The following is a 72,089-nucleotide window of genomic DNA, read 5'->3' on the forward strand; positions in this document are numbered from 1 at the left end:
TAGATTCCTAATTGATGGAGAAAGGTCTTGTGGCAAGAAAAGTTGCTTCTAGCAGGTTGTCAAGTGTTTTCGCTTGGCGATTCCATTCTTGGGTGGTTGGTTGGCCCTTGTTCCTGTAACTCGAATCCTAGCCCGATATATCCCATTTTTGTTTTACACCATTGTGAAACTTACACCTTTTTTACTCTCTGATCGAGGTTCTCGGTATTGAAAAATATCTGTAAACTAAATCACACGTGTATATAATAACATTTAAGAGATATACAATCAAGAAAATTTAGAGCAATGGTGATATATATGTGGATTAGACACCAAAAAATAAATACTTAAAAAATGGCTACAATTTAAAGATTGTATTTAGTGATGGCATCAGATTCCTAATTGATGGGGAAAGGTCAGGTGGCAAGAAAAGCTGCTTCCAGGAGGTTGTCAAGCATTTTCGCTCGACGATTCCATTCTTGGGTGGTTGGTTTGGTCCTTGTTCATGAAACTCGAATCCTAGCTCGGTATATCCCATTTTAGGTTTACACCATTGTGAACCTTACGCCTTTTTTACTCTCTAATCGAGGTTCTCGGCATTGAAAAATCTTCGTAAACTAAATCACACGTGTATATGTTGACATTTAAGAGATATAAAGTCCAGAAAATCAAGAGAAATGGTGATATATATGCGGATTAGACACCGAAAAATAAACACACAAAAAATGGCTACAATTTAAGGAATGTGTTTAGTGACGGCATCAGATTCCTAATTGATGGAGAAAGGTCTGGTGGCAAGAAAAGCTTCTTCCAGGATGTTGTCAAGTGTTTTCGCTCGACGATTCCATACTTGGGTGGTTTGTTTGGCCCTTGTTCATGTAACTCCAATCCTAGCACGGTATATCCCATTTTAGATTTACACCATTGTGAACCTTACGCCTTTTCTACTCTCTGATCGAGGTTCTCGGCATTGAAAAATCTTCGTAAACTAAATCACACATGTATATGTTGACATTTAAGAGATATACAGTCAAGAATATCAAGAGCAATGGTGATATATATGCGGATTAGACACCAAAAAATAAACACTAAAAATGGATACAATTTAGGGAATGTGTTTAGTTACGGCATCAGATTCCTAATTGATAGAGAATGGTCTGGTGGCAAAAAAAGCTGCTTCCAGGAGGTTGTTAAGTGTTTTCGCTCGATGCTTCCATTCTTGGGTGGTTGGTTTGGCCCTTGTTCTTGTAACTCGAGTCCTAGCCCGGTATATCCCATTTTAGTTTTACACCACTGTGAACCTTACGCCTTTTTTACTCTCTGATCGAGTTTCTCGGCATTGAAAAATCTTCGTAAACTAAATCACACGTGTATATGTTGACATTTAAGAGATATACAGTCAACAAAATCAAGAGAAATGGTGATATATATGCGGATTAGACACGAAAAAATAAACACTCAAAAAATGGATAAAATTCAAGGAATGTGTTTACTGATGGCATTAGATTCCTAATTGATGGAGAAAGGTCTACTGGCAAGAAAAGCTGCTTCCAGGAGGTTGTCAAGTGTTTCCGCTCGACGATTCCATTCTGGGGTGGTTGGTTTGTCCCTTATTCCTGTAACTCAAATCCTTGCCTGTTATATCTCATTTTAGTTTTACACCATTGTGAACCTTACGCCTTTTTTACTCTCTGATCGAGGTTCTTGGCATTGAAAAATCTTCGTAAACTAATCACACGTGCGTATGTTGACATTTAAGAGATAAACAGTTAAGAAAATCAAGAGCAATGGTGATATATATGCAGATAAGACACCAAAAAATAAACACTCAAAAAATGGCTACAATTTAAGGAATGTGTTTTGTGACGGCATCAGATTCCTAATTGATGGAGAAAGGTTTGGTGGCATGAAAAGCTGCTTCCAGGAGGTTGTCAAGTGTTTTCACTCGACGATTCCATTCTTGGGTGGTTGGTTTGGCCCTTTTTCCTTTAACTCGAATCCTAGCCTGGTATATCCCATTTTAGTTTTACACCATTGTGAACCTTACGCCTTTTTTAATCTCTGATCGAGGTTCTCGGCATTGAAAAATCTTCATAAACAAAAATCACACATGTATATGTTGACATTTAAGAGATATACAGTCAAGAAAATCAAGAGCAATGGTGATATATATGCGGATTAGACACCAAAAAATAAACACTTAAAAAATGGCTACAATTTAAGGAATGTGTTTAGTGACGGCATCAGATTTCTAATTGATGGTGAAATGTCTTGTGGCAAGAAAAGCTGCTTCCAGGAGGTTGTTAAGTGTTTTCGCTCGACGATTCCATTCTTGGGTGGTTGGTTTGGCCCTTGTTCAAGTAACTCGAACCCTAGCCCGGTATATCCCATTTTAGTTTTACACCATTGTGAACCTTACGCCTCTTTTACTCTCTGATCGAGGTTCTTGGCATTAAAAAATCTTCGTAAACTAAATGACACGTGTATATGTTGACATTTAAGATATATACAGTCAAGAAAATCAAGAGTAATTATGATATATATGCGGATTAGACACCAAAAAAATAAACACTCAAAAAATGGCTACAATTTAAGGAATGTGTTTAGTGACGGCATCAGATTCCTAATTGATGGAGAAAGGTCTGGTGGGAAGAAAAGCTGCTTCCAGGAGTTTTTCAAGTGTTTTCGCTTGACGATTCCATTCTTGTGTGGTTGGTTCGGCCCTTGTTCCTGTAACTCGAATCCTTGCTCGGTATATCTCATTTTAGTTTTACACCATTGTGAAATTTACTCCTTTTTTACTCTCTGATCGAGGTTTTCGGCATTGAAAAATGTTCATAAACTAAATCACACGTGTATATATTTACATATAAGAGATATACAATTAAGAAAATCTTGAGCAATGGTGATATATATGCGGATTAGACACCAAAAAATAAACACTCAAAAAATGGCTACAATTTAAATAATGTGTTTAATGACGGCATCAGATTCCTAATAGATGGAGAAATGTCTAGTGACAAGAAAAGCTGCTTTCACGAGGTTGTCAAGTGTTTTCGCTCGACGATTTCATTCTTGGGTGGTTGGGTTGGCCCTTGTTCCACGCAGGCACCACGTAACCACGGGGGCTTTGCCCGCCACATCACAAAAATCATGTGGTGGTCAAGGGCAAAAGCAAAGTCCCATATTATTTTAATTAAATCATTTATTTATTCATATGCTTAAAAAATAAAGAAAGAAAAAAATTTCTATCAAGTAAAACAATAACGTTAATTTCAGAAATAATGCATTACATAAATTAAAAGAAATTCGATAAATAAAAAAAGATTAAAAAACCCCGACTTAAAAGACATTAATAAAACATTACTAACGAAGACTATGAGTTTCCCTAATTTGTTTTTTCATATCCTCGTTGATTTGTCTTTCGGGTACGGCAATGTGATCGATTTCATAGCGTGGAACTTCAAATCTTCTTGCGTTTCTTTCACTGTTTCTTTCACTTTTTTTCTAATTTAGTTTTTCTTGAGATAGCACACGTATACTTCTTTCTTCCTCGAGCTTTTCTTATTGAAAGTTGTTGAAACTACCAATACGTTTCGTAAGCTCGTCTAAATTTCTTGTAGTCCACATTGGCACTTGAAGATTTTGATGGCTTCTTTTTGAATTTATCTTTACCGAGTGGACAAACCTTTTCAACTTCCACATTGTCGTCGTTTAAGTTGAGATCAATTTCGTTACGAGCATCGAAACAAATACACAAGCTTCTTTTGGTCTTTCTTTTAAAGATTGGGTCGCGAGTAGTACTTTCACCCATTTGCTGTGATGACGTGCCACCTGCCATGAATCAATAAATCGGAACGGATGGTGTTCTTTTTTTGGATTCACTAAAGGCTCTTGCCAAGAAGTCGGCTTAATTTTCACTGCTTTTGTCCTTATTTTGGCGTTGTTGGTGTAACCGTTGAAGGTCGTGATCCATTTATTCATTCCGCACCACTTTGACAAAAGACTATCATTGAACTGGTCGGTATACATCTCGCTTCAAGGTTTGGTGAAATATTTAACAAATTCATTCCCAAAATTTTTCCTCCTTTTGATCATTCCCTTAAAAAAGCGACACATTAATAATATTTATTTTAAAACAAAAACCATCAACAAAAAAAATTATTTTATTAAATAAAAAAGAATGTATCAATCACCCAGTCCTCCAAGACGAAAATCCAAGATATGCTTAAAGCTACTTCTTCATCCGTTGTCCATTTTATAGCAACTCGGCTTCCGCTTGGGAGCTTCTCCGATTGGGCCTTCTTCTTGTAGCTTCTCTTTTTGACCCTCGAAGCCAATGATTCTCCCAAATTTTGCGGTTGGGTTTCCTGAACGATAATGGGTGTGGGGTCCGTTGGTGATATAGGAAGTTGTCGTTGGTGAGGGATGTTTGGTAGCGGAACTTGCGACGGGGAAGTGTGGTCGTAAGGAAATCCTGAATACGACATGCCTGTTAAAAAAATGCGTACACCGCAAAGTTGGGTAGAGCAACTGGAACTTGTATATTTGGGGTTTTTCTTCTGGGCTAGGATTTTGTGTGGTAATTGGGGTTTGGGTCGACAAAACGGGTTGTTTGGATCGAAAGAATGGTTGTTTAGGTTCATTTTTTTTATAAAAGTTTAATAATTTATATAAAAGATTGAGAGAGAAGTAGAATAACGTGAAGATGAGTGTGATTGTGTGGGTAGTTTTATAGAGTAAATGGATTAATATTTTAAATTGAAAAAAAAAATTTCTAAATAGTCGTAGGGCAATGACATTATTATTAATTTTAGAAACACACCCGTGGAATTTCCTACATTGGGAGGGGGCAACACCTCAAAACAGAGTGGAAAGGGTGGTGTGGGTGGCATGGAGGGGCTTGCCCTCCCTTCTCCATGCCCCCATTCAGAGTAGTCTAAGGATTTTACTTATGTTGATAAAAATGGAACGCCTAGGACTACGAGGCCTGGATTCCTCTCTCTAACTGAATTACATATAAGTGTTGGAACTACCAAGGAGGACTGTTAGTAACACCGCTTATTGACAATGGTTATTCCAGATACAAGTTATATCGAGGCGGAAAACGCAAAGATTCGGTTATGATATCTAACCAAGTCGCACAATCGACATCGCAATGACACACCCATCTGTTTTGCTAATATATTTCACATATTTTCGTGTGCCTAATTTGGAAGGCTTTCTTTTAGAAATATATGTTTTATAGTTTTACATGTTTTAGTGTAAGTAAATGGTTGTACAAAAATAAATTTTAGGGGGAGTATTAACGCACTTTCTTGACCATGGGATGTGCTTATTTCAAAATAATCGTGATCTTATATGAGAAATGATAGTAGCTAGCTTGATTACGTCTACACATGAATATGATTTTATGGAAGATCGGGCTCCAATTTACCGATATGTCGGTAGATTTAGCATTTTCGACAAGTAAACTGCATCATGGTGACAAAGATAATATGATAATATGGTAACCCGCCTTGTTGCCAGATTGCACGAACCGATTATGTCCAAAAGAGGGTGTGAGACTAGATTTAGGTGTTCAAAAGGACACACAATGTTTTATTCTTTTTATTTTTACAAAAAAAATCACATTTAAACCCTCCCGTACACACACACACACACATATATATATATATATACGCATATTCTTACCAAAAGAGCAAAAAGAAACACAGTTTTAATGTCGTGCAATAGGAATAAAAGTTATGCCTAAATGCATACATATAAGTAAATAAATATTATATTAGTTAAGTTCAGTAATCTGATCAGATGATCATCTTCTCTGCATATAGAAGATAGATTTAAAGCTCTCGTCTTCTGATTTAAGATGATCTAACTCCTATGGGAACATAGATCTGTAGTTCCCATCACCTAGTATTTAATATTACAAGTTCGTTAAGTTAGCCATCTCAAAAGACCATGAGAACAAAAAGTTTTAACCGAACAAGTGTGGGCTCCACTAGTTGCATCCTAAGTTTACCCAAAACATGATAATCAATCACCAAATGTATATCGAAAGAACGGTGCATGGATTTAAACGTACAGACATACTAGCAATTGTTCTTGAGCCGTACCTATCATGAAGAAAGTTGAAGTGTGCCTAGGTTTTTCAAGTTACTATGATATCGTATCTGATTCGTTCTATATCTAAAAGGTTGGATGTTTTTAGAATTAAAATAAATATTTATTATAAAAAAATTAAAAATATTTTGATTTGTGTACAATTGTTTTTTTCTAAGTCTTCCATGTCATATTAATTGTGTCTCAAACCGCTTGACATACTCATTTGATTTCACACTACTTGATTGCTCACTACAGATGAATACGGTTTTGTCTGTACGTTGAAATTGTCTAAATAAAATTTGGAGTTGTGTTTGTGATTGGGAACAAGTTACTTCAACTAATTGTTGCAATGATGGATGATTATCTATTGAGAAAGTTACCAGAACAAAGCACACGTTTCCTCAAGATTACAGAAGATACCAAGCTAGGATTCCTCCTCCTACATCTTCTGAATTTCATAAGAAAATAGAGGTGGAAAAGTTCATTCCCGATTGACAAATGTGATGCATACAACAAGGGAAAGATTGTCAGATTAAAGCATCCAAGGAGAAAAATGACATAAAAGGCCTTCAAAGCGAATTTGGAAAGCATAAGTCTTGGGGGAGATTGTTGGGCCTTGAAATTGAGTTTGAAGCTTGGTAAATTGAAGTTCACAGTATTGTAGATGATACAAGAATTTGATAACATTAGCCTAAGAGGGTGATTGTTGGGTCAGAACATGTAGTCCAATACAAATCGACACAAGAAGACCGGGAGAAGATTTGGGGTGCAAAAGTCCGATATATGCCCGATATTAGAGTTGTGGGTAAATAAATAAATTTTGTTTAGACAAAATATATTTACAAGAGTTAACTGCCATTTTCGTCCCTGTGGTTTGGTCACTTTGGCCATTTCAGTCCATTTTTCAAAAATGCGCCATTTTCCTCCCCGACGTTCTGGAAAGGTGCCATTTCAGTCCAAAAATCATAACCCAGTTAAGTCAGTTTGTAAATAAGGACTGATTGTGTAAATTTGTTAACATAAAGGACCATTTAAGTAAAATGTATAAATATTTATATAATTATAGAATCTATAATATATAAACACACAAATCACTGCTCTCTCTCTCTCTACTCTCTCTCTAAACCACCACCACCATCACCTTCACCTCCACCGCCGGACAACCACCGCTACAGAACACCACCGCCGTCATCATCCTTCGCCGTCATCATCAACCACCATCCCAAAAACACCACCGCCGTCATCATCCTCCTCTCCTCATCATCAACTACCATCCTAAAACACCACCGCCGTCATCATCCTCCGCCATCATCATCAACCACCATCCCAAAAACACCACCGCCGTCATCATCGCCACTCTCTCTCTTTCTACTCCCTCTCTCTCTAAACCACCACCACCACCACCATCACCTTCACCTCCACCACCACCACCACCACCACCATCACCTTCACCGCCGCCACACCAGACCTCCGCTGCCACCAACTGAATCGGCAACGCCGATGACGGAGAAGGTTACGGCGGCAGATGATGACCAGCAGCAGAAGCCCTAACGTTCGCCTCTGTTTCAGGTAGTTGAACTCTCCGATCACCGTTCTGCTCAGATCCGTATGATTGAACAAGCCCTAACGTTCGCCTCTGTTTCAGGTAGTTATCAGTTGATTTATTCTATGTTTGTTATCTGTTGTTATAAGATTTGTAATTGTTAATTAGGTTTTTGAGAATTAGGTTTGACTTATAGCTGATCACCTCTGCAAGTCTTGCCGGAAAAACCATCGCCGGAGCTTAGTCGAGCCGCCATTCCAAACGATACCGGATCGGTTTTACTTGTTAAATCAGTATGTTATTACTTATATTATGTTTCTGCAAGTTTAATTACATTATAATCATGTTTTGAATCGAAATCGGATCGGGTTTGACTTTCGTTGACTGTTTTGGGGAAGACGATGAACAGTAACATGTTCAAATATTTGAATTTTCATTGACTGTTTTGATGGTGGTGGTGATTGCAGATCATTCATTTTCATCTCCGTATTCTCCGATTCACTCCCACCGGCGACCAAACCTGCAACTATCATCATCTTCCAGTAATCTTCTTCATCATCGTTGAACCACCCTGTTCACCGTGACATCCTCTTCTCCGATCAAACTACATCTCCAGCATAGAGAGAGAGAGAGAGTAGAGAGAGAGTGGTGGCAGTGGCTGTGGTGGCGGTGGTGGCTGTGGTGGCTATGGTGGTAGTGGCTGTGGTGGCGGTGGTGGTGGTGGTGGCAGCGGAGTGGTGGTGGTGGCAGGGCTAGTGGTGGTGGTGTTACAAATTTACACAATCAGTCCTTTATGTTACAAATTTACACAATCAGTCCTTATTTACAAACTGACTTAACTAGGTTATGATTTTTGGACTGAAATGGCACATTTCTAGAACGTCGGGGAGGAAAATGGCGCATTTTTGAAAAATGGACTGAAATGGCCAAAGTGACCAAACCACAGGGACGAAAATGGCAGTTAACTCTATTTACAATTATTCTAGACTAAGCTTGTTTAAGTGATAGTTTTAGGGAGTTGTTAAATGTAATTAGTTTAATTATCTTTAAATAGAAAGATAGATTGGGGTTTTAAGTTAACACAAATTACGGGTTATTTTGGGGGTTTATCGTACTTATTTATGCAAAACAATTTTTTAGGTTTTAAAGATTTATCAAGTATGTTCATCTTTGATTTATGAGTAAATTGCCAAAATCGTCCCTAAGGTTTGGGCATGTTTGCCATTCTCAACCAAAACAATTTTTTGTACCATATAGTCCTTCATTTTTTGGATTTTTTGCCATTTTCATCTAAACGTCTGACTTATTTTTGCCAAAATCATCCCTAGGGTTTGGAATTCTTTGCCATTTTCATCCAAATATTTGAAAGAAAAAAGAAAAAAAAACTAGATGTCTGGATGAAAATGACCAAAAAAGCCAAAAGTGAAGGACTATACTGTACAAAAAAAGTTGTTTTGGATGAAAATAACAAACATGTTCAAACCTCAGGGACAATTTTAGCAATTTACTCTTTGATTTATTGACCAAAAACAGATTTTAGACCTCTATTAATCTACATATATTTATATAAGACAATTATCAATTTCTGAAAACCACAAACTAATGATTAAATCAAGTTTTTTTATTGGAAAATTTCTTTTGTTTCTTGTTTTTTGTGGGACTTGAAACTAAGATCTTCCCCTCCTAATGTATTTAAAGGTTTTGTCTTTACCATTGGAACACACCCCATTGGTGATTAAATCAATTAATTTATAGAAACTCAATGAAAAAGTCTTTATCATTCAATTTATCAAATATTTTTTGAATTTTAATTACTAAACCCCTAAATTCATTAATCCCCCCTATATGTGGAACACCTTTTCATTAAATTATTATAAGTCTTAAGACTTAATATTCCACAAAACAAAGTTTTAAATACTTGTCTAATTCATCAAAAATCCACATCATATTTTTACATCTACCCTTTGTAATTTATTTATATATGATAAAATTTAAAGACAATGAACAGTGATTCATAATTATGTGATTTTTTATTATATTAAACAATATTTAATATTTATTTATTAGACTATGGGTATGGGGTGAGCGTTGGGGTGTGGGTTTGGTACAAATGCTCAAGTCATCATCCCGGGTGGGTTTGGGTTTCGGTGTGGCCTCTTGGGCGTTTCAGTCCGGGTGTTGGGCATGCCTAGCGGGCCTCTGTGGCCGGCTCTCATTGACTGGGTTGGCTAGGCCATTGCGGCTAGGTTTAAATTTTATAAAATAACCGTTTGGCTGGCCAAACGGTTCACCCAAGTCACTATAAAACCCCCCAACCCCACCGCATGTCCACATCGCTACTCCAAACCTTCACTCCACCTACCCGAACCCGCTACCCACACTTGATACCGACACAACGCAATGAAGGGCCGCCAACCCAGTGAGACCCGTTACTGGCTGGAAGCTTTCGCTTGCTACCGGCACAACGTGGGAAACGACCGGCACAATTTAAACGCGTGCCAACACCAGTGGCGCGAGCTACGACCGGAGCTCGACCGTTTTAAAGCCTACTACGATAGCGTCCCGGGCGGTGATATAAGTCACGAAGACCGGGTAGCGGTGACCAACATCCAGTTCCGGGGCAAGGAGCGGAAGCCGTTTGACAAGCTCGCCCTGTTCGAAATCTACCTAACGCTTTAGGCTTCTTTTTATTTTGTAATCCTTTTTTTTGTAGAATTTTGTAATTTTTAGGAACTTTTAATAATAATTTTAGGCTTTTTTTTTAATTCTGTGTGTATTTTTTAATTTTAGGTTTTTTTTTTAATTTTTATAAAACTGGCCAACCCACGCGGGCTAGCCACGCCCCGCCATACCGACCCAACACGTCACTTACCAGCGGGGGGCTTGAAGTCCACGTGTCAACCCATGGCTCAAACCCCCGCCCCATCATACCACACGGTCAAAAACACCAATGCCTTTCGCGCAACACGCGTCATTTAAAAACACTAGTTAAATTAACTTATCAAATAGTCAAAACCTTGCTCTAACCGCAAGTTGTTTTGCTCATTCACTAAAATAAGTTTCACATCATTAAATAAATTACAAGAAAATTAAGCACATCTACAATTCGCATAAGGCAGGTTAATTTTAATATAATGTACTAAAAGTGTAAGTTTTAAGACAATACAAAAATAGGACATGAGTCTAATATAAAACTCATTAATATGGGTTTAGCTAAAACATTCTAGTCATACCCATAAAGATGTTTAACTAAAAGGTTCGGAATCAGGTTAAGATAGTCGGTTTTATTATAAAATTGTAAAAGGTATCCATATCAACAATCAATCAGAAGAATGTGTAATTTATATTTTGTAAAAGGTATCCATATCAATGTGTAATTTATATTGATATTAAAAATTAAAAAATTCAAAGGCAAATGAGCGTTAAGTTCTATAGTTTTAATGGAAATGTTTTGTATACATCACGTTTATGGAGTAAATCAGTAATTTTGGAATAGTAATATGCAAAATAGTAGTATAGGAATTTCATGTTAAACGGTTTGTATCCGTGACAACCTATGAATACGTGAGTTGTGTTCGATTCACATGTCTTTTACACGATCTTCAAGTTCGCCCCCCCCCCCCCCCCGTGTTAAAGCTTGTATAAATTTTTAGGATTTGACATGTCACCCTGTAAACAAAACCTACTAAGCATTATGTATTATATAATTATATATTATATATTATATTATATAATTATTGTTGACGAAAAACGATGAATAGTAACTTTATTTTTATAGTAATATATAACTTTTTTATTATTTTTTCTATTTGATATATTATAATAATTTATTATTATATTTACTATTAGTAACATACTTTTAATTTTTTCTCCTTTTTTAAAACCATATATTTCCTTTGCCATTTTCTTTAATAATTCTTTTTTATTTCTTTTTTTAGAACATATATTAATTTATCGATTAATTGATACTTCTTTAATAATTTACATTTATAACTTTTTTTTTTAAAAACTTAATCACGTAGTTGTGCTTGAATTTTCCCTGATCTTCCGTTATAATTAGTTTTGTTAAAAACGAAGTTGTACTCAAAATAAAATATGTATTTGGTATTATAAAACGATTTGATGGTTTGGCTTTCTAAACAACATCTTTATTTTCAAATCACATTTGTTTTACATTATCATTTACTCGGTTCATTGCAACGCACGACGTAAAAAAAACTAGTCACTATTACATAAAAGCATACATGGAGAGAGGGAAAGCGAAAAGGCAACAAGGAGGAGGAGGAGCAGCAGATCGGAGCTACGACAACCAAGAGTGGAAGACTTTCAAAGGAAGGTATACGAAGAAGATGGAGGCTAAGCACAAGCAAGAATGGAAACCAAAGATACCTGCCACTAGCTTCTTTGTCTCCAACATTCCAGAAGGTGTAAGAGAAGAAGATCTGAAGCCGCTTTTCAAACATTTTGGAGACTTAGCAACAGTTTATGTGGCGAGAAGGAAGGACAAATGGGGAAACAATTTCGGGTTTGTGAGATTTTATAACGTTCAGGATGCGGAACTTTTGGTCCGGTCAATGGGGGATATCTTCATTGAGGGATCCAAACTGGGGTTGAACGTTGCAAAATTTGATAAATGGGCCACCAAGGATATGCGGACTCCGGTTCAAGGCGGTGAAGGGAGGCCGGGTAATCAACACTTCGCCGGAAGAGGGGGAGCGGTAAATGCTGGTCCCAGTTATTCTCAAGCTGCCACAAGGCAGTCCAACAGGTCGTTCAAAGATACGCTGATGAACGTGGCAGCCGCTGCTCATTCAAAGACGCTCATTCTCGACCCGAATGGAGTCAATGAAACGTTGGATTGGAAGAACAAATCAGTGGTAGGGGAAGCTAAATCCATTGAAGACTTGTGTAGCATGCAACGATTATTGGAAAATATGGGGGTAACAGGGATATGCATCAGATACTTGGGAGGTTTGAACGTGCTGATCACTTTCCAAAACTTGGCGCAATCAATCGAATTTATGGAAATCAAGCAAGAGAGATGGAAACGTTTTCTTCGTTCGGTGGAGCATTGGAGTGAAGGTTTCATACAGGAAGAACGGATTGCTTGGGTAGTCATAAGGGGAACTCCGGCTCATCTTTGGTCGTCGGAAACGTTCGATCTAATAGGAAACAGCTTGGGGAGAGTCGTTTTTGGCTCAAGAGCATCTCCTGAGGATGGTAATCTAACCTGTGAGAAGCTAGCAATTCTTACAAAAGAGGCCAGGCGAATCAACGAATGCATTAGTCTCAAATGGAAGGATAAATCTTATTCAGTTTGGTTGGAAGAAGATTTCACACCATGGAACCCGACTTTCCTCGGAAAAGACGGGGGCACTCCGGATCCCGCTCCGGGAGCCGGTACCATGGGAGACGGAGAGACAGGGGTAGGGGAGGATCTGGGAAGACTCAATCGTTCAAGTTCCGAGGTGCATGGGAAAAAAAATAGCTCTGCGCATGCAATGGTTTTTCATAATGACGTCTCCTCTTCTTCTGGGCCCCCTGACCCACCTCCCTCACAAATTGGTGTTGGCCCATCTAGCTCTAGTGGGCTGAATCCTAGAAAAAGGCCCAGAACTTCCCAATCTTTTTCTTTTGCTTTGGATACAACCTGGTCCTCTGATGATTCGCAAGAAGATAACAGAGATCTTTTAGATCTCAATTCTCCCCCACAACCCATCATTGAAAAAATGAAAAGGAACCTTCTGAGCACAAGAAGGAAAAGAAATTCGAAGGAGAAGAGGACGGAGCTTCAAAACCAAATGAATGAGCAATGGTTTTTTCCATTTCCTCAGGTGCACAGAGAGGTCAACTCGATTCAAGAAAAGGATAGCTCAGTAGGGGATTATGTAGAGGCAACAAAGGAGCAGGAAATCGCAAAGGAGGTGGAGATGACATGCATGTTTGGAGACAATATGGGTGTGAATTTAGAAGCTTTTGATGCACAGATCCGCACTTTGGTTGAAGGAGAGGTGAGTAATCTGGAGACCCTATGAATTATTTAAGCCTTAATATAAGGGGTTTAGGGGAGGAAGGCAAGGCTGGATGGGTAAAGGACATTATCAGGGAGCACAAAATAAATTTTATGGGCTTGCAAGAAACTCAGTTTGGGTCGCTAATTGGGGTTAATTGGCAGTCTTTCTGGGGCAATAATAATTTTCATTTGGAACATGTCGATGCTCATGGTAGATCCGGGGGGTTGGTGAGCCTGTGGGACCCATCGATCTTCACTAAATCGGGGGTTCTAAAAGGTCGTCATTATCTTCTAGTGTCCGGGTTTATAAAAGGCCTTTCATCTGAGTTTCATTTGATGAATGTTTACGCTCCGCATAAAACTAGAGAAAAAAGGGTGCTATGGGAGGATATTAAAAGTATAATGGATAGTAAACAAGGCTTTTGGATGCTCTTCGGTGATTTCAATTCGGTTAGATACGAGGAGGACAGGAAGAACTCAGTGTTTGACCCCTCGGACGCTCAAGTCTTTAATGATTTTATCTATTCTAAGGGTCTGATGGAATTCACAATGAAAGGCAGGAAGTTCACATATTGCAAAGGGAAGGGTGTTAAGGCGAAACTTAGCAAAATTGATCGGTTTTTGGTCTCTCATAACTTTGTTGATGCATGGTCTGATGCTTGTCTTGTTGCCCTCCCTAGGTTCTTATCGGATCATTCGCCCTTGGTTTTAGCCATTGATCCGCTTGATTTTGGGCCAAAGCCTTTCAGGGTCTTCAATTCTTGGGGAGAAAAAGCGGGTTTTGACGAGGCGATTAAAAACGCTATCGATTCGTTCTGTTTTTCAGGGCCGGCTGACCTTTATCTTGCCAACAAGCTGATCCACGTGAAGAAGGCTCTGAAGGTTTGGGTTGCAGAATGTAAAATTAAAGAAAAAGAAAATAGGGAGAATCTCATGGTGGAACTCAATAGTATTGATGAAGCAATGGAGCAAAGAGAGTTATCAGAGGAAGAAGTATGGACGTTTGAAGAGTGTAAAGCTGCCCTTATGGAGATGGATTCCTCGAAACTTAAGGACCTATGGCAGCTTTCTAGAATTAGATGGGCATCCTTTGGTGATGACAACTCCTCTTTCTTTCATGGGCTTATTAAGAGCAAGGAAATAAAAAGCCGACTGCACGGGTTGGAGGTCAATGGGGTGTGGTGTAACAACCCTAAGCTGATTAAAAAAGAAGCGCTCAATTTCTTTTCTAGCAGATTCAAAGAGCCCATGCCAATTAGACCCAGCTTCACGTGTCCGGGTTTGTCAAAGCTTAATCCAGATTTGGCGAAAGGATTAACTGAACAGTTTTCCGCGCATGAAGTGAAAAGCGCTGTCTGGGAATGCGGTGATGATCGGGCCCCGGGCCCTGATGGCTTCAACTTCAGATTCTTTAAGCGCTACTGGGATCTTTTTGGGCCGGATTTTGTTAGGGCGATACAACATTTTTACCACTCGGAATATATCAATCCTGGCTGCAGCTCGTCTTTTATATCTTTGTTTCCCAAGATTAATGATCCAGCCGGTTTTAAAGATTTCAGGCCTATCAACTTGATTGGGTCCATCAGTAAAGTCTTCTCGAAAGTGTTAGCTAATCGCCTCAAGTTGGTGTTGCCTTCCATTATCTCTGATAATCAATCTGCTTTTTTAAAAGATCGGAATATTGTTGACGGTCCCCTCATCATCAATGAGATTATCGCCTGGGCTAAAAAGAAAAAGTCTAAACTTCTCCTCTTCAAAATTGACTTGGAAAAAGCTTTTGATCATATAAACTGGAAATTTATCGACCGTGTGCAAGAGCAAATGGAGTTTCCAGTGAAATGGAGGAATTGGATTTCAGGGGTTCTCTCGTCGGCTAAGTCTTCGGTGCTGGTTAATGGATCTCCGACTTTCGAGTTTCGCTTCCAAAGAGGGATAAGACAAGGCGACCCCTTATCTCCTTTTCTCTTTATCCTTGGTATGGAGGCTTTCACGAAATTTCTGGATAAGTTGGTGGAAGATGGTTTATTTAAAGGATTCTCTTGTCCTAATAACGGACCGTCAATATCGCACCTCCTCTTTGCTGATGATGCCTTGCTGCTTGGTGAATGGTCGAAATCAAACGTTAAAAATATGTCCAGATTTCTTAGGATTTTCCATCTAGTCTCAGGGCTCAAGATTAATTTGGCGAAATCAAAGTTATTCGGGGTGGGTGTGCAACAAGATGAGGTTTCCAGATTTGCGGGTCTTATCGGTTGTAGATCGGGCTCCCTTCCGACCCCATACTTAGGGATGATCATTGGGGCAAATATGAATAAGGCGGCGCACTGGTCGGTGGTTCTTGATGCTTTTGATAAGAGGCTCTCTCTTTGGAAGAAGTCTGTTCTCTCGGTGGGTGGGAGGCTAACCCTTTTAAAATCAGTTATGGAAACGCTCCCTACATATTTCTTCTCTATTTTTAAGGCGCCCGTAAAAATTATAGAAATGATGGAAGCTAGAAGGAGGAGGTTTTTTTGGGGGTGTAATGAAGGGCAACATAAGATTAACTGGATCGGTTGGGACAATATTACAAAGCCGAAGGAGGATGGCGGGTTGGGTTTAACTCCCCTAAGGGAAATAAACATAGCCCTTCTCACCAAGTGGTGGTGGCGCTTTAAAACCGAAGAAAATGCCTTGTGGAGACGTGTAATTTGCTCCCTGCATCATTCTAACAGGTCATGGCCTTTCCTTCCTTTTGCAAATAACCTTACAGGAACTTGGAATGTGATAGCCAAACTGGATAACATTTTAGCTAAATCAAACATCAAGTTGCCTAATCTCATTGTGGGGAAGTTGGGTAATGGAGGCAAAATCAGGTTTTGGTTGGACTCGTGGATCGGATCTCAACCTCTAAAAGAGGTGTTTCCCCGTCTCTTTGCTCTCGCAAAAGAAAAAGGCATTTTAGTGAAGCAGTGTTTTGAGGTTACGGAAGGAAGGTTATTTTGGAAATGGAGCTGGAAAAGGACTCAGCTTGTATCAGCCGAAGAAGATGATCTGATTGCTTTAACGGATCTCCTTAAGAATACTGCAATCTCGAACGTTCAGGATGAATGGATTTGGAAGGCTGACCCATCAAAAAAATTCTCAGTGTTGTCTATGAAAAAAGTTTTGCAGGAAGTGGCCCCTCAAAATGATATTGTGGCGCTGAAATGGAATGGATGGATCCCAAAAAAAGCAAACATCTTTTTATGGAAGGCCTTGAATAATAGAATTCCCACTGTCGACGCTCTTGTTAAAAGGAACGTGCAAGTCAGCCCCCCTTATTGCAGGTTGTGCGAAGACTTAGAAGAATCATGCGAGCATCTATTCATAGAGTGTAGATTTGCTTCGGAAATATGGAACCGGGTAGCCTCGTGGTGTAAGTTGCCACCCATTTTTCTTTTTTCTCTTGAGGACCTGATGATCTTGCCTTTCACAACTCGTCTAGATCGGAAGATGTCAAAGATTGTGTATGGGATTCTGATGACTTGTGTATGGTGTGTGTGGAAGTTCAGAAATGAGGCTATATTCTCAGACAAAAGGAGAGGTGTAATGAAGGCGTTCGAAGATATTAGATCCCTCAGTTATCTTTGGGTTAAGAACAGAGCAAAGTTAAATAGTATTTCTTGGAGAGATTGGTGTAATTTTGATTTCGTTGTGTAATTCGTTGGTGCTAGCGTCTCGCTAGTTTTTGTTGAATGAAATTAGCCGTTCCAAAAAAAAAAAAACATAAAAGCATACATATGTGCATTGAGTTATTGACCTAATATAAAATAAGTAGGCATCACTTTTGAGATGAACTAAATTCACATTTTACTTCTTCCAGATCAAATTTGTCAAAAGTTATTTACCTTAATAAGTGCCAATGAGCTAGTGGTGGAGTGGTAAGGGAGAGATCTTGTGTTCCAAGTGACCCAAGTTCAATTCCTACCCCTAGCATTTAGTTTCTGCGGCACCTGGTGATGATGGGAGACTAGGCGAGTAGGCGGCGATCGCTAGTTCGATCCTTGAACTGAGCGGGTTTTACCTCACCGCACTGTCGTGCCTTCGGGCGAGTGTTCACGGGCTTCGGCCCTAGGTGAGGGTTTTCCCCGGTTCGGAAGGCGAGTGTATCCCGATGTGGTGAATTTCGCCAGTAGCCCATTTGGAGGATTCGTTGGCCGTTCAAAAAAAAAAACATAAACTAAACTAAACTAAGAAAACAAATATATATTATATATACTTTTAATTTGCAACAAATTTGTGCAACAGGTAGTTGTAACTCTAGCTTTATTGGTTTTATATGCATAGGTAAGGTGTACATGTGCTTAGGTTGATTGTACATTTGTACACTAAAGCTTCTTTTGGAAGCTTTATATTTCATATAAACTAGAAAAGTAACCCGCCCAAGGACGTAGCTTTGTGGGGGCGGGAGGGGGCGGCCGACCCCCCGAACTTTTCTCTCAGTAATGGAGAGTATTTAGTTTTTGTATAGAAATTTTTGGTATATACATTGTTAACCCCCTGGTTTTATGGAAAATTTTGGTATATACTTGTTCGATCCCCCGGTCGGAAATCTCAAACTTCGCCACTGAACCCGCCGAAATGCGGGGGCTAGATTTATATTTCGATCAAGTTTGATACATGACCTGCAACCAAGAGTTTATGCCTAGATGTGGTCAATTTCTTTGCCCGCGGCGCAACGCGCGCGGGACACTTTTCTAGTTACTATATATATTAGATTATATATTATTTTAAGGAGCTACAGTATTCTAATTACCTTCGATGTAATATTTAATTAGAATTATGCTATCATAATATATGAGCGGATTTGTGTGTACTAGGAGCATGGTTGCAGAAATCGGCCTAGGCGGCCGATTAATCGGCGCCTAGGCACTAGGCGGCCACTTACTGCCTAATTTTGAGGTAGTCGGTCAATTAATCGGCCATGGTCAATGTCGGTCAAAGGCGGTACCTAGGCGGTCCTAGGCGGTCAATAATCGGATTAATCGGACTATATTAATCGGTCAAAATCGGTCAAAATCGGTCCTAGGCGGTCAAAATTGGTCAAAATCGAACCATACTATACTATCTGAAACTTGAAGTATTTATGTGAATTTTGAAGTATTATTTTTATATTATTGGGTATATATATATAATTTTGGAAAAATACATATAAAAATCCCATTCTGATTAATCCCTAGACGGTACCTCACCGCCCGACTAGCGCCTAGCACCTTATACAACATTCACTAGGAGGGATAGAAATATTATAGAGAAATGTTAGAAGCTCTTCTTTTTATAGTTTGATAGTTCTTTTTATAGTTTGATAGCCATATGATGTGTTATTTTGTTCTTTTACCTTTTTAAACTTAGTTATTATGTGGGAAAACATTTTTGGATTTGGCCCAAATTTGATTGTGCTAACCCATCATCAAGTACATTTTTAAATTAAAATTAGTATGTCTTAGAGCATTCACATCTAACCCTCTAAAATTATACATACATTCCACTAAAAAACAACTCTTATATCAATATATTTCCACTAAAAACAAATAGTTTTTTCTCTCTTTTTCAATTAAATAATATTTTTATACCTTTATCATTACATTTTTCTCTCTCCTTCACTCACAACCACTTTCAATATATATTAAAAAATTATAGTGGGTGAACAGTGTCCCCCCAAATATACAGATGAACAGTAACATTTTCTCTCTCCTCCACTCACAACCACTTTTTATACTCTTTATATTTTAAAAACCCCACACTCACAAATTAGTTCTTTGGATATGAATGCTCTTAGGACACCTAAATTTAAAAACAGAACGTTATAAAAATATTATTAGTATATTATGACTTCTTACGTTTTATCTTTTGTTTGTAATATGTAACACTGTAGCTATTACATTGTTCTTTTTTTCTTTTTTACTTATTGAAAAACGGATCGCCTCGGCACCCACCCACAGAAAGAATTTATTATTTTTCTAATAACTACGTATCCATTTAAATTTTGAATAAAATAGGGTCACCCTACGCCGTTATAATAAAAAAATATTAAAACACACAACTTTCTGGTCAACGAACCCTACCAGCCACAACTCTAAGTAGCGGCGGTGGAGTTGTTGCAGGTTCGCAATGTCCGGCGTGTCTAATCGCAACACCACGTCACCATTTTTTCTTTTATTTGTTATATTTTATTTCGTTTTTTTTTTCGGTTTTACACATTTATATTTGCAGCTTCAATTAGTCTTTACCGTTTAATTGGTTCGTAATTAGCGGATTCCCCACCGCAATGCTCGGTGAAGAAATCCTAGTTATAATAAATGTGGTAGGTTCTTAGGAATTGTGTGGTGGTGCTAACATGCACTGCCACGTGTCACAATCTCATTAGTCGTGGAGTTCAATTCTTTTTTTTTTTTTTTTTGCAATCCTTGATTTTTCCGGTCAGCATCCGAGTCATTTCCGTCATGTTTTTGTTATACGAATTTCTTGGTTTTGGTCTTTGTTTGCTTACTGCCCGCAACACGGGATTTGCCCCTACTTTCTAAAAACTAAAAAAATATTACTTTGACCCACTCGACTTTATATTACGTGTAGGTATAAGAATAAGTTGGTGTACACTTTATGCCAGGTCGCGGTACAAGTTCACGTTTGTCTTTGCTTGCGTTTTACATCACCGCACAGTATAAATTCACCCTTTTTTCTTTAACTTTTTTACTAGTTTTGATTGTCGTTTGCTTACTTCTTAGCACGGTCTTACCTCCTCGCGACGCTGGGGTTGAATACTAGTTGGGATATTTTTTGTTAGCCATGGCAATTTTGTAGTAAAAATTGTTTCCTTTGAATCTGTTTGATGATATATTCAAAACTTATTAGTTTAACTAATGCAAACACTTTAATAGACGAACACTCAAAAGGTATGTTTGAAACCTAGGTTACAAGTCTACACAATATTGCATATCTACCAAGTTCACAAGATTTTGTATTCCATCTTGATGGAAGTCGTCGAGTAGAGTATTCCAGGAATTTGTGCACCTTTTATCCACTCCGGCCGCGGTCGTTTGTAGAAACTGGACGAGCGACGTAAATATCTCGTGTCTTGTTACATGTTTGTTAGCCTGTAAAAATCACAGAAAATTAAACAAGAACTGCTTCCTTTTTCGTTTCTTTTTCTTAAGTCATGAAACATGTATGTTCTTATTTAACTCTTGAAAGTTGAATGCTTTACCTCAGGTTCAACTATGAAGCGCGCCCGTATATAATCACCGCGATCTTCCATAACTCCTTTCAATATTATCACACCAAATTGTCGAATCATGTCCACTATCTCAAGAAATAATCCCTTCTCTTTATAGAGCATCTGCAAAGAATAAGTATATTTCAAGATCATGAACTGAAACGAGTAGTTTTTATTGCAAATGAGAGTTTGGTTTACCTAGGGGTGACACTTTCGGACACAACCAGAAACACAACACGAATAGAAGGGCGGGTCATGTTTGGGTTCAATCCAACACGACATAACTGACACCCCCAGTTTGACTCACAAACGCTTTTCTCCATCTCTATATCTCTTTAAAATAGTTACGACCTTAATTAATCTCTTTAAAATAGTTACTACCGTAATTAAGATTAAAATAGTATATCATTGTTATAATAACTATATTTTTTAACACACGATTTAGAAGTTTATATGCATCAAAAATACTCTTTGCAGAAACTAACCATTTGATTCTGATAGAATCAAAGAGTTTATAATGGGTCGAAATTGTCACATGTACAAATATGGCATATATGTGTTTCTTTTACCTCTATAAGCATTTGACCGTTTGCACCAACGTCCTCAACCATTAGTGGACAAACCATTGTCTCATTTCCCAATTCACAAGCCCATGTCACACCATTTGTGCCTGGGTCTTGGATAGTAACTTTGCTCATCTTCCGGTCATCAACTTGTTTTATCATGTCAGCTTGTTTCATTACATTTTGCATGAAAATCATGTGTTTTATGGTCCGATCCAGCAAACAATCTATGCTCATCTGCCGATATCCAAAACACAGTCAGAAACATTGTTCACGACTCTTTTGATTTTTGGAATAATGGATTTTAATAATTCCAACTATTAGCCGTTGGCCGGCAAGTAACGGTCACAACTTCAAAAATAACGAGTGGTGGTCCCAGCTTTTTATATATTGTAAACCAATGGACTTTGCTAATAGAAAAGGAAAAGGGGACAAAAATAAATTAATGTTTTGTTAGGAAAGATCCATTGGTTTACAATATGTGAAAACTTAGGACCACCACCGGTTATTTTTTAAGTTGGGACCGTTGTCGGCCAACGGCTAATAGTTGAGATTATTAAAATCCATTATTCCTTGGTTTTTCTGGTCAAACTAGTTTTTTTCAGAATCCAAACTGGGTCAGTTTTGGATCTGAAAAAGATTAGTTGACCATAAAGTCAAAATGCATGGTATTGACTATTGAATATGGTATTGTTAATTCGTTATGTAAATGTTGCACCTTTTCTCCATTGGGAATCAGTTGCCTCAACTCAGCCATACGGTCCAAGATCTGCTGGCGGTCTTTGGGTCGGGGTCGAGTCCCTGGTTTAGCTTTTTTCTTGGTGGGTTTGGGAGGCTCGGCTTGCAGAACCGTGCTCGAACCACTCATGCTATAACCATCAACCACCCTTAAACCAGGGTTTGGCTTATGCATGGTCTCTTCCCACATACAATTTCCTGTTTTTCTTCTTTTCACCGAAACTTGACCCTCAAGACAAGAACTAGACCCGGCGTTCGAAATACCAGAAACACCCTCCAAAAGCTCTTGGATCCCAAGCTTTGAGAACAACCTTTCTTTTGGACCGAGGGCAGTATGGTCAACGTTACCGAAAGAATTGCGACCCGGTTGACTTCCATTCAAGATCGGCGCTAAAATGTCTCTTAGATCACCACTGTTTCCAAACAAGTCAACCTCAGAACCTGACACAGTCAAAGATTCTTGCTTTCCATCATAGTCGATGGGATTCAATGGTGGGAACCACTGAGAAACATTGAACTCTCCAGTTTGGAAGAACTCATTTGGGATACCGAAATCCGGGAGTTCGTCTAAAACAGATGAAGAAACATCAGGTTTAATCAATTTGACATTACCACCTGTAAAACAAGATTCTTCTGATGAAGCAATGGCTTCATTCTGATTACAACTTTGACTGTTGAAAAGAGTCAACCCAGTTGCAGACCCTCCATTTACAATTTCTTGAAACATTCTTTTAGTTTGATTCACAAATTCTATACTCTCCAGTATCTGAATGACATAAAAAAACAATCTATTATTAGCAAACAAACAAAGTTAAGTTAGGGTTTCTAGAATGATCACAGGAATAACCTTCTCACTGGACCCAAATTGTACCACTCCTTGTGGCTCCACAGGGATTACTGCAATTGTCTGCAAAGTGAAAGTGATACTCAGACCACTGTACAATTAATGATGCATGAGGTACAATCCAAGTGTACCACTTTAACAAGATTCCTATGAAGTTAGATTTAAAATAGAAGAAATACCTTCATGCCTGAAGAAAACTGGCACCTAAGTTCATAATCATTCTGAAAAATAAGTAAAGGGTGACAATTAGACCAAAAAAAAAAAAAAAAAACAAAATTACAAATGATTCAATTTTGGTGTCAAATTCTGAAATTAGTTATGCAAGAAAGAAGAGTTAGTTTGTACCAGAAACATATCCCAGATGGAACCAGAAAATATCTGGTCTCTGTAGTGATCTTCTGAACACATCCACATGTGTTTGTTAGTATGAGCAGCTTGTCCAATTATCCTTCAAATTTTCAAAAATAAATAATATAAAGATTATGAAAATTAACTGTTTTTTTTTTTCAAGATTTATGGAAAATGAACATACCCTCCTCCAAGTGGTACTTGTAAAAGCAAATTATCCATCAAAGATCTGAATTCTTCCTCAAAGTAGGTATCTTGCAGGCTTAATAATCTGTGAATGACACAAGATTTGAAGATTTCAAGAAAAAGCAAATTGTTAATGCATACTCAATGGAAAATAAAAGGTGATAAATTATTATTAAAACCAATTAAAAAAAAGTACTGAATAATTCAGTATTTAAGTGAAATTTCTGTGAAGATCTCTCAGAGAAGCAAACCTACTAAAAAGATAAAATCTTGAAAAAAAAAACCATACCCACCCAAAAATATATTTATCCATAAACAGAAAGAAGTTAAAAAAAGTCCCATGTAAACTAAAAACTAAATATATAATCAACATTACAAGATTACAGGAAACAGAAAATAGTTGAAGCTTTGAGTAAATGATGTTTAATGCATACTCAATGGAAATAAAAGGTGATAAATTTATTTAAAACCACTTAATATAATACTAAGGCATTTAGTATTAGGTGACAATACTATGAAGATCTCTCAAAGAATCAAACCTACTAAAAAGATAAAATCTTGAAAACATATTAATACCCACCTCAAAAAATATATCCATAAACATGAAAAAGCTAAAAAAAATAAGTAACTGGAAATTAAGCAATTAACTAGATGAATAAAAGGTGTAGAAAAAGAATTAAAATCAGAAATTTTGGAGTATTGTGTGAGAGATGGAGGATTAAAATCATACATGGAATCTGGCTGGCCATAGCTCCAAAAAGCAGCATAAGACCATCCATAAGAGCAACAAAGATTCTTGATAACATTTTTAACAACTGAATCTGTCTTTATTCCACTCATTTTAAACAAAAGATAAAGTATCAAACCCTGCAAAACAACATGATAAATAAATTAAAGGGTGTTTGTTCTTCATGATCTTCTTCTAGAGAGATTGCAAACATCAGATAGACCCACCTGTATAAGTGCTTTGGAAAAGAAATATGTGAAAAAAGCAGAAAACAATATTGAAAAAACAAGAGTTTTGGGTCTTCCAGGAGAAAGAGAATTAAAGCTGAAATATTGTTTTCCCAGAAATGAATGAAGGAATGGTTCGTTGATGTCTTGTTGTTACACACTGCCAGAATTACAGTACTACAGGATGATGATGGTGATGATGATGATTCTGCTGGTTCAAGCTTATATTATATGTTAAATAATAAAAAATATGGCGTCAAAATTCTACAGAAAAAAAAGCTGTTTTGTGCTCAAAGCTAAAACACAAGACCTAATAAAGCTGTCTCTAGCATGAGACAGAAAATTGGGATTTTTAAGGAGGGTTTTGTTCGTGAAAAGGATGTGATTTTAACAAAAATAACTGTAAATATTTTGCTTTTCACAACTTTAGTTTTTTTTTTTATTTGATATCTTTTATTTTGGTTTATTGTCGTATTTATTGCAGAAATCAAACTAGTTTTAAACACCATTTTTTTACACGTAACTTCCCACTTAGACCATGTGTAGTGGGCGTTTTTTTTTTAAAAAATTTCAAAAACAACGCCCAAAAACGCCCCCCTCCCATTACATAGGGCGTTTTTTGGCTTTTTTTTGAAAAAAAATGAATTTGGCGTTTTATATAAAACGTCTTCCCCCTTCTCCCTTGTCCAATCATCTTTCAGCCCCCTTCTCCTTATCCAATAAGATTTTTTCTGTGTTTTTTCTTTATTTTATTTAATGCCCCAATAATGCCCCATCCTCACTACACCCATTTTAGAAAACGCCCAATAATACCTCTTTCCTGACTGGATCACGTAAAATGCCCTAGGGTGGGGGCATTATCTTCCCCATCCACAACACATGGTCTTATAAGAATTTAAACCAACACCATTTTTTTGTAGCGAGTAAATATATTATAACTAAATCACCAAATTATTGGTATTAAATATTTGTATTGCAAAAATAAATAAATATATCATCTGACTCAATCTTGATAAACGAATCCACATGGTTATTATACAAATTCCTTCTTATGAGAAATAATGATCTCACTTTGATCTGTACATTTCTTCATGTGAATTTTCTTTATAAATGGACAAATAGTTAATATTAATGTTTTTAAAAAAAAGTCAATATCAATTTGTTTGTTTGAAAAAGTTATATAATTAAAAAAAGAAAAAAATATTACTTTTAGATGTGTATTTAAAATGTCCATTACGATAGAAATCTAGAATTTTAAGATGTCCTTTTAAAAGAAGACATCTAACTTTTAATTTATTTAATTAATATTATATATTTATGTCATTATTAAAAAGATTTAATTGTTAAACAAAATCATATCACTTATCATATCAACATCAAAAAGATCAAAAATGTTGATATGAATATAAAGTAAAGCCTGAATCATTAGTATTTGATTTACAGGCTCTTTATAAAAAGCATCACATATAATCCATTCCAAAAACTGTATTTAATTCTGTCATTTCGATATTAACACTTTTCAACAATAATTTATTAATAGGTTTACCATATTACACATTTGACTGGAAAATCAAGTACCTCCACATTCTTTAAAACCTGAATGAGTTTGATCGAAGTATTTAAATCAACTTAAATATTAGAAGGTAACCAGACTTGAATGGGATTCATTATACTAATATTTTCTGTTTTTCTATCACATAAAAGGGATATAATGGAAGATAACATATATAGATGACAATGGCCAATGACTTTGTAGCCTAGTGGCATCATCTTGGGGTGGGATAAGGCTTTGTGACTGATAGGTCTTCGGTTCGATTGTCACAAGTGGTTTTTTCCATATTTATTGGGTTTCTCACTGAATTGGTGTATAAGTATTATGCCTAATGGAGATGGATATGATCGGGTGACTCCGGCTTCGCTGGTAGCACGATGATATTCCAGTGGTCCGTCAGTTATCTAAATTTGCCGTTAAAAAAATAGATGACAATGACTTGTAATCTTATTATTATGATTTTGTTATGAAAACATGTTATATTAAACCATTTTAATTGTATCTTTCGGTTGAAATGTGAGATGGGTGGGTGGGTGATGACTCGTTTGAAAGGTTGAAATGAAATAATTAATGGCAGAGAATATTCCGGCAAGAAAGTGAACGGAGGTGATGGCGCAATTTGGTGGTCGCACCTAGGGAAATGAGATGAGTGAGTGGGCCTAAAACTACTTAGGTTTGTAGGGATGTTAGGTATACAACTTCTGCTACACCTCTTTCGTTTGCCTCCCTTTATGATTATTACCCTCCATCACAACCGTCACTCCACCACCACCACCACGTCATGTTACACCACCGTTTTAACCGGTCAGATTGTATCTGATGAATAATGATAGGCATCAAACAAGAATTTAAATATTTAATGGATACGAAACTTCTGTTATGAAATCGTGTATGCTCAAAACAACCAAAGTTGTCTAAAAAACTTTTTGGTAATGCAAAGTTGTATTACCCTACTTTGAACTAATTATTTGTTCTAATATCATGTACACTCGTAAGCGAAACAAATGTCTCTCCTTTGGACATGAAGCAACATATAGTGTCTAATCAGCAAAGAGGTTTTAAAGTTAAAAAGAGGTATAGTGGAGCTTGAAATCTTGCAAATTTAATCATCCATATTGAATTAAATAAAAAAGGGTGATTGGATTTTAATAATCTTAATTTACACATGTTAGCCGATAATAATCTCAACTTTAAAAATTCTCTCTAACGATCCCAACTTGTAAAAATTTGGCCATCATCGATCCTTTTCTTTTTTTTTTTTTTTTTTTTTTTTTTTTTTTTTTTTTTTTTTTTTTTTTTTTTTTTTTTTTTTTTTTTTTTTTTTTTTTTTTTGAACGGCTATCATCGATCCTTTTCTAACATATAAGAATTTGATATTCTAAATAGATTCAAGTACACCTGCAGCCTCCTTAATAGATTCAAGTGCACTGCAATTAGAAAATGTTCAATGGGGGTCAAATTCTTACAAGTTGGGATTGTTGGAGGAAATTTTTAAAGTTGAGATTATTATCGGCCAACAGGTGAAACTTGTGATTATTAAAATCCAATAACCTAAAAAAACCATCAAAAAAATTCTATTGGTCATCCAAATTGAATCTGACGTTTTAAATAACACGCCCAACAAAAAAATGCCAAAAAACGCCCCGGCGGGGCGGGGGGCGGTGCGCAGGCGTGAAAGGGCGTGGATTAGGGCAAAAAACGCCCAATCCCCTCCCCACTACACATGGCCTAAACCACTCTTTTTACCTAAGTTTGAACCTGATATTCACCAAATGCAACATATAAATTATATCAAATAAGGTATATAATCAACCCCTTTTTAGTACTAATGTTGGAAAAAAATGTGTTTCTTTGTATCCTTTTGATTTTCAGGATTAAAAAAGCTTAAATGTAACGACAAAAACCAACATGAATACAGAAGAAGACAAGCACGGGGTCGTGCCACCAAGGCATGGGTTGTGCCGCACTCAAGATTCCAGAAAGAAAAAGACAAACAGAAGCAGACAAGAGACACGGGCCCGTGTCCCATGGACACGAGCCGTGGTCAACTCCCAGATTTGCAGAATCTTAGAGAGTACAGCAAGTACAAGGGCCACGGGCCGTGTGAGCATACGGGCTGACACAACTCATTAAATGAAGACAGATAGGAAGGAGGCATAGGGTCGTGTGAACTGTCTGTTTCCAACTATAAATAGGGGTGCTTGGTTCAATTGCAATCCATCCTTTGGCAAACCACTTCTCTCACACCTGCCACCACTCCACCACCACAATACCACAATCATCCACCACATTCATCCATCATCCATTTTTAGAGTGTGTAGTAGTCTCGGGATCCAAGATTGATCGTAAGAGTTTTGTCAAACAAAGGCCATGATTCACCCATTCATGTCTTTACGGTCTATATAAAGCGCGTTAACTGCCTGGAAGGGGGTTAGAAGGGTGGTTTGGATAAAGTTCTTGCCTCGTTCAGTGTATAGTTCCTGCGAGGACTTGATTCAAGCTTATCAGGACTTCCTTTGATGCAGATAACATCAAATCAGGGGAAGTAAGAACAACTTGAATACCTTATAAATAAACTACTATTAAAACTTTAAACCAGCCTTGCGGGACTGTCCCTGCTGACTCAGACCAATATGGTCGAGGGTAGCGTTGCCTCCAAAAAAGGGACGTGCCACATTTTGCATTAATAACTTACTTAATTATCTTTCAATATTCTGGCCTTGAGGGACTATATCCCTGCTGACTCAGATCAATATGGTCGAGGGTAGTGTTGCCTCCAAAAGAGGGACATGCCACTATAACCAAGATAATCTCTTAAAAACACCAAAGTACGGAAATCATGAAAGGATACGTAAAAGATTAATCAAAACCAAGTGATTCTATCTTGTGTATGTGTTTCCTTTATTATTTTCGTTTCTTTCCTTATGTTAATTATTAAAAATCTTTTTCTCTAAATTTAGTTTGATTAGACGTTGACAATATTTCGGTATTAAAAGCTCTTGTGTCCTTGGACGACCTCGGTATCTTACCATCACTAAACTACGACAACGATGGTGCACTCGCCCTAGCGTGTTGTAGAGAGTGATAGTGTTATATCATGTTTCACAAATTTAAAGCTTAATAAACGAGTGAAAAGTGCTTAAAAATATATTAAAAATCATACACGCTCACCTCACATCAGAACCTCAAACCTCTCATTTAAGGTTATCTGTTATACTCCTCCCAGCTTCTAGAGTCCTAAACTACCAACTCAACACCACATCAACATCTCCTCCTATACCATACTTCCATTCCAGAACGTATGGTGTACATATCCAGGGGCAAAGCTCAAAATTTTTATATTTTTAATATTATTTTAAGCAATTAAAATAATAAAAATTAGGAATATTGGATTTTAATAATCCCAACTATTTGTCATTTGCCGCCAACAGTCCCAACTTCAAAAATAACCACTAGCAGTCCCAACTATTGACATATTGGCCAACAATGGACCCTGACTAACAGAACCCTAACGTCGTCGGTCACCGGAAAACCATTTTTGTCCAGAAAAAGGTTTCTAAAGGTCCGATCTAAGGTTATAAAGAGGTTTGAGACGAAAATATTGAGTTTTCCGGCTAAAAAGTTGAGTTTTCCATCGAAAAAGAAGTTTTCTAGCGACTTTAATAATTGTGGCTTTTACTAGAAAAAGCTTCCCAAAGGTCCATAATAAGGTTACAAAGAGGTTCGGGACGAAATTGTTGAGTTTTCTAGCCAAAAATGAGTTTTTCGGCTAAAAATGAGTTTCCCGGCCAAAAAACGTTTTTCCGGCGACCGGAGACTAACAACGTTAGGGTTCTGTTAGTTAAGGCCCATTGGAGACCAATATGTCAATAATTGGGACTGTCAGTGGTTATTTTTAAAGTTGGGACTGTTGGCGGCCAACGGCAAATAGTTGAGATTATTAAAATCCAATATTCTTAAAAATTAAACAAATAAAGAAAGAGGTTGAGAGAGGAAATGTTGTGGGATGATCCATACCAAAGCCCACGGGGTGTGGGAGATTGAAGGACCTTCCCAACTCCCAAACCCCCATCCTCATCAAATGGTCTAAAGATATGTGTCTCTATTAAGTGGGTCAGCTTCTCATTGGCTAAATGTAAAGATTTAGTAAATAGAAAAGACAACAAGCAAGACGCTAAAATCATACAATTGGTGTTGTGTGAACGTTACAACTGGCGTTTAGTTCTCAACGGTGTATTAGATGTATTTTTCATTTGTGTAGGTCAGTTTCCTATTGGTCGTTTTTTGTTATTTATTTTACTTTTCTGTTGTTGTTCAAATTAAAAAGCAAGACGATAGAAGCATACAAATGTGAGAATCAATACTTAAAACAAAAAATATTTGAAACTAAAATTACATCATGTAGATCCTCTAGCACCTATAGATCGATACGGCTTGAATTACTAATGCACGCGATATACGAAATCCATCGTATACAAGTACAAACGTTGATACACGGTGTAAGTAACTTGTTTAAATTGATTGTGAACACAAAACTGTACAATACAACAATTACACTCTCAGCTCACAACTCTCATAAATCTATCAAAATTGACAAGCCTACAACTATATATACGCATGTCGACTAAGTGCGCTAGCCACCTTAACATCGCTAATAGACTCGTAATTTTAAGGCTCGTAGCTACGATGTATCTCTCTTAACTACACTAGCGTAGTTAAGCACTACGTGCGCTAGCACTCGGTGTTTTACAAAACTCGGAAAACATAAAAACTAGGGGTATTGGATTTTAATAATCCCAAGTTTCACTAATTGGCCGGTAATAATCCCAACTTCAAAAATTGCCTACAACAGTCCCAACTTGTAAGATTTTGGCCACCAATGATCCTTGTCTAATTGGGTTATAACCTTGTTGGGCTGGTGACCTGCAACTTATTCCGGCGACCTGTTTTACCCCTGAAACCACCAAACGAGACCACCACCAATCATCTCCGACCTCCTGTAATCTTCTCCGCTTCTCAAAAGTTTAAAACTTCCACCATCTACGCAACTCCGGTGACCTGCAACTCATTCTGACGACCTTCTTTACCCCTGAAACCACAAAAGGAGACTACCACTTATCATCTCCAACCTCTAGTGACCTTCTCCGCCGCTCAAAACTTCAAAAAAATAACTGGGTTATAACCCAGTTAAACAAGGATCATTGGTGGCCAAAATCTTACAAGTTGGGACTGTTGTAGGCAATTTTTGAAGTTGGGATTATTACCAGCCAATCAGTGAAACTTGGGATTATTAAAATCCAATACCCCTAAAAACTACTACGAAACTCTAAACATTTTCATCCATGCCTTCATCGACAAAAGTGCATCTACACATCAAGAATACCATTACCCTTAGTCTCAATATCAATTGCAAATTAAAATACATAAAGCTAGACTTAACTATATTTTACTTACCATTTGTGTAATTTTTTTGTTCAAAATTAATTGTTTGGACATTTCTTTCTTTTTGAGTTATTAACTCAGATATTCCTTGTAACGGTTCGCATTTCCATACTTTCCTTATTTAGGAAGTATTGTTTTAAATTCTATTTTTGGAAACTTGTATTTGTATTGTATTCTATTTCGTTTCACTTTGTAATCCGATGCTATTGATCATAATGAAAATTCAAGTATTTTATTCATATTTATGTCATTCATGTTAGACTTGTTTGAATGTTTATACTCAAGATCAATGTTTTAAACAACATTATGCATACTTCATGTTTGCACAATACACATTTATGCTCATTACACGTAAAACCGGCTAAAACACGCGAAATAATCAAATTCGAACTTTCGAGAGGAAGGGAAGCACCTCTCGCACGAAATGACCCTCCCCCCTTTCGTGCGAAAGGGTATGTGGCCCCAACTTCTTGTCCGAAAACCCTGTCGTCCCAAACTTACCCCAAACCTATAAATAGGCGCACTACTTCACTCATTTCGCTTGCTCAGTCGCTCAGACACTGTCCAAAACACTCTGAAGTCCCCTCTCGCGATCAGAAGCTTTGGTATGGATTTTCTTTCATTTTCCATTCATTTTCCATAGATTATCTTGCATTTAATGTTTCATTTCCTTAATTTTTACAAAAACTTATTGTTTAATCATGTCTCACGGATGGTTTTCACGAGTTTACTTGGGCAAACTAATGTTGAAACCTCACCACATATGAGATTCAAACATTATAAACTTCGATTTAAACTTGTTCGTACATTTTACTTTAATTTTTGTTACAAACTTGGTGGAATCTGGTACCCACCAGACTCGCAACTCAGTTCACACTTGTGGGTTTGCATTAGGGTTAATTTCCACCAAGAAATGACCTGTTTCGGATAGATCAAATAAGCGTCTTTAACAAAACTAACACCTTTCGCAGGAAAGGGGACTGTTTATATGTTTTCGTTTTCTGTTTGTTCGATTCCAGTTCATCAGTACCATGGATGAACACCAAAAAGTTTGATAGTCACAAAGTAAGTTAACCCCATCCAGCCTCCAAAACTTGGTTCACACCTTCTATGTTGAGTTGGCACACCTGAGTTGTCCTTACTTGACTGTTTGGCTATTCTACTTTCTGTTTTCATTTTGTATAACGATTACTGTTATTGTATTAAGTTAAACAATTTACAAACAAACTTTATGCACGGATACTTGTTTAAACAGACCAGACGCACGAAAGGCTACTACCTTTCGCAAGAAAGGACCCCTTTCGCACGAAAGGACCCCTTTCGCACGAAAGGGTCTTTACTTGTTTATTTCTTACTTTTTGGTATTTTAAAGTCTGATCCAAACCAGTTTCACATCAGAATACTCACACATTCGTTTACCCATTTCAGGGTGACCTCGGTGTACCCACCTTCATCTAATCAGCTCGCGGTTTCGTGTTTATCTACGCAAAACTGTAACTATACTCGACCCCTTTTTCATTTTTAGTCACTTTGGGTGCAACATGTACATTTATACAAAAACAAGCAACATTATTAAACATGTTACAAATCACACTCTATCCACTATTAAACATGAGACTTATTTTATACTTGTTAATCTCGCATGTTATGTTTACACGTGTCTATATGCTCATTAACTTTGCAAACCTACCTTAACAATTATAGTGCTATAGGACTAACGCCCGCCCGTATTCTTGTGATATTAATTGTTAAGTAAAACACCATTACACCCTCTTCGTTTCGACGATGTTATGTAATCACGATTGCGTTAAACTCTGGTTTGACATATAGCTTACACTTGTGCAATATGTTAGTAACAGGTTATACATTTATCATGTTGGATATGAGCACAGTTAAACATTTTCAATATTATGCTATATATTTAAACTTGTATATTCGCCAACATTTTTATTGATCATATTTTAAAACATGTTGCAAGTTGATATAGGTGACAATTGAAGAAAATAAGCTTAGGATGGACTTAGATACATGCCTAAATTATAAAACAATTACTCATGTTTCATGTTTCATGTTTCATGTTCCATGTTTGCTACAATTTGATTGTATTTGGCTTTGTTGAACATTGTATTCATTTATCATATATAAAACTTTGATTAATTTATGATGCTACAAGCAATCTTGTTTTCGTCTCACTCTGATGTTTCCGCTATCGATTGAGGTGTGACATTCCTTTCTATCGGTTAAGAGATATAATAGAATATGAATGAAATTATTATATATATTATTATTATATATTCATACAGAGTGCCTATAAATAGTAACCTAACTTTTAAATATTATTATAATTTTTTTAATCTTTAATATTTTATTATTATTACCTAATTTTTAGATATTATTATAGTTTTTTTATTCTTTAATATTTTTTTATTATACTATTTTACTTGTATAATATAGTAACATATAGGTTTTTATTATTTTGTTACTATAATTAATTTATTTTGTTTTTCCTTATAGCTAAGATATGATATTTTATATATTAATGTCATTTATCATTTTATTTATTCTAATAACATAGTGTAATGTTTTATAAAACTTTGAATGTTCTGTTGCGACATGCTTATTTCATATGAGTTTCGTTAAATTAAGTCGATACTATTCGAACAATTCTGTTAACAGTATAGAGTACCCTTTAACGACTTTGGTAGGGGTATAGAGTACCTTTTTATATCATATACTATAGCGAGTGTCGGTGATGAACAAATCTGATACCGTCCGAACAACATCAGTACCTTGTCGATTTTAACCAAACATTGGTATCGATATTTGTACTTTTGAAATCTTTATCAATATTCAATTTTATAGTTTTTGATCGATGTAAAACATATGTCGATATTCTTTTGGGCATATCATGACTTTTTTTTGTTTATCTTTCGATCGCTATACAAATGCCAATTACGATACCGATACCTTATTGAATCGAATTGATACTGACTGACTTTACGCCGCAACATGCACAGGAAGTCCACTAGTCTAATATTAGAACAATTTGTTTTGTCACAACATGGAGAGTATACACATTTGAATAAGCTTAATCACTAAACTCATTAAGGCGCCTCACGTTAAACTGTCAAAGTCATGAGCCAATCTATAAAATATAAGTTGAATACGATTGGTAAAAAAAACAACTACCATTAATTACATTTACGGATGGGTTGTGGAATGTAATTAATAGAGTTTAAGTGCAAAATCATGAGTTTTATGTGTTTATTTACTTGGAATAGTTTAACTATGAGTAAATGTGTTATTGTTGGTCAAGCATGTAAATTGGAGGCTTACATGAAGAAATTAGGAGTTGGAATGATCATGAAACGGAAAAACAAAGAAGTTGGAATAGCCCAAGGATAGGGATGACAATGGGTCAAGTATGGCTAATCTCATATTTATACCCGGTTGTAAAATCTTATCACATACCTGGCCCATTACCTGTTGGGTATTTGATGGGTATTTACCCGTTGGGTATCGGCATACCCGCGGGTAATGGGCATACCCGTTGGGATTTTCTTGCATATATACTTTATATCCGAATGCAACCATCAACTCTCATTGAAACCATTATCTTACCCTTCTACTTACCATACAAATGTGTTTCAACCACCAAAAAATGTTTAAATGCCTTAATATTGTATAGCTTGATGACTTTAATAAGTTTTTCCATGTCATTCAAAGAATCTTTTCACAACTCACAAGTGAAATTGTTTTTACACTAAAAATGTGATACCATCCATTTCTCAATAAATACATCAATTCCCCTATAAATTGGTGTAAGGTTTTTTCTTTTTTCTTTTTTCTTTTTTTTTCTTTTTTTTTTTTTTTTTTTTGAAAGGAGAACTTCATTGGTGTAAGTTGATAGTGCTTGAACGAGGTGATGTTTCATCGCTACTCACTAAAGTTTCATCTCCAACTTCATCTTCCTCTAACAACTTGTCCACAACAAATTTAGTCTCATCTCTAATTGCACTCCTTAATTCATTGTTCATAATATCAATTTGGGACATTTTATAAGATCTTCATTTTGAATCATGTCTGATACAATATTAACTTGGTTAATTGTGTACATCAAAAATAACAATCAGATTATTACCTCAAGAGGGACAGACGATGCCAAACTAGATTATTGCTTCAAAAGTACAGACTTATTATGAATTGTCAATGAAAACTAATGATGCCCAATTAGATTGTTACTCAAAACCATCAGGAATATTAATGATGGCCAAATTTACTTCTGAATCTTCGATGGCAAGGACCAAATATGTAATTATAAATTGCCACTTAGGTTATAGCCTAGTGGTCAATAGCAATTATCTCTTGTGGGGAGACCAAGGTTCAATCCTTGGAAGGTGTAAGTATTTAAGAGGAAAAATTAGCCGTTCAAAAAAAATTGTAATTATAAATTATTGATGGAAAGGGCCCAATATGCTTTTCTCTAAATTGTAGATGCAAAGGCGCAAAGGGTGTCTTCTAAATTGTCGGGTCGATGGCGATGCAGATGTCGATGGTGTCATGGATTGCAATGGAGATCTTTTCTAAATTATCGAGTCACCACTAGGCCCAATCTCTACAGAAATGCTAATATGGGATGTGCTAAACATATCAACTCCTATTAATTTTTTTGAATACACCCCCTACTAAATTAGTTATGTCGTCTTTTTACTTTACTCATTAGGGGTATGTTCAGCGTACAAGAAGATACATTTAGCCAACCCTGTATATTTATGTATGTATACATAGTTAAAACATGCTAGAGAGTGTGTGGATATGTGTTTGATACAAAGAAAAGAAACCAATGCATCCAGAATTAAGGTTATATATATAAAAGAGTTTATTTGTTGGTAGTTATGAGATGTCCTATGGGTCAATATACGCTAAACAATATGTACCAAATGAATGATTTGGGTTTGACTGTCATCCCTATTAGCATGATAGTTTGTAACGACAGTTTAACTAGTGGTACTTTTAACTTTTATTTATGTTCCTAAGAGAAACCAAGTTACACAATCACTCGACTTCTATCATAGGTAATGTAAGTATTCTCATTTCGTTCATGATCATGCATATGAGTGAAAAATCAATCTATAATGATTATGCAAGACTTGGCAACAAAATTGAAAATTAAGAGTGCTATTGGAAGTCCAAATTTTTTTTGAACGGTTTTTTTTTTTAACATCTTAGTTAGGGCTATACATGACCAAAGCTCGATCAAAGTGGAATTCAAACCTGAGCACTCATGGGTAGAAACCCACAAGGTGGTAAACCTTCCCACCTCCATTGAAGGTAGAAGAATGTAACATGTGATGATTTATCATTCAGAGGTTACCTCTTAACCATTCAGACTTGAGGTTACCTATTATTCATTCAGCGGTTTTAAACCATTAAGAGGTAGCATCTGAATGGTCATTAAGAGGCTACCAAACAGCCCCTAACCATTTACGATGATTCGCCCAACAATTTTCAGTTTTTACTTTTTATTCATGATTAATCTGAAGTAGAAAATGTCGTTGATAGTGTAGTCCTCCATCGAAAATGTTACAAAAAAAAAAACAGCTAGCATCTGTATAAAGTAAAAAATATATATATAAGCATTTGATGTCACCACTGAAATCTTTTCTATAATAAGGATTTTTTTTTTTTTTTTCACACAAACATAGAGGCTCATTGTAGGTGTATAAACCAAAAGCAAAGACATCATAACTTCCGAGGTTAGGTTTATTGTCAAAAGATAATGTTAATTAATATATTTAAAAATAGTCTTTTATTATCTTATCTTTATGTCCTTTTTCACCTATCTTTTACTCGTGTGATCCGTTTTGTTCAAAGCGAATTTATGGACTAACTTTATTTAAGTTCACAACATGAATGGCATATTACATTTTATGATTCAACATACAGGATAACCTTGTGTTTTCTTTCTAAAGGGAAACTTATTTAAAATAAATAAATAAATAACCTCATTGTGTGTGTGTGTGAAAAGAATGTTAGGGATGTGAGGGTTGAACCTAAAAAGGGTAGGGGAACAAGCATTATTGGGCATGAGAAGAATTCATATAAAACAATCGTCTTCTCCATTAAGGGTCCCCTTCCTAAAGGCTAAACACAAATCTTGATTTTCTTGGTTTGAGAATCTTGACTTTAACACCCTTCAAGATCTCTTCTTTTCACTTTCACCACCCTTCTTTTTATACTACTTTTTTGGTATTTGTTACTCATAATTACTTAATTAATACTCCAAATCTCTTTAGGATCCTTTAATCCAATCATAAACCACCTTCAAGATCAGCAAAGGGAAAAAAAGGAAACATGGTTTTACTTTTTCAGTTAGTTGTTTCTTTATAAAAGTGTATAAAATCCTTGTATTTAATTGGTGGTGGACTCCGATTATTCTCGGAATACTCCGTTTGGTCCAGTAGATGTCCCGAGAGTGCTTGCGATTGATTTTGTTGGTCGTTCAAAAAAAAAGTTGTTTCTTTATAAAAGTGTATAAAATCCTTGTATTAAAGATTTAATTTTTTTTTCAGTTAGTTGTTTTCATTATAAAAGTGTATATCCTTGTATTAAAGATTCAATTTTTTTTAATTGCAATAGCGATTCTTGTACATTGGATTCAGAAGTAAGGTATAATCACTATTACCCCGCCCTAACCTATAAATTACCGACCACGGAAGAAATTTCCAACTTTAGTCACCAAGTCTTCAGTTATTATGAACAAGGACAATGTTCTTTTATGGTAGCTTAGACTATAGGAAGGAAGGTATTATGTTGAGAATCATGATTCCTTCCATTTGTTACTCAATCAAATATCTAGCCAACTATACTAAATTCTTTTTAACAGAAATTTTTAAACCTAAATACCACATAAACTTACCGTTATAAAGATTAAAACTCACACTACTTTGTGATAGTTAATCTGTCACTATGTCATGAGTCCAACTTTACTAATGCAATAACAAAATTTATTATTTTGTGCATCTTATTTACATTAACTTTATTTTCTTGTTTCAGTATCAATCATGAGTCATGGTCCCTTCCTTTGATTAACCACATGTCACAAATTAAACATTAGATGTCCATATCTTATTTTTCTATACTAATAAATAAAAATGTTTTTGGGACACATGTCACTTTCTCATGCCCCTCTAATTATTTTCTATTTTTTCTCTCTTATTAAATAACAATAATATTAAATAATAATTTTTAACTTATATCCTCATTCAATAAAAAAAATATTAAAGATATCAATACTGAGAAGATAATCATCATCTACAACAACAATATTAAACTTTTAAAAAAGAATTATAAGATTAGTAATAACTTTACATTATTTTGTTTAAACAAAAAGATATCTCTAAATCAATTCGTGACAGAAGTTTTTAATACAGAAGTGTTACATATATTGATTGATTTGTTTAAATTAGTTAGACAGATAAAGTTACATGTATTAATCTATTATCTATTATCTATATTAAAACAAAACACTTTGGTGCCACTTGGCATTTGCTTAGGTTGCTTGATGACACGTGGCATCTCATCCTCTCCTCTTTTTTTCCTTTGAGCGGCAAATTATTTCTTCCTTCCTACGCTCTTTTTGTTTTTGAAACTGCGAGAATTTTGGAAACTAATCAATTCTCTCAATCAATTGAAATCATTATCCACCCAAACCCTAAATCATTCTTTCAACGGTTTCTCTCTGGCTTCACTCTACATCCTCTTCAAATCAAACTTGGATCCATGGATTATTTTCAATGAAGAATCTAACTAATGTTGGTAATCATATTCAAAGATTTTCTTTTTCTTCTTCGTCTAATTGTCGCAAGCCCTAATAGTGATCACTTCTTTCAATTTTGGTGTTAGATTTTTGGTTTTTGGAGGCTGAATTGTGATTTTATTATTGTAAACCGTAAATTATCTTAATTAGGGTTTCATTTGAACGTGTTTTCTTAATCTTAATTAGATTAATACTGATTCGTTTTATAGTGAATCGGGGATTCTTCCATCATTTTCTTGATTTGATTATCCTTAACTTGATATGCTTTAGGTTGATTTCGTGATTTATATCTTACAATATTTATGAACTAAACCCTAGATCTGTTTATTGAAAGTGAAATATAATTTTAATCTATATTTTTTGAAGCTGAATGTTTGATTTTGTTTTTGTGAACAGTAAGTTATTATCATTCAGATGAAATTCATGGTTGATATAGAACTTTGGATCCCATATGCTTTCTATCCATATGTTGTTGTTGAGGAAGATTCAGGCGCTGGTGTTAGAGGCATGAGTATGTTCATATCCATATACAGCAAAGAAATGGTAGGAAATGTTCAGGGTATGAAAAAGGGAAATCTTGGGGAAAGGGAGGTTCTTAAATGCTTTAGGGTTGCCAATAGCCTGGTAATTGCGCTTCTATTTAATCCCATTTCAGTTTTATCAGCATTGTTAATGCCTGATCTTTACTTCTGAAAACTCTAATCGAAATGTTACAGGTGAAGAGTACCATGTGTTAAGTCTCATGCATTAAACTCGATGCATTCGTGGATTTTCTGGATGTAGCAGATTATTGGTCTATGCTCAGTTTACGGAGGCAACCTTTAATTGATTCTAAACTTTTGACATTGTAATGAAGTTTGATCTTTTTTTTGTTAAAGATTGTTGGGGTTCGATCTTTTTTGTTAAAGATTGTTGGTGTTTGATTGTTGCAGAGATTAATGGCTTTGAAGAAGGCGTATGCGGATATTATTCTGAACACGGAGAAAGAAGTAGCGAAGAGGATTATGGTGTCTGATCGGAAAGCTGTTATGTTGGAGTACGAGCTTAAAGTTGCTAAAGAAGATGCGGTTCAGATGCTTATGAGGGTTAAACAGATGATGGATTGTAAGGTATGGGTAAAAGGGGTTTTGAAATTTTGGATTTTGATAAGTGGGGTTGAGTTGGACGAGTTTCTTTTGATGTTGAGAATATCGGTTTGTTAGTTTGTGTGTTTTAGATTTGTTTTGGTTTAAGATTCGAGAAAGGTTTGGGTTTGTGTTGTTTGGGGGTGTGGTTTAGGTTTAGGTTTTGGTTGTGATTTGGGGATTTTTCTTGATTGGTTTATTAAGGGGGGTATTTTGGAGACCGAGTAAACGATTATACAGTGATGTGGTGTTTGACATTGTTGTTATGTAGCTTATAAGATGTGGTGTTAATGGTTTTGGTCTGGAATCTAGGTTGGGGACGAAGAATTTTTTTTTTTTTTAGATCTGTAATATTCTGACAGTTAGTTTCATATTTCAAGCTGTGTGCTATGTGATGTTTGAGTCATACTGTAATATATTGTACTTTCAGTATATGATATATTAACAGTTCATTTTAAATTTCAGGATGGGTAAGGAAAAGATTCATCTCAGTATTTGTCATTGGACGACTCCGGCAAGTCCACAACAACCGGCTACTTGAACTACAAGCTTGGTGGTATCGACAAGCGTGTGCTCGAAAGATTCGAGAAAGAAGCTGCTGAGATAAACAAGAGGTCTTTCGAATACTCCTGGGTGCTTGACATGCTTAAGGCTGAGCGTGAAAGAGGTATCACCATCGATATCGCTTTGTGAAAGGTCGAGACCACCAAGTACTACTACACAGTTATTGATGCTCTCGGACATCGTGACTTTATCGAGAACATGATTACTGGTACCCAACAGTCTGACTGTTATTCTTATCATCGATTCCACCACTGGTGGTTTTGAAGCTGGTATTCAAAAGACGGACAGACCCATGAGCATGCTCTTCTTGCTTTCACCCTTGGTGTCAAGCAAATGATTTGCTCCTATAACAAGGTAAATATGAAATCGATTTTTATATCATTTTTAATTAGTTTTTATAGTATATTTTGCTAAATGTATGGATTTACAATTGTAGATGGATGCCACCACACCAACCAATGACGAGAAGTCGTTCATCAGAATTAAGGTAATAATCAGTACAAGTTGAAATTGGTCAGATCATATTGACCTGAAACACCAATGTTTTTTTGAAAAAATTAGCATGTCTCATACGATTACAGAGTTATATTATCTCACTAATAATTTTAACATGATCTAAATGGTTTTATGCGTTAATAAAACAATTTGGCTTCCTGGTCCAGTATATATATAGCAGATGAGAGTGTGAAAGATGTCAAAAGTTTAGATACGTGTCCGAATTGATTCTGTCCTCATCATTCTTCTTACATTATATTAGGGCTGTAAAGTTAATGTTGTAGTGATTTAACTTGTGCTTTACTTTGACGGTTGCAGGTTTTTAGTTGATGGTCTGTCTTTGGTTATGATAACTGGCCATAATGGGCTGGACTGGTAAAATATCATTCTTTCTGAAAGTTTTTATCACTGCCGCTTAGTTTATTGTTATGTGTCTATTTCATGAAATTCCTCTGTTCGTTCTGTTTTTACATCACCATCCAGCATATATATGCGGGTTCTTTAATGCCGATTATACGTTTTTATTGACTTTGTTATCTCATATTAATTGTTTTTTATATTCCGTAGTCCATATTATGAATATGAATGATTATTTTAAATTATAAATACTACTGTGATGTAATCTGGTCGAACACTATGATTAAATAAATTTATTTTACTATAACCCACAAATAAGGTTTATATGCTAATTTGTTTCAAGATGCTTCTCAAATTACTGGACATATAAGGTGCATCCATTTGTGTGAACTGCCTGGTTTTGATACAAGAGTTACATGTCTAATGTAGTCCTTCGCCATGTGTACAGATGCATATGTTGATTCCAATTTTCCAACTCATATTTTTATTAACTATACGTTATGCCATACTTTGAAGTGGTAAGGGGTCAAGCCTTATGTTTTTCTTGGTTAAATAGGAGTTGTAGGTGTTTTTATGGGCATGTGTGTATCTTTTTTCGTTTACTTTGTGCTTAAGCCCGGGCGCAGCGCAAAAAGGCCTGAGGCGCACAAAAACTGCCTGAGGCGCAGCAGAAAAAAAACAAAAAAAACGAAACGCGCAGCAGGAAAAAAACAAAACTGAGTACGAATAAAAACTGCCTCACGTGGGCCCGGGCTTTTCGGAGCTGCATTCGTTTCCGCATGAGTTCAATCAAATTTCAGCTCCGAAACTCATTTTCGCACCCCCCCTGCGCGCGGGTAGGACTTGTGGTAAAACATGTCATAAAGCTACAATAAAGTAGTGAAGACTTTACCTTATAAACAACCACTCACTTTGTCCCCACACCGATGTGGGACAAAGTATTTACCAACTTTTGAGACTTTTATTCACACACCCAAAACTTACAACATATAAGTCCTAAACTTTTGCTACTAACTATTAGCTCCATGATCTTAAATGGCATGTATAATAGTTTTTTTAATTATATATGTGGAATCTTATTTATTTTCAAAGCATAACATATTTTTTATATTTTTTCTCTATGTGCGCTTTTCTTAAAAAAGCCCACGCTTTTTTTGCGCCTTGCGCCTAGGCTCCGGGCGAGGCCGATGCGCCTCGCCTGCGCCTTGCGTCTTTGACAACATAGGTAGTCTATTATAACTTACTAAATATATAGTTTTTGCATGTCGTTCAAAAAAAATATTTTTTTGCATGAGCTAATATGATCAGAAAACGAGCTCATGTTAGTAGTAAAGAAGCTTATAAATTTGATTTGTTACATCTGTTTATAAGTCATATATCTTTTACTTGAATATGCCGGTACATAAAAATACTTATTATGACATTAAAATACCTGGCCACCAAAGAAGTATAAAACTAGGAACTTAAGTAAATAGCTATGAGGTTTGAAGAGAGGATGTATATGATCAATGCTACAAGCCAGGTCTGTTTTTTTTTTTTTTTTATATGTAGAGTATATTATTAGTTTTATAATTTTTGACTTTTGATTTATGGAACCATTGGTCAAGTCTAAGAAACTCTCGTGTATATATATATATTTTTAATTTAACTTGCTATGTCATTATTTTATGATTAAATATGTGGAGTTGGCGTATGCTAATACCAGCTTAGACCAAGTTCTTAGCGATAACTATTCCTTTATTTTCACTGCCTATGTCATACAGGGGATCGGGAGCCGAATCGGCCAATCAGGTTGGCTGGGGTTTGATGGTTCAGATCCATCTACCACTATAAAACATGCAGGTCTTGGAATTAGAGTTTAGACGATGATGAGACATCTTGCAATTGTTGGTGAAGTTTATGCCCAAACCGCTCTTGAAGAGTTTCATGGAACATATGGCCTATAAGTCCATCTTTAGCTAGCGCGCCTACATCAAACGGCCCTTCTACCAGTGGTATTAGACATCATGGGCATGCTGGTGTTCAAGTCGTTGCGTGTACCCTACATGTAGCAGCTTTAGATTAGGAGATTTGTAACAATATTTGAAGCTTTTGTTTAATTTGATGACCGATTTTCTTTAAATTGTTTTGACCCATGTTATAATAGCATCTCATTTGTTCAAATATATTTATTTAAGAGACTTTTTGAATAGTAACACTTCAGGTGAGACTATTGGTCTCCGGATGCAGCCATCAAGTTATTTGGTTTTTTCTTTTTTCTTTTTTTTTTGGGGGGGGGGGGGGGGACTTTGACTTGTGGTTTGGTCAATATGGTACTATTGCAGTGACATGAAATTAATTATTTGTTATATTGATGTGTATTTAAAAAAAATATAATTATCAGTTTGTGAAAGAGAGATAATATCATGATGAGCCAGAGCCATAGTAAATAAAGCTTGCTTGGCTGTACATAGACCAACGTCTCACGTACTATGTAGTTAACGCGGTAAAATATCGGATATCGATCTAGGACCGATATTTGAAATATAGGTTATCTCGGTGAGTTATCGGTGGGATATCGGTAATTTTAATATATATCAGTTATGTCGGTCAATATCGCCGATAATATTGGTATCAATTTTCTTCTGACTGATTTGACACCGATATTTTACTATGGGACCAATATAACTGATATTAACTACATAGCTCGCGTATGCGAAGCTCTTGGGATTTTTAGTTTAATCAATGTTTTTTTTTTCGTATATTGCGATTTGGTAGGCATCGGGTGTGCTTTTTTGATCATCTTTGAATGCTTGGTTAATGAGTCAAGTCATCACTTTTAATAAATTTGATTGGTTTGTTGTACTATCTTAGGATAATGACATGGTCAAATTATTATAACTATAACCATTATTTTGTTTTGGTATCTTGCCTGGGCCACTTGTGCTCCATCTTAATTAGTGAGATTACTAACTCTACATTTATGACTCCTTTACCAGGTGATGCGCGTGTGCCCGATAACTACGCAGATGAGGTACTTTTTCGCTTTTTGATTCCATATCTCCATTTGTACCTGTTTTTCTTTTTATATATGTGTTCAGTAGTAATTTATTTGTCTTATCAGCCACTTTTCCCAAAAATGAAAGGATCGTTTCTCCAAATCTGTCTCCAAATCATTCGACTCACTTGACCCGTTTCATTTTGACGTAGTTTTTGAGTTATAAGTTCTTTTCATATACAATGTGTTAATAACGGAAATAAAAACTGACCCCTTACCCACATCATCTTGAATAATAGTTTATTGTTGATTTTTAGCACTTATTAGTTATGAAAAACCCCCAACAGATATAAATAATGAACCAAAAAGAAGTTGATTATATACGTAAAATGTTTTTAACTGGGCACAGTAACCACCTATTTTGCGCCTACTCATCCACTAATAACAAAAATGAAAAAAGAAAAGGAAAGAACAGGTCATGCCAAGTTACTAACTCCAAACAGAAACTCATTTAGTCATGGTCAATTATGTAGCATTCTCAAGAGCAAGTACAAGTCCTTATTAATACACAAGAAAATGAACCCCATTATTCTATTTTCCCTATTTAAATTTGATTGCACCTGAGAAAAGGTCTTTCATTCATAAGCTATCCTTTAATATGCTACAAAAGAAAAGATGAAATAGCTAAACAATTCCAGTGCGGATCCAAACAGAACGCTAACATGACAAGGTGAAGCCTACCCACGTGTTCAATGCTGCCAGAGTCACCGGTCGTCTGAACGTTGACTGATGTGTGCCGCACAAGGTGGTATGTGTTTAATTTTGATATGGTTTTGAATAAGTGTGTGTGAGCCCTATTGATGTTGATTGGTTTGTGTTTCAGGGTCTCTCTCTGTGTGTGAAGGGATGCTGAATTTATAAGACTATCAAAAACGCAAACATGGATGGTAACAGTGAATACATCATCCTGGAGTAGAAACCAATCCTTAAAGGGGGTAATAGTTACTCAATTTGTTTGTTTTTTTAAACTGATTGAGTGGTTCATTAGTGCTTAAAATTAACATACATTACACACCTGTTTTGTTCTTCAAGAATCTTGAACACTTAGGTAAATAGAATATTCTTCTAGGACCTTCTTTTGAAATAAATAGTGTTATTTATGTAAGTAAAGTTTAGACATGGTGTAGAATGGCATGCTGGGAAAGGATAGCATGACACTAAGGAGCTTAAGTTGAAATGGTTATGGCAACAAATTGGGTTGGTTAGTTAAGAGTCGGCACCCTTTGTTACACGAATTCAAGAAAACATACTTTTGGCTCTATCTGGTGTATCAATGTTTGAGTTGAAGGAAAATGGTTGATTAATAAGTTCATTTGAAATAAGAAAGATTGACTTATAATGAGTTTACATGGATCATAGATGCAGAATTATGATGTGAAAGTGAACTTGAGGGAAAAGAGATTTAGTTACAAAGGCTTGGAGGTTGCCTCATATGGTTAAATGATTGTATCTAATGATGATAGGTTGGCGAAGAAGAAAAGAGAAATAGGGAAAGTAACATCCATCAGAGAAATGTAAAATGGAATACAAAGAACAAATAAAGCCTTATTTTAATTTAAAAAGGTTGATTAATTATTCTTTGTTTTTATTTGTATATTTGTTGTGTTTGTGTTATTCATGTAGCCCTACCTGTAACTTATACGCATTGTTAAATGATATATTCACTTTTTCTTGACAAAAATACAATATACAATGCAAATACCTAAATATATGATAGTAATCCAATAAGAAAGAATTATATTAAGTTTGATACATTACGTATCCGCGGGTTTGATACATTACGTACCTGGGGTAGAGGGATGATTTCGTTACTTGAACGTTTATTTCTTTCAAAGGATTACTTCAATAAATTAAACTTATTCATTTGTGTTTTAGTCCACCCGCGAACCTCGCGGGTTCTTAAACTAGTTAATTTATTTAAATTGGTTAGAAAACCAAAATCACATATATTTAATTTATATCCATCTAGATTAATTAATAGCATAGTATATTCTATTGTATTTTCTCTCCTATAATTAGGGGGAAGAGACACAAGTCTAAAATAGCCTAAGACTAACTAATCTTGCACTGTGAGATCCTTAAAATATCCTAAAATCACAAAACACGAAACACTGTCGCACATACCCTAAAGTACCTTGGAACTTTTTTTAACATTAAATAAATTAAACAATTAAATGCCAAATAAACATAATTCAAATTTAAATTAATAAAATAAATAATTCAAGTTTTTACCCACGAACTTTAATAGAGTTATCATACGACCCTTGAAGTTTAATAAAGTTATTTTTTTCTTTTTTTTATCAAATATCTTTTTATTTGCCTTTTTATAAGTGTAATTCTTTTTTATTTTACTTATTATAATTAAAGATAAGTTTTAACTCTATAGACATATTTACTTTATCGTGTCGCTTGCTAACTTTTACTGTTGTTTAGATTAAATCATACATGGTCTAGATAACCCTTTAATATACTAGGCAACAATTAAAATAATTTTTTATTTACATTATTATAGTTAAAACTAACTTTTGACTCTAGACATACCATGTTGATCGTTTATATTAAAGGCTATTATAACCATTGATATCTCATGAAACAAGAAAACCCTCGCCAGCAACCTCTCACACCCTTGCGGCCTCGCCAGCAACCTCTTACGACCCGCTGCGAAGCGCGGGCTCCAATACTAGTAGATGTAATATTACGACACTTACACATAAATACATATATATATTAAAGGAACGCCACAAGTTTGTAATGCAACTTTGAGTAAGATCACTTGGTCGAGAGGTCAAGATCAGCAACCAATCAAGACAATAAAATCAAAATTGCAAGTACACACGTGTGTGTATAATGTAGTTAAAATTTGTTGCATTTATAAGCTTTTACATGTATGTGTGCATTTTTATAGATATAATATTTGAATTTCCTCACTGTAAAATATACACGATTTACATTCAATACGTATGTGCATATTATGCTTTTGTAAAATTTAAAAGTTAAGTTTTCCCTTTCACCCCTTCATCTTTATAACTAGTGGAAATCCGCATCCTGCAGGCTTTCCATCATTTTTAGTTCGGTTTGATACGATAGCGACACCCGGTATAACAATAAAAAGTTAAATGTCTAAAAGGATATCAATATATGTTTAACATCGATTAAAAATCATAAAAATGAATACATGTACTGGTACCGATAGCGATGTTGTTCGGCCAGTATCGGTACGATTCCTCACGGTACAGTTATCGTACTAGTACTCACTATAGTTTACAATACCAAAAAATATTCTATTAAGAATACAACTATATTTTCAACAAAATTTATGCCATCACGTCTAGAAAAATCATAAGAACGAATACGGTACCAATATTGATACTATCTAGAATATATCGGTTCAGTTTCTCACGGTATAGAGAAAAAAACAATTATATTTGACCCATTGAAACAAAACTTTATTGAATTGCAGATAAAAATAAACATGTTATAACAATATTTTTGGAAAATTATAAAACATTATTTTATATTACTAAAATAACGGAAAAGGTTAACAACATCAAATAATGTGTAAAAAAGTTAAACCAATGCAGCTTTGATGACACGTTCATCTCAGCTTTGATCACCTTACTATTTACAAGTCGGTTTTAAATAAAATTTACATCTAAGCGTAGATAAATATAAAAACGTCACAACAACATAATCGGAATTTTATAAGATATCGTATCTTAAATGTTATAAGCGAAAAACAAAATATTCCCAAAAGTAAATATAATAACAAAATAAAATAAATTAAAATATGGTGTTACTTGGACACGTAGACAAATATATCCATGTCGCAACGTATATTATTTTAATAACCAAACAAAAGGTATACAGACAAGTCGAAAAAACCGTAAAAATAAATACTGATATTCGTACTACCAATCACTACTAGAAAATACACTTCTCTTGACACGCGAACAATGACACACGCTCATTTTATGACATTCAAAAGCGTATGTCACGAAAAAATGTCATGGTTTACAAAATTCAATATATTTATGACATTTTTTTTTGTGTGTCATCTTTTTAGTGTCATAAAAAAACACAAGATCTATCTTGACACGTGAACAACGATACACGCTCATTTTATGACATTTAAAATCGTGTGTCAAGAAAAAAATGTCATGGTTTTATAAAATTCAATAAATTTATGACACTCATTTTTGTGTGTCATCTTTTTATCGTCATAAAAAAAACATTATGACACTCTTTTGTGTCATCTTTTTAGCAATGTCCTGTTATATCTTCTAACTTAAATTTCTCAATTAATCTAATCAATAAACCTGGTCTCTCATAGTCTCCCGCTCAACCCACTCGATCAACCCCCCCCCCCCCACACACACACACACAACAACAACAACAATGAGATTCTGACTATTCAAAAAAACGACGTTGTGATTCCAACGATTCTGACAAGTAATGAAACAATGTAACTCCCAGCCGATCAAATAGTGAAATTGCATATACTAAAAAAGTGTGTGAACACACAAGCTTTACACTTCTCTCTAGATCTCATGTAGTTGTATGATAATATAGTTGAATTGGTCTAGTTGAAATTTAAACCCAGATTTGATACAATAGTTGTAATGTTTTCTTCATTTAATTTAATTTGATATTAGTTTATTACAACTAAGTTTATACAATCAACCTTTCAAAAAGAATATGTTTGACTATCAAGCTCAAATGAGATGAACTATTGCAAGGCTGTTTGATTGTTTAAGGTAATGTAATCACCCCTTTTATACGAGACATTCGATTCCCTTTAAAAATCTTAAATTCATTCCGTCCACTATCTTTGTTTGTTTTATTCCATTCCCTTTCTCACCCTTCATTACCACCACCACCTGTCGCCACTGCCGCCCGTTGTCGACTACCGGCACCACCCCCCACCCTGAACCACCGACCACCGGCGCCATCGCCGACCACAACCACCACGCGCCACCACCACCCACCGTCTTCGCTACCACCCGCGGTCACCGCCACCGTCGCCACCATTTTCCACTGACCACCGCCCCCGCACCACCAGCCCTTGCCACCACCCGCTGCCACCCTTTGCCGCAGACACCGCCACCCTCGTCATCACCGCCACCTGCTATCGCCGACCACAACCGCTGCCACCCTCCACCACTGCCACCATGGAATAGTAATGAAATATTTCATTCCTTTGTACATTCCATTACCCCATACTAAACAGACCCTTAGCGTTTGGTATGCATGAATGAGATGTGGAATGGACCATTATGAGAGAATGAAGAAAATAGTGTTTGGTTGGTCGAGGGAATGAAATCACCCATTACATAAGGCAATGTGTGCCCTCAAAATCATTCCATCCATCCCTTGTTTTTTTGCATTTCGTTATCTCTTTCACCCTTCGTTAACAAAACAACAACCCACCATCGTCGTCACTACACACCACCGCCAACCATCACCATCACCATTGCCACCACCGCTCACCAATGTCGTCGTCACCCGCCATCGTCACCACTACCGCCACCGTTGCGACTACCATCGCCACCACTACCTCTTCCCTTGCCGCCACCCACTGCCACCACTCGCCACTACCTCCGCTGCTACCTACTGATACCGCCGCCGTGACTATCGTCGCCGTCACCCACTGCTGCCACAACCCACCACCACTACCACTGCCATCTATCACCACCCACAACTACCGAACACCGCCACTCAGCACCGATTTTATTCTTTCTTCTTTTCTTGTCTACCAAACAACAAATGAACAAAAAACGATAATTCATTTCATTTTCACATGATATCCAAACAAAATATGAAATGGAAACGATCCATTTCATTATCTTATTTATTTCATTTCCCCGTCTATTTGATTACATCATGTCAAATAGACCGTTAATATTTAAATCTATTTAAACCAAAACTAGTTGTGATATTCAAATTTATAAACAAAAACATAGATATCATACTTTCTCATTAATTTAAAAGTGTTGACAAATCATAAATAATTAAATTTATAGATCTAAATGAGCATTTGATTCCCTTTTACTTGATTTTCTAAATAACATTTTCTATAAACTAATGGGGGTGTTTGGGATTCCTTTTTTACTTCTGACTTATCAAAAGTCCTTCTCAAAAGTGAGAAGTTAGAATTTCTAACTTCTCAATTTCTCCTTTTTGAAGCCAATTCAGGGGGTGTTTGGGATTCCTTATTTACTTCTGACTTATCAAAAGTCCTTCTCAAAAGTGAGAAGTTACAATTTATAACTTCTCAATTTCTCCTTTTTAAAGCTAATTTAATCCATAAAAGTCCTTTTGAGAAGGTGTTTGGGATTCCTTTTAATCCTAAAAGTCCTTCTCATAGGATGTTTGACATACCTTCTAACTTCTAAGAACTTAATAAGACAAAAGTAGCTCTAAAATAAGTTAATCCAAACACCCACTCAAGCTCTAAAAGTCCTTCTCAGCAGATGTTTGGGATTCCTTTTGTAAAGTAGCGTTCGTTTCATGGAATGGAATGGAATGGAATTGGGAAGCTTTTCTTTGTAAAATTGATCTTGGTTTGGGGAGGGAGGAATTTGAAATCCAATGAATTTCTTTAATCAATGAAATTTGTGACTATTTCAACATTCCATTCCATTCCTTCATTAGAGTGAAGGATTTCTAAAGAATGTTGAAATAGTCACAAATTTCATTAGAGTGAAGGATTTCAAATTCCTCCCTCCCCAACCAAGATCAATTTTACAAAGAAAAACTTTCTAATTCCATTCCATTCCATGAAACGAACGCTAAAAGTCCTTCTCATGGGATGTTTGGGATTCCTTTTAGCTTCTGAGAAGTTAATAAGTCAAAAGGATCTCCAAAATAAGTTAATCCAAACACCGCCAATATCTAAAGTTCGAACTTCCCTCTTCATCCTCTACTGAAATTTCATCTTCCCTCTACTTGAAAATTTCATATTCCCGCTTGTTTACAATTACATCCCCAAAACTCCCCCTCCCCAAATCCATCTCCTTCCCAACCGCATATTTCCCCTCAAGCTTAATCAATCGAAGTCGTGGTCTGCCATCACAACACCACCACTTCTTGGTGGTTATGGTGTTGGTCAAAATTTGTATTAGAAATAAATAGATCTGCAAGCTTACATACTTGTTACCAGTGGTCATCGGAACCCTAGCCGCCAATTCCGTAGGTGGCTGGTAGGTCTTCAAACACCACAACCACCAGAACCCGAGGGTATGTTATCTTATGAATCTTATGTTAGCGTTTGTTCATTTTTGTTTTGAATCTTCTACTTCGAATTCGTTGAATATATGAACAGATTATAATAGTTGAGTTTGACTTTCTTTTACAGTCTTACAACATGCCTTTGTTTCCCAAGCCTTTGGTTCTTACTTCTTCAACGATTTTAATAGTTCAAAACTCAAAATCACAATCCAATCACAGGTATATATATACTTGTATATTTTTTACTTTGTTTGTAATGTGTCAGATTTACATAATTTTTCTTATCAGATTGCTACAAAATGTTAGGTTGTTAATACACATTTTCTTATCAGATTGCTACAAAATGTTAGATGTTTTTCATTGATTGATGTCGTGATTGTATACTCGGGTACTTCACAGAACCATGAATTTTCTATTAGTTTTAATTCATCTCAGTTTTGTAACAGTTGTTTTCGTCTTCTGATCTAACTTTAGCTAATAAGGTATGCGGTTAATATCTAATGTGTTGATTTTTTCTGTTGAATTGGTAAGCGTTTTCTTTTGTGAATTCATATTTTCATTCTATGTATGTTGAAAACTTGAAATTGTCAAGTGGCTTGATGGCGCGAGCCAAGCACCTCTAGGCTCGAGCTTGAGTAACAGTTAGCGAGTCGATCTCGAGTAGCTCGGTTTGTATACACCCCTGGTTATGAATTTTGTGTTAAGTATTTGGTATAGTTAGTTCAGCAAATTTGTTATGATTTTGCAATATATATAGAGGTGTCAAAATGGGGTGGGTAGTAAGTCAAAATATGTGCTTTTATAATAAGTTAAAACGAATTTGGTTGGGATGATTTGCTCCCGATGACACTTGTTTGTCCATTTTTACAAGTAACTCAAGGATTAAATGCTATTACAAACTTTGTGTTCCTAAATTAGTAAGTTAAAAACACTTTTAGAAGAATTTAAGAGAAGGATTATTCGGTGGTCATTGTAAGGTGTAGAGATCGGTCCAAACTTATGTTTGATATTGTATGCACCCTTACAAACATGCAATATGATATTTTTCATGCTACCATCACATCTGATATCCCCTATGCAACACAGGTATGGTATGCATGTCGTTTGCTAACTTCTTGTTTAGTCATTGTTTCAAAAGATTTACTCAAATCAATGATGGATTGATTATAACAAGACTAAACCTAGGATTTGGAGCTATATCATGATATGTTTATGAGCTTTAGAGGCCTGTGAGTTATGGACATATTTGACTAATCTTACATAATAAACTATATCATGATAGTTTATTTCCATCAGGTCGTACCTTTAATGGTGAACAAAACAATGAGCTCTTAGCAGATTGGAATAAAGAGTTTCCAGGTTTTATTTGTTGTCTTTTTACTGATTTTAAAACTTTAAGATAATCTTTTCATGTGTTCTTTTATCCGTATAGTATAATGGTAAAATAGCTTAAAAGTGCCAATATTTTATTTCACTGCAGTCTTTGTTAGATGGTTGCATATCAATGTCCTAAACTTCTAACTCTACTTAATATTTTTTTAATTCATTTGTTTTTATTTATTAATTAGTTGTTTTGAACGTGCAGCTTATATTAAGAGGGCTGGCATGAAATATGGGAACAAACATTTTGTTATAGACAAGAGCAGGTGTGATACCTACAAGGCTAAAAGCAGTTTCATCCATTGAATTATGCCAACACAAATTCCCTTCTAACTAACCTTGGTGTGGAAGGCAAGCAGCTATTAGCGGTATAGATTTTTTTAAACTGAAAGTGTTTTACTTTACTTTTTATATTTTTTCACCCACCTGTAACTCATGTATAAAGTCACGTAAATGATGAAATCTTTACAAGGTAAATGCATAAAATCAGTTGAAAACTTTCCAAAGATAGAATTCTATGATTATTTTGTTCAAAGATTTGACTTTTTTTATTTTGTAAAAGTGTTTTTTATCAGCCAACATAATCAATTCCGAGCACTCTCGGGGCACTCACTTGACCAAACGGAGTACTCCGAGATTAACCTGAGTCCACCACCAATTCCGTGGAAAACCCGGTAACCCACCTTCTCGTAGGCATGACGGTGAAATCACCGGTAAACTCGTTTTGCTCAAGGATCGAACCCAGGTCTGGGTCTCCTATCATTGCCCACCAGTGTCTCACTCTGCACCAAGTGGGAGTTGAACCTTATCTCACAAGAGAAATGCAAGCCTTCATCGGCTATTCTGTAAAAGTATTTTTTTTGTAATTATAATCAATTCAGTTAACTATTTAAATAAATGTTTTTTAAAATACACAATAATTGTTTTTTTTGGGACAACTCAAGTTGGCCTGACAAGTTTTGGTCATACTAAAAATGTAAAAGGACTTGTTACACAACTCTTCTGACGTGGCTCAACAAGATTTGATTTTTCCTCATATTAATGCAGGTAGGTTCATGCTGTACATGGTTACTTGAGAAGCCTGGGTTGGTTTGTTGCTAACATGTGCCTTGCTGAGGGAAATTGCTTCAAAGAAAATAAAAAAAAGTTTTACCACAAGGTGTCACATTTGGTCTTGGTTGGGGAAGAGTAGAGGAATACTCGGCTGCAGATATGGATGGTATTTGCGAAGATTGGTTGACTTATACGGCTACCTTTGTTAAGTGGACCATATTTAGGTGTTGAAGAATGTATTGACAAACAATTTTTTTTTTGTTAACGTTAACATATTTGTAATATACTTGACATGTGATTATGTAATTGGTTGTTTTGGTATATATATGTGTATTTGTTTTATGAAATAGATTTATTGTTTTTTGAAATTATATATGTATCCAAGGTAAATTAGTAATTTTATAAAAAAAAGCATTTTTTAACCAATTAAAAGCATGACACGCGTAAACGAATGTCATACGTATGTGTCATAAAAACTTATCATGAACGTGTGTCATTAAAAACTGTTATAAAATGAGTGTCATGAATGTGTGTCATTAAAATGTGTCATAAAATGAGTGTCATGAATGCATGTCATTAAATGCGTGTCATAAAAACATGACACACAAATGTATGTCATGTTAATTTTATGACTCCTCAATCAACGACTCGCATTTGCGTGTCATAATTACCGTTTTATGACGCACAATGTGCGTCAAAAAATGAGTATTTTCTAGTAGTGAATGTTCAGACTGTATTGGTTTGATTCGTCACGATAAATAACAAAAAAACCTGAATTATATTTGCCTTGTTTGATTTTGTATAAAATTTTGACCAAAACATAAAAATAAAAAATGCATGTCCCAACATATATTATTATAATAACGAAAAGAAGAAATAGTGTTATTTTATACAAAAAAAAAAAAAACCGAAGTGGTGAGACAGTTTTGATAACATGTACGTTAATATTTCAATCAGTTATACATTACTAGGTAGTACTTACAAGTCTGTTTTGAGAAAATTAATATCGACCCATAGATAAAATAAAAACGTCACAATAGAAAATATCGTATCTTAAAAGTTATAAGAGAAAAACATACTATGTTCAAAAGTAATTAATATAATAAAATAATTATAAAAAGTAAAAAAAAAATTCACCGTTGATCACCCACACTAAGATCGGAGGGTGTGGAGGGCGCCACCCCTGCCACATCACCTTCGGTAACGCCACCCCTCCGCCACCATCCATACCCTTCATTTTAACAGGGGCGCCATCGTTCCAGCGCCACCATGGTAACGAGGGAGAAGAAGATGTTCAACTGGGGTCCACATCAATTAATCCAATAAACTTTTTTTTTAATTTTGTTTAAATAGGGGACTCCATCCTACACCCTGCAAGTTAAAGGAGGCGTGATAAAGCCCCCTGGCTAACGTAGATCCTATGTGACGTTGACGTGTCCTGATAAAGCCCCTAGGGGTTCCATCCCACACCCTCCAACCTAACCATCGACCTAGCATTTTATCTTTGCATTCCCGTGTGTAAAGTCATGTCTTAAAGAAAACAACTCTCTCCCTTCTCTCAGAAGTATTATCGATGACCAAGGCTGGCTGAGTCTTCTATGAGCCCCAAAGTGAAGTTTAAAATTGGGGCATTTAAAAAATATATTTTTAACACATGGAAATATCTTACACATATTTTGTATATGATTTCTAAAATGCACAAAATCACATGTATTAAAGTTGGAGTAAGTTTATTGAAAAAAAAAAACAATATACTGATTATTTGATCTTCTTGTCAAGACTGAAACCTTAATGAACTAAAACCCTAATCCATATGTTCAAATCCAATTTGTACAAAAGAAACATATCAAAGATAGATGACGGAAATTATTTTTATAAAATTTTTTAATACGTTAACAAGGCCAAACTTGCATTAACCAAATTATACATTATACATTATACATATTAATACAAATCTTTCATCAATAGTAATCTGTATTTTTTTAATACTATTAGCATGCCTTCTTTGAGTTCTTCATTAGGACTCCTCAAATATGAGGATATACTAAAATGTAAAAAGGTAATTGTAAATTGGGTTACTTTAATATATATTTTTTAATAGCATGGCCTTAAGGGTGGACGGGGAGAACCACCGGCTAGGGTCTAATATTTCAAATGACACGTTATTTAAAAAAAATTCGATAGGTATATGTAAAAAAATTATATTAATAGGGTATAACCATACAAACGCCAACATAGGCCCACTTACAAAACTATTTTTATAGTTTAGATTAGTTATTAGTCCATTGGCATTAGGTTTACACCTTTAGTGAGCCCAATACCCAAATTCGTTAAAGCCTAAGGACACAATTTTTCAAGCTCGAACAGATACACGAATTCTAAGGACATGCCCTGTTTATTAGTATTAACTTAGGTTTTTTAAGTTTTTCATTTGGACCTCTGAAGTTTTAGAGGAATGAGGGTGTACTCAAATGTAAAAAAAATATGTAGTCCCTTTCTTTTTGTGACATTTACACAAATAGCTTCTTATGTTTTTTCATGACTTTTATATTTGTTTCCCTACTTTTTGAAGCTTTTACAAAAATGGACCATTTTGTTTTTGCACTGATCATACAAATCCTTAACTTTTGAAAAATGTAGTTTTAACCCGTACGCTATTACTCCATTTTACAACCCGCTAAACTTATGAAATTTGCAATTTTTACCACCCATCAACTTTACCTTCCCATTTCAACTACGTTTCGTCGTAAATTTAGTTTCGAATCGAATTGGGTCAAATATAATATGTTCTCATTCGACGGTATAAATTCGAGCCACTCTACGTTTCGACCCCGTTGCAACGCGCCAAGGGTAAAATTCAACCCTTGATTATGCTTTTTTTACGTTTCATATGTATGAGTCGGGTCACATGTAAATATGTTATGATTGCACAGTATAAATTCGATTATTTTACAGTTTGATCTAACCGCAATGCTACTGAGTTAAGTAGAATATGTCAAAACACACGTTTACATATGGTTAACACATCACATAACGTTTGGACTAATTCGTTAGGTGTTTCCAATGTACCAGCGCCGCAACGCTCGCGGGTTTAATTGTTATTATATTTTTTCTACGTTTTAATTATTTTATTATATTAATTAAACATATTTTGTTTTTCTATTATAACTTTTATCAAAACCATATTTTATAAATTTTTTGAGTATGTAGTTACAACGTGTCTACTTTTTATCTACATTTAGTATTCTTTTTATAAATCGACGCCGTTTATCCTATTTTAATAATATAAGTAATGCCTTATAAAATTTAGAAAATAGCGTTGCGACATGCTTATTTTTATTTATATTTCAATATAAGTTTTGTTTGAATTGAACCAATAAAATATAAGTGATTTTTTTTTTGTTTTTATTGTGACGAAATGAACCAATACCGTATGCACAACTTCGGTAGCTATATAGAGTATATTTTATAAATTGTAAGCTATAGCGAGTGTTGGTACCATATCCCTATCATGACTAACTAAACTGACACCGTCTTAGCAACATCAATGCCCCGTTGATTTCGACCGAACAACGTTGGTACTGTATCGTTATTATTGGAACCACTATTCGTTTTTATGGTTTTCAAGCATTGTAAAACACGTGTCAACATCATTTTGGTCATATCATTACTTTTATTATTTTGTTGTATCTTTTAGTTACTATACCGAGTGCTGAAACCATACCGATCTTGTCATAAATCGAACCGATACTAACCGTAGACCCGCTGCAACGCGAGGGGAATATTACTAGTTAAAATAATCGAAAAATGATGTATATAATCAAGAAGGTGGGGTTCTTAAGCGATACTTTTTTTTTATACAATCGAGCTATCCAATGTCACTTACTTGGGTTACATTTCCCCACTATAAACACACGGCACACCACCATCAAGATCTACCCCAAGCCACCAGGTTAACTAGTAACTTGTGTTATCTTAAATAGGGGCGTAGCTTTTAAGGGGCTGGGGCGTCCAACCCCCCGAACTTTTCGCTCAGTAATGTTATATATGTACGTTTCGTATATAATTTTTTAGGTATATACGTTTTTGACCCCTGGTTTTATAAAAAAAAAAAAAAAATTTACTTACATAGAATTTTAGGTCCGGTGACTTCCGACCCCCCAGTGGAAATTTTCAAGCTTTGCCACTGATCTTAAACCTATGGGTGTAAACGAGCCGGGCCGAGCCCGAGCCCGACCAGGCACAAGCTCGGCTCGTCATGTTTTTATGAAGCGCGAGCTCGACTCGGTTCGAGCCTACTTAATTGAGCTCGATAACTAAACGAGCTCTATTTTAGGCTCGGGCTCATTAAGGCTTGGCTCATTCGAGCTTTTAACCGAGCTAATCACAAGTAGCTCTCGAGCCTCTAGACTTGTTTACACCTTTGTTCTATCTCAAGCCTCTAGACTTGTTTACACCTTTGTTCTAGTAATTTGCACCCACTTTCTTCGTGACCATCATTTTCTCTTCTTCTCACTTAGTTACCAGATAACTCATTATCATCCACTAACATGTACAATGTGAAACGATACTTTTGTTTCGTTCTTTTTCACTTGTTTCCCCTTTTTTTGTTACAATGTAGCCAGTGGCGGACCCAGGATTTTTGGACAATGGGGTCCAATTTTTCCGGTGTTCAAATTTTTTGGGTCGGTCGTTGTTCGGGTCGGGTCGGGTCGAGAAACAGAATAGAAAACAATATCATAACTAAATTACAAGTTTCATTTACTACACATTCAGCTAAATATAGGTGAGAAAAAATTGAAATAGAAAAAAAAATAGAGTGATAAATTTAAAATCAGGTTTAAAAAAAAACACAAAAAAATGAAACAAACAGGTATTGAACCCAAGACCTTTTGTGTGCAAACAAGGGGTTTTACCACTGCACCAAGCTCAATCTCATTGTTATGGAGTCCAACTAAATTATTTTATGGGGTCCATAGAAAATTTTATATACCGCTTCTACTACTTTTTAAAAAAAGATTGGGGTCCGGGGACCCCGTTCCGCTTAACGTGGGTCCGCCCCTGAATGTAGCATAACCTTGTTAGTCGTTTGTGAACCAGTGTATAAAAGTTGTATTTCTCTCGTTTTTGGTAATCTTGTTATGCAAATGTTTAGTATACCTATGTATTTTGCTTAACACATATGCAGGGCCGGCTCAAAAATTTTTAATTTTTTCTAGGCCTAAAGCGGATAGCAAAATTCGGGCCCTTTTTGTAAACGAAAAAATTGCTATGAATCTATTATTTATATATCATCTTTGTATACGCATAATTATAGACCATAAACCTCAATGTTAACAATTTCAAAGCCAAAATTACCAAAATATAATATATTTTCTTCGAACTTGAGGCCCTAGGAAAATGGAGGCCTAAAGCTCTTGCTTTATTTCACTCCCCCATAAGCCGGCCCTGCACATATGCAAATCTCAGAATTTTTAATTGCATGTTTGCATATCAAGTATATAACCTTCATTGTTTGTATTTTATATGCAAATGTATAAGTATGCATAACAACATTTTGTTGATCTTGTGCACATATGCATGCGGGTATTTTCTATTCCATGCACATGCACGTATCACCGGAATATGTAAGGGAGGTAGGAGATGTTTTTAATGTGCATCTCGGTTTTCTTAAGTTGTCACAACTTTCATTCACATTCTCACTCCATCGGATGATTGTTGGCCGGAAAAATAATTTCTCGCTTTTAAAAGAGCGCGCGTGCGCACAAAGTGACAAATAAAAACTTCATTGTTACGTTTTTACACCTTTCATTTTCTGAAAGGTAATTAAAAAGAGTACCCCAAATATATACACTAGCTATGATGGTTTCACTTATCAAACACATGGTCCTCTTACCTTTTGGTTGATCGTGCAAGCTCTCCTCATAATACAAGATCTTCCATAGCATATTGTAATTTACGTGTGAGAGATTGTGGACAAACACGTCTAATGGTTTCTAATTTCTATATATCAACTTTTGTTCACCGAGCACAAATTCTCTTAAACTTATCATAAGTGATGGTTAAGCAAGCTCTAAAAGTTTCAACCATGATGGTGTAGCTAAAGCTTCAAGCCATACAACTGTATACTTATGGTAGCTTTAAGCCATACCCATATATAATTAAGGTGTGTGAGTTTATCTTCAAAAAAATGATACATCACCTCTTACAAGCCCGCTCCAAAGTGTGTTATCATGCCTACGGGTCCCTGCAATCATACTTATTCTTATAGTGGTGTGGTTTGATTAAAGTTTTTTCTAATAAAACTTCGACCTTCTACATATACATATATGAAAATAAATTCACCAAGAATAGGAAGAATAGGGAACTGAGAGCCATACATTTAATTCATGTTAAATATGAAAAAAAAATCAACTTAACATTTAAAATTTTTTTTAAAACATTTTCAAAGCTTTTTGCATATAAATACGCGTAGAAACTTTTTCATAAAAAATTCAAAATCTTAAAAAACAGTTAAAAAATTTATCAAAATGATTTATTTATTAGAATGTCTTCTACACATTTTATACGACATTTTATACGCAAAAGCTCTCAAAAAGCATTTTGAAGAATTAATCATGTTAAAATTGATTTTTTCTGATATATTTAACATGTTAAATGAATAGTTCTCTGGTTTTCTCACTTTCTTTTTAAGGTTCTCTATTGAATCTCACACTATATATAGCGAAAGACTAATTTAAAACCTCACTTGAATTGATAAAACTCTAAAAACCCTTTAAATAAATATGGCATGTAATATACCTACTTTTGAGCTTTTTGAGCAAAAAAAAAAAAAAAATTGTAAAAAAAGTAAATGTTTTTTAAAACTACAAAAACAAATTGTAACTGTAATAGTATATTTGCCTAGTGCTACATTTTTTTGCCCATAAAGACACTGTTACAGTTACATTTTGGTTTTGTGATTTTTATTTATTAAGTTTTTACTCGGCGTTTTTTACATTTTTTGGCTCGAAAAGCTCGGAATTATGTATGTTACGTGCCCTTGTTTTTTTAATAGTTGTGTAACATAGGGTTTTCAGAGTTTTCTCAACTCAAGTTAATTTTCAAATTTTCCTTCTCTTACACACACATACATGCATTACAAATTTGAATTTATTAACCCAAACTATGACCCATTGATTGATAATATTACATACTTGCAATGCGACCAATGGCACGCCTAACTATTACTTTTATTGTCAAGGGAAATCTCAACCTACGTTTGTTTGTACCTATGAACAACCGACTAATTTTTATCTCATCAAAATGTTGTAATTTGTTTTGTAACGATATAAATGGTAGTTTAGGAGCAGACATAGTTATTTCTTCGTTAGGTTGGGATTTCCTATGATAACGAAAATGAAAGTTAGAGGTGACAATGATTATATTAATAGTATGGATTATCATCGACGATTGCGTAGTACTTTATATTATTAAAGTTTAATTTTTTTTGTTTATTAGGTTATATAGAACCACTTATAAAAAATCTATATGAAAAGCTTTTAAATTAATTACGAACTTACATGATTTTATCACGGTTCTTCGTATTAAAAAAAAACTTGGATCATGGGTAATCGTTAATGCACATTAAGGGGCATTTTTCGTTACATCATCATCATAATGCCCCCCTTAAAAAATGTGTAATTGTTAACGTCACTTATTGCTCAATTCATTCATTACTTTTCATTATTTTTCTTCTCTTTTGGCATTATTCTAAAAATGCTCTTTACTCTCCATGCCCCTATAATGCCCAAGGGAGTGGTGTTGTTAAGGGCATTATCAAACCCATTCACGCCCTATAATACTCATTATGCATGACCTTAAAGAAATAACTGAGAGGGAAATTAATTGAATTAAATATTGTTGTCCGACCTTTTCTAATTAATTTTGCATTCCTTATAGTATTCATATTCCTTCTCAATCTCCATTTCTCTAATTACACTACAAATTACTATCTTTTATCTCTCTTTTTTAATTAAATAATATTTTTATACTGTTTTGATTACTTTTTTTTCATCAACTCACAACCACTTTTAAAAAGTATTTAAAATTTAATGAAGAGAACATTGTTTCTTTTAATATACAGATTAACAGTAATATTTTTTTATCTTCTTAACTCATAACCACCTACAATCACTTTTTATAATTTGTAAAATCCACTCGTAAATATTTGCAAAATTGGATATGAATGCTATTAGTAGAAATCTGAGGATAGCAGTAAGTCTATTTAGACGAGTTTTGCATTAATTTTGGATATTTTTCATTGTTTGAGCCTTGAGAACATTGGGCCTAGCCTGCTTTGACCAGCCCTCTCACCACATTTGGTTCATATTTGCATCTCTTAACTTATCACCAACAATTCGACAAACTAGTTCTAATATAATGTTCACGTAATGATCATTTAGGAAAAGACTGAAAAAGGACCTTAAGTCAAAGACATACATACCCCATGTCGGTCATTAAATTACCTAAATGATCATTTAACCAAAAAATAATCTTCTAGTTATTTACATTTCAAACAAACATAAGAAGTGAAATAATATTTTTTTTCTTTTACATACATACCCCATGTCGGTCATTAAATTACCTAAATGATCATTTAACCAAAAAATAAGCTTCTAGTTATTTACATTTCAAACAAACATAAGAAGTGAAATAATATTTTTTTTTCTTTTGTAATTTAGTTTTCCATCTATTTAAGCACGATGTTTAGTTGAAAAATATAAAAAAAAAATCGTGCATTTACTCTGTAGAGTAATTATGTGCAATTACTTTAGAGTGATTACATAATTATTTTACTAATGTAAATACAAGAAAAAATATATATTTTTTTAGATTATAGGACTAAAATACATGTTTGGCTGGATACGAAAAAAAATATGTTCCTTGTTCTCTTTAGGTGTCCATTCTTTGTTTGAGATTTTGTCTAAGCTAACTTTAAAACAATAACCAAACAATGGATTTAATTAGAAATGTAAGCCACAACCAACGTAATCACAGTTGAATGGATTTAAATACTAAACAACTTATCCTTTAGATTCGGTTATGACTTAATGCAAAGTGAACATCACACACCCATATTTATCATCTACAAGGTGTAAAGTCGTGGATTTACAATAATTGCGGAATGTTAAAGTTAGTTACTTATGGCTGCGTAATTATGTTGGGGTCGGAAAAGGCCGGTGTGTTTTTTCCTCAAAACTCGATGACCTGACACTGGTATACGAGGAAGTGGTGAGTTTGGTAATGGCTTTTAAAATAAACGGTAAAGTTACCGTTGGTAAAAAGATTATTTTTAACCCATTTAAATACCAACCTCATCTCTATCATTTTACAACACAAAACTCTCTCATTTCTTATTTCTCTCTAAAGATTTACCTCAAATGGAAAAACCATGGACCGAAGAAGAAGAGATTGCTTGGCTTGGCAAATTTCAAGTGGCCCTTGTTGACTATAAACATATCTACGGCCATGACTGTAAAACACGTTTCGGCATGGCAAATTTCAAAGATGTTTGTTTAATTATGTAATTTTCATTTATTTATGTTTAATTATTTGTTTTTTTACATTACACTAGTACAAAAATGCTCAAAAGAGACGGTCATCAAAATGCTTTTAAGACGGTTTGTATAAAAACCGTCCTTTTATCATATTTTTATTTTCAATATTACATATAACCGTCCTTTTTTATTAAAAGTTCAAACCGTCTTTTTATCTAAATCGTCTTTTTCTTACTTAATAAATTGAACCGTCTTTTTACCCCAGTTACAACCGTCCCTTTTAGTCTAAATCGTCGTTTTCTTACTTAATAAATTGAACCGTCTTTTTTACCCTAGTTACAACCGTCCCTTTTAGAAAATTTAATATTATGGTGTTAATATTAATTTACCATCATACATAAAAGTCCAAAATTATCCATAAACCTGAATTTTCAAATTAATTAGAAGAGATTAATTAGAGAAAGGTAGAGAGTTAATTGGGTTAGAAAAAGTCAAAGTGTTCCCTGCCCACCTATACGAACGTTGTATATCCCGTAATTTCTTTTTGAAATTTAAAAATATACCGATCATGTTTATATTATATTCAATCCAACTAATTTCTTCAACTTCAATAAGGATTCGCATTCATCATTTACATTAATACATTCTTCTGCTTGAGGACTTCTTCATTCTTTTACCTTTTACCTGGATCTTCAACAAGGTATGTTTATTAGAATTATATGTTTTTTATTTAATTTAAATTATTATTTACATACATTCATTTAGATATAGAAACCCTTTAGTTTATACCCGTCTGAAATTATTCTATTAGAGATTAATTTTGGATTGTCCCTTTCGGACTGCTTTTTTATTCAATTATTCAGTTCAGATGGATCGTAATTATTGGATGTACGAAATCAGACATACGAACCAAGAGTTTGTGATCGGCTTGCGAAGTTTTCTTAAGACTGCTCAAGAGGATCGTGTGAACAAAGGAAAAAAAACCATCCCGTGTCCTTGTACGGAATGTAAAAATATTACCGAATTTACAGAAACAAATGAAATCGAGTATCATTTGCTGAAAAATGGATTTATGTTGAATTATACTTGTTGGTCCAAACATGGTGAGTCACTTGCTAACCGTAGCACATCTTCGATTAATTTAGAAGCTAATTATAGCGACGAGAGCGAGGGCCCGCACATTTGTGATGACGATGATTATTTAGACGCGGCCAATGACAATTTAAATGACATGTGCAATGATTTGGAATTCAATTCTTGCGACAATTATCAAGAAAAACTACAACAATTATTTGACGATGAAAAAAAACCATTATATGTTGGTTGTAAAAAGTTTTCTAAGCTCAGCGCCGTGTCAAAGCTCTTAAACTTAAAGACAAACTACAGTTGGAGCGATAAGAGTTTTACATGTCTATTAGAGTTATTACATGACATGCTTCCCGAAGACAACGAGTTACCCATATCCATATACCGAGCTAAGAAATTGATGTGTCCAATGGAATTAGAGGTTCAAAGAATACATGCATGTCCAAATGATTGTATGTTGTACAGAAACCAGTTTGAAAAAACTCATACGTGTTATATATGTGGTGAATCGAGGTACAAAGGTAAAAATGATACTGGTGAATATGATGACGATGTGACGAAAAATGGACCACCGGCTAAAGTATTGTGGTATTTCCCCATTATACCAAGATTAAAGCGTTTATTTGCAAATCCTAAAGAATCGAAGTTGCTGCGTTGGCATTCTGATGAGCGTAAGGAGGATGGAAAGTTAAGACATGTGGCGGATTCACCTCAGTGGAGAAACTTTGATTATGATTATCCGGATTTTGGTAACGAGGTTAGAAATATACGATTTGGTCTTAGTTCAGACGGTATCAATCCTTTCAGAAATATGAGCAGTAGTCATAGTACTTGGCCTGTCCTTCTATGCATCTACAACCTTCCTCCGTGGCTATGCATGAAAAGAAAATACATAATGATGTCATTACTAATTCAGGGTCCAAAACAACCTGGTAATGACATTGATGTTTATTTGTCTCCTTTAATTGATGACCTTAAAGCCCTTTGGAGCCCTGGTGTAGAAATGTACGATGCTTATGAAAAAGTGAACTTTACACTGCGAGCCATGATATTTTGCACTATAAGTGATTTCCCAGCATACGCCAATTTGTCAGGATATAGTACGAAAGGTAAAAAAGCTTGTCCTGTATGTGAAAACGAAACAAGCTCTATAAGGTTAAAACATTGCAATAAAAATGTGTATATGGGACATCGACGATTTCTTCCACGAGATCACCATTATCGAAGACTTACAGAAGAGTTTGACGGAAATGAGGAGCTTGGAAGGGCTAGGAAAAGTTTTGATGCATTTTCACGAGTTGAAAATATGAATACCGTTCTAGGAAAAAGATCTCATACTGAGCAACGAGATAACTGGAAAAAAAGGTCAATCTTTTGGGATTTACCTTACTGGAAAAGTCTGGAAGTTCGACATTGCCTGGATGTTATGCATATTGAGAAAAATGTATGTGATAGCTTGTTAGGTTTACTGTTAAACATTCCTGGAAAAACTAAAGATGGGATTAATGCTCGTAGAGACATGGAAGCTATGGGAATACGTAAAGAGCTTGCCCCTGTTGAGAGAGCCAACAGTATTTATCTTCCACCTGCATGCTATACTATGTCAGGCGAAGAAAAAAGAAAGTTTTGTCAATGTTTGCATGATATTAAAGTTCCATCTAATTATTCTGCAAACATTAAAAGTCTGGTGTCAATGAAAGATTGTAAATTACTTGGCATGAAGTCTCATGATTGTCATGTTTTGATGACGCATATGATTCCTATTGCAATTCGTGGATTGTTACCTGAGGAAGTTCGACATACAATTACAAAACTTTGTTTGTTTTTCAACATGATTCACTCAAAGGTTATTAATCCCGAAGTCTTGGATAATTGGGAGAAGGATATATATATTACCCTTTGTGAACTAGAGATGTACTTTCCACCATCTTTCTTTGATATAATGGTTCATCTAGTATCTCATGTCGTAAAAGAGATAAAGTCTTGTGGTCCTGTATTCCTACGATACATGTACCCCTTTGAAAGATATATGGGTGTGTTAAAGGGTTATGTGATAGAGAATCCAGCCCCCTTCTGATCCATTCATTTCTGCAAGCAGGGAGGGCCTACCTAACACAGATGTCCCTGAAATAGGGGATTGGTTGATCGGAAAGCTCGGGCAGGAGTAGGACATTCCATACAATTCCGATTCGCTAGCCTCTCAAATCCCATTTTTTCATCGGGCACCATTGGGCGGTGGTTCCTCTTCTCTTCTTCCTCTGAACCTCGAACAAAAAAAGATCTCGGCATCAGCTCGGTCAGGAAAAAAGAAGTAACTCTACCTTTTTTATAATAGTTCTTAATTATTCAATTTGAAAAATTCCTCATTCTCTTTGAGACGCTTATTCAATTGATAGTGGCCCCTCCTTACGTTACTTTAATTGGGGAGGAGTCACTAAGACAAGAGCTAGGTAAGCAAGCAAGAAGGAGAGGCTAGAAAAGGCAGGGTTCCTTCCCGCGTCAATTGCCAATTCTTGGTCATTGAGATTCATGGGCGATTCGGATGTTGATTTAGGAATGCAGGGAGCCCCGGATGTCCCGGTACTCGTTGAGTATGGCCTGGGGATGAAACCCATCACTCACCAAGGCAGCTTCTACGTATCGTTCCACTAGCAATTGACCATTTTTGCTTGAATCCAGCCGTCAACTTCTTCAACTGCTGATGCCGCTGACCTATATGGTGTGCACGACGTCAACAAAACGAGGCATCCAGAGGGTAGTATTGTTCAAGGGTATACTTCCGAAGAGGCAATTGAGTTCTGCACAGGTATTGCTATCACAAAATCAATAATATAATTTAGTTTTCTTAATTATAAATGACACTTTTAATACTTGATTTATTTATAGGTTATTTGGAAGGCGTCAAAAGTATTGGTGTTCCTAAATCTCGTCATTCAGGCCGACTTGCAGGCATGGGAGGAGTTGGTAAGCAATTAATCACCCCACCATCTGATGAGTTACAAATTGCTCATTTTACTGTTCTACAACATATGACATGTATTGCTCCGTATGTTAATGAACACAAGAAAATATTACGATTGACACACTTGCGCAAGTCAGATAATTGGTATGCCAAACAACATAACGAGGGGTTTTCCGCTTGGTTGAAGAAAAAGGTGGAGGAAACTTACGGTGAACCAAATGTTGATAAGACGGTGGAGAGGTTGGGAATGGGGCCAGACTTTAGAGTAATATCTTACCAAGGGTATGATATTAACGGTTATACATTTTATACTAAAAATCAAGACGATAAAAGTGTAACGCAAAATAGCGGAGTTACACAAATAGCCTCAAGAACAAATGTCGACCAAATGACAATCGCCAAAGAATCATATTACGGTGTCATACAAGAAATTTGGGAGTTATCGTATTCTTCATTCACAATACCTTTGTTTAGATGCAAGTGGGTCAATAACCGCACAGGTGTTAACGTCGATGAACATGGTTTTACACTGGTTGACCTTACAACGGACGGGTATAAATCAGAACCATTTATTCTCGCAACTCAAGCCACACAAGTATTTTTTGTCAAAGATCCGTGCAAACCAAGATACCATATAGTATTGCAAGGTAAGCGACGTATTCTTGGTGTTGATGATGTTGACGACGAGGAAGAATACAATCAGTTTGACGAATTACCACCATTTTCTGTCGGTATTCAACAGAGTAACGACTATATCACTGTTGGCACCTCATACTTACGACGATCTGACCACGACGAAGGGATATCTATCGAAAAACCAGCCAAAACCAAGGTTTATATTAATCATATACATATATGTTCTTTCTATATAATTAATTAAATTAATGTTAATTTATTAATAAAATTTTATTTTTTTCAGAAAAAACGACAGAAAAAACGACGATGATACTTATGATCTAACGATGACGAAGGGTATTTGTCGCTAAATCGGTTATATTCTACTTTCTTTTTCTATAACAATGTTTCTCTTTGATGAAACTATGATTTGGCTTTCTTAAAAATGTTATATGATGGATGCGTTTTTATTTTATGTTCTTTGTTTCCAAATTTTTTTATATTAAAAGTTAATTTAGGCTCCATTGTCTACTCAATCACTACAAACTGCTCGTTTTCTTGTCATGACAAACACATTCTTAATGGAGTGTAAGCTAAAATTCTTTATATGTTAAGATGTATCTTTTTTAAATCGTATTATTAGTTAATAAAAAATATTGATGGAGATTACGGGTGTGAACAAGTCTAGAGGCTCAAGTGCCGAGCCTTAACGACCCCAAGTCCAAGTTTTGGCTCGTTTAAGCGAGCTCGAGCTGAGCTTTTAACTCGTTTGAGGTTCTTCTCAAAATAAATCGAGCCTGATCTGAACCGACCCTGAACTTTGGGTTTTACTCATGAGTCGAGGTCGAGTTAAAATAAGTAGGCTCAAACCAAGCCGAACTCGAGCCTAGTCGAGCTCGGGCTTGGCCTGACTCGTTTACACCCCTAATAGAAATAAGTGCATAACTTGTATCTAGGGGTGGAAACGAGCCGAGCGGCTCGCGAGCTACTCGAGATCGGCTCGAGAAAAAGCTCGAAACGAGCCGAGCCTTATCGAGCCTTAGTGTAAACGAGCCGAGTCGAGCTGAGCTTATTTAAACTTGTTTACAAGCCGATCTCGAGCCTAAAAATAAGCTTATTTAGTAAATGAGCCCGAGCCCGAGCTTTACTTATCGAGCTCGCAACCCTAAAAAGTCTATTATTTATATTATTTTTATTTAATATACTAACTAATAGATAATAAACAAGCCGAGCCCGAGTCGAGCTCGAGCTTGATAAAATACAAACGAGCCGAGCTCGAGCTTTGAAAACAAAGCTCGAATCGAGCTTTGAAAACAAAGCTCGAATCGAGCTGAGCTCTCATAAGTTAATCGAGCTCAAGCTCGAGCCTGGCCGAGCTCGGGCTCGGCTCGGCTCGTTTGCACCCCTACTTGTATCCTAACATCTCAAATTATGATTTTACATATATAATTAAAATTAGTAAATTGTTAAAAGAAAAAAAATCCAAACTAACATAAAGATAAAAAATGTGAAATATGTTGGAATTAATGCACAAGATGACACGTTTTATCAACCGCCCCCTTCACCAATAAAACTATATCTGTGTAACTGATAGAAATTAGCTCTTTATTAGATAATATGTAAATAATAATAATAGTAATAATAATAATAATAATAATAATAATAATAATAATAATTAGAATAATAATTAGAATAATAATAATATTATCTTTTAATATTATCGCAAATAATTATAGCAAAACTATAGCAATCTTTAATATTATCTTTTATGTTTAATTTCTTCTTTTTTTTCCTATTGGTATTTTAGACGTTAATGAACTTTAGCCTTGAAGATCTCTTAATAGATTTCCTCTTAATAGTTATTAATTAACGAAAACATAAAAGAAAAAAGCTCACCGTGAAAAATTTAAGCGGGCAATTTTTATACAGCGGGAATTAATTAACGTTTTAACTTTTTTCATCATATGTACTCCCCCAAATTATTAATTAAGGTTTTAACTTTCTTTGGTGATATACTCCCCCAAATTAACTGTTCATCATTCTGCCGTCATCGATAATCATCTCCAAGCCCCTCAATAATCTGCAATCTTTGTAAGTTATCTCCAATCTCTACCTGCAATCTTAGTATGATGATGATTGTTCTTCGTATTATAGTCGATTTTTTCTTTTTTAGGTTTGACCTTGGTTCTACTACTAGTTTTGTAAAATTTTGATTTTTTTTGAAAACTTGCTTGATGATTGACTTGCTTGATGATTGTTATAAGTGGTTTAAGAATAAGTAGTTTATCGATTTAATTCAAACCTCAACTGGTCTTCTTGTCTTATGTATGTAATTGTAAAATCAAGTTTTTTCTCTGATTAGTTTTTTGCAACATCAACTGAAGATGATGTATGATATAGTTCCCTGATTATAAAATGAGTGTTTCTCCCTTGATTCAGTTTTTATTTGTAAACTGATTATTGAATGTGACTCAATTCACTTCAGTTCAATTATTTGATTTGGGTTGTTTAAAGCATTGGAATATATTAAAGTATCTTAAGCATGCATCATGTGATGTCATAATTTTTTTAATAAATATGCTTTAGAAAAAATATATTTGTCAAAAACTTCATGGTGTGGAATATATATTTAAAGATGGTGGAAGTGTCATACTCAACTTGACCTCTACTTGTCTCTTTGTTACACACAACACATCACTTTCCATATTGTGTGTTTTTTTTTTCTAGAAATCAAGTTTTGAAAATGCCTGAAAAGAAAAAAAGGGGAGTTTCCAAATGCAAGAAAAAGTTTTTGCATCCCGAAGAATGCACAGTTGATTTTGACAAGACGGGTAGAGCGATAGGTAAGAATGCTGGAAGGTTTATGTCCTTTATTGGTGTGGAAGTTAAGAAAACGGTTCCGTACAATAAAGTCGTCAAACATGTAAACCCTAAACTATATGAAGATCTTTGGGAATATGCGAAGGTATAGTTTTCTTCCTTTTCCTTCTAATTTGGAAAATTATATTGGTTAATTTAAAAAAAAAAAAAGGCAAAAGCTTTCGAATTCTATGTTGTCATGTTTAATTCTTGTTCATGTTTATTGTTAATTTTAATATGTAGGCAACATGGAATATTACTGATGACCGTGGAAAAATAGTTACATTATCAAAGGCGAAGAGTATAATGAGGAAGTTTCGTTACAAACTTAGAAAAAATTACGTTTATAAAGATGAATCTCCCGATAAAGATAAAGACAAAACCCCTGAAAATGATACAAGTAATGATCCCTTTGAAAAGTACGATTACCTAGACTCGGAACTTTGGGGTTCTTTTGTTGCTATTGTTGATAGT

The 72,089-nt window shown here is 35.3% G+C and overlaps 2 protein-coding genes, 3 long non-coding RNA genes and 1 pseudogene across 5 annotated transcripts; 5 read left to right on the forward strand and 1 right to left on the reverse strand.

Annotated features, from left to right (window-relative positions):
- Positions 1–20,456: 20,456 nt before the first annotated feature.
- LOC110930463 (transcription factor LHW) lies at positions 20,457–24,782 on the reverse strand. Its single transcript, XM_022173764.2, has 10 exons — positions 24,505–24,782; positions 24,281–24,417; positions 23,549–23,635; positions 23,362–23,464; positions 23,196–23,237; positions 23,020–23,079; positions 22,153–22,938; positions 21,441–21,671; positions 20,863–20,994; positions 20,457–20,752 (listed from the first exon to the last, which is right to left on the reverse strand). Exons 2-10 carry the CDS (start codon positions 24,388–24,390, stop codon positions 20,570–20,572), a joined length of 1,734 nt encoding a protein of 577 aa, XP_022029456.1. The 5' UTR covers positions 24,391–24,417; positions 24,505–24,782; the 3' UTR covers positions 20,457–20,569.
- A 14,383-nt stretch (positions 24,783–39,165) lies between these two features.
- LOC118490235 lies at positions 39,166–40,147 on the forward strand. The gene is made up of 3 exons (XR_004888747.1): positions 39,166–39,316; positions 39,714–39,941; positions 40,034–40,147. It is a non-coding gene; the product is annotated as an uncharacterized LOC118490235 (long non-coding RNA).
- A 760-nt stretch (positions 40,148–40,907) lies between these two features.
- Positions 40,908–41,605, forward strand: LOC110928232 (annotated as a pseudogene).
- A 3,123-nt stretch (positions 41,606–44,728) lies between these two features.
- LOC110928230 lies at positions 44,729–45,925 on the forward strand. Its single transcript, XR_002586229.2, has 3 exons — positions 44,729–44,870; positions 45,368–45,642; positions 45,718–45,925. It is a non-coding gene; the product is annotated as an uncharacterized LOC110928230 (long non-coding RNA).
- Positions 45,926–51,770: 5,845 nt separating this feature from the next.
- Positions 51,771–54,877, forward strand: LOC110930462. The gene is made up of 4 exons (XR_002587843.2): positions 51,771–52,130; positions 52,249–52,340; positions 53,707–53,869; positions 54,549–54,877. It is a non-coding gene; the product is annotated as an uncharacterized LOC110930462 (long non-coding RNA).
- A 10,084-nt stretch (positions 54,878–64,961) lies between these two features.
- LOC110932449 lies at positions 64,962–69,087 on the forward strand. The gene is made up of 4 exons (XM_022175782.1): positions 64,962–67,172; positions 67,859–67,985; positions 68,066–68,973; positions 69,061–69,087. Exons 1-4 carry the CDS (start codon positions 64,962–64,964, stop codon positions 69,085–69,087), a joined length of 3,273 nt encoding a protein of 1,090 aa, XP_022031474.1.
- The last annotated feature ends 3,002 nt before the right edge of the window (positions 69,088–72,089 follow it).

This window comes from Helianthus annuus, chromosome 3, assembly GCF_002127325.2.
Source record: "Helianthus annuus cultivar XRQ/B chromosome 3, HanXRQr2.0-SUNRISE, whole genome shotgun sequence".
Taxonomy (NCBI): Eukaryota; Viridiplantae; Streptophyta; class Magnoliopsida; order Asterales; family Asteraceae; genus Helianthus; species Helianthus annuus.

Bases quoted from the DNA above. Each gene is read 5' to 3' on its own strand.
- LOC110930463 (XM_022173764.2), bottom strand. From the start codon at position 24,390: ATGAGTGGAATAAAGACAGATTCAGTTGTTAAAAATGTTATCAAGAAT. The intron at 23,636-24,280 runs GTATGATTTTAA...TGTCATTCACAG, and splicing joins TATGGCCAGCCAGATTCCAT to ATTATTAAGCCTGCAAGATA. The intron at 23,080-23,195 runs GTATTTCTTCTA...TTCACTTTGCAG, and splicing joins AGTTTTCTTCAGGCATGAAG to ACAATTGCAGTAATCCCTGT.
- LOC110932449 (XM_022175782.1), top strand. From the start codon at position 64,962: ATGGATCGTAATTATTGGATGTACGAAATCAGACATACGAACCAAGAG. The intron at 67,173-67,858 runs GTATTCCTACGA...GCTTGAATCCAG, and splicing joins AGATAAAGTCTTGTGGTCCT to CCGTCAACTTCTTCAACTGC. The intron at 68,974-69,060 runs GTTTATATTAAT...TATTTTTTTCAG, and splicing joins AAAAACCAGCCAAAACCAAG to AAAAAACGACAGAAAAAACG.